This window comes from Sorex fumeus, unplaced genomic scaffold, assembly GCF_029834395.1.
Source record: "Sorex fumeus unplaced genomic scaffold, SorFum_2.1 ptg000177l, whole genome shotgun sequence".
Lineage (NCBI taxonomy): Eukaryota > Metazoa > Chordata > Mammalia > Eulipotyphla > Soricidae > Sorex > Sorex fumeus.
The window spans coordinates 318878-385000 of NW_026606234.1; the positions used below are offsets into that span (position 1 = coordinate 318878).

The following is a 66123-nucleotide window of genomic DNA, read 5'->3' on the forward strand; positions in this document are numbered from 1 at the left end:
GACCCGAGTTCGATTCCTCCGCCCTCTCGGAGAGCCCGGCAAGCTACCGAGAGTATTCGATATGCCAGACACAGTAACAACAAAGTCTCCAATGGAGACGTTACTGGGCCCGCTCGAGCAAATCGATGATCAACGGGAGGGCCTTTACTTACTTACTTACTTACACTTCTAAAGGTAAAAGGGTTTTGGTTATTATTATTTTTTTTGAAACTGTCCTTCTGGACTCTAGCAAGAGTAATATGATGTTCCACTTCTGGAGTAACTGGTGTGCAGAGCTGTCTGGCTTTTAGAATCACTGACGCTGTTAGGAGTGGTAAATGTTTTATCTTCTGTGGACCTTTTGTTTATTTATTTGAAGGAAAAAACCTTTTATTTGGTGACTTTTAGGAAGAGGACGAGCGGAGAGAGAGAAACATTTCAAGAGAGACTGTGGGCTTCTCCAAAGGCAGAGAGAGCCCCTACACACATCCCAAGATTAGGAAAGCACAAAAGCCCCCATGTCAAGGAGAGCTGCGGGCACCGCATTGGCTCGGCTACCTGGGCACAGGCAGCTCAGGGGCTCGGGCAGCATCGGAGCCTTCAGTGGACCTTTCAAGGGTGGGTGTGCTCCCCCCTCTTCTCCTCGACGGAGTGGCATGTCTTCTGATTGTTACTTAATGTGGCTCAAAGTTTTTCAGACACAGGATTGGTTACTTCAGCCTGAATTTATAGACCTGGCTTTGGGGAATCTAAATTTTTGTACTAAAGTGGTTTTGAATTTTATTTGGAGGCTCGTGCCAGGCAGTGCTCAGGACTTACTCCTGGCTTTGCACTCAGGATCACTCCTGGCAGTGCTCAGTGGACAGTATGGGGTGCTGGGGATAGAACCCCGGGTCAGCTGAATGCAAAGCCAGCACCTTCCCGGCTCTACTTTCTCCCTGGCCCCGGGTCTCCTGAGCACTGCCCCAGGGCACCTCCTGGTGGTGATTCTTAGCAGTTCGATGGTGCTTGGTGCTGTGGTGGCAGGGATATCCCAGGCCACTCCAGTGGCCTCTCTTGGGATGCACATGGCAATGCTTGAGACCCTGGTGGTGCCAGGGGGCAAAGTTGGCAGTCATGTGTCAGGCATGTACCTTAACCCCTGCACTCTCTGACTCAACACTAAAGTATACTGTGCTTTGGAGTGGGAGTGTTACAACACCTGAGTTTTTGTTGTTGGTCTGTTTTGTTTGGGCCTCCCCTGGCAGTGCTCAGTCTTACCCCTGGCTCTGCACTCACGATTGACTCCTGGTGGTGTTTGGGGACGGTGTGGGACGCCAGCAGTCCAACCCAGGTTGGCTGCCTGCAGTGATGCCCAAGGTTGGGTCGGCTGGTAAGTTTTAGGGGTTCTGTTCACCATTTGTATGTGTGCTTTCCTAGGAACATGAGGTGGAGAAAATGTTCACACTCAAAGGAAGCCTCTTGCCAGCAGCCGATGTCAAAAATATCAATTTTTTCGTCAGACCCCGGCTAGAACTGATGGATATAATGGCTGAAAATGTGCTTAGGTATCTCAGAGCTGATGCTGGGTCCATACGGAATCATTCCTCTAGTGGTTTGAGTGCTCATCAGGACACCTTTGCTTGCCAGCGCTTTAGGAAGTGGATCTTTGGACAGATGTGAGAGTGTGTCGGAGGAGAATGGGGGGTCAGGAGCAGGATACTCTACAGTCAGCCAAGGATAGATCCTCGGAACCCAGTGCGGTCCCCAAGTCTCCCGGGAGTGACTTCTGAGTGCATAGCCAGGAGTTATCCCTGAGCACCTGCCGGGGTGGCCCAAAAACTATAAATAGAGAATGGGAAACTTTGTGTATTGGGGCTTGGGGAGGCAGGGCAAACCACATAAACCCCCTGTCTCAGGACAGTAGAAAGCTCCGGCCTGTCTCAGTAGAAGGACCCAAATTTCTTTATAAAAAGAAAAACAGCTAATGGTTCTTTTTCAAGTACTGAATACCATATGCTCAAACTTCATAAGCAAAGTCAGGAGAAGCTGATTAAAATTTAATGCTGCAGCGTCTATGGAGGAAGTGCACCAGTCCAGTCTGCATTACGTTTGATCGACGTGGCCCCTAAGGACTTAAAAGCATGCGAGGTATTTGCGCAAGATCAGGCACAGTGTGGAGCAAACTTTTATTTTCCTAGAGACATCGCTTGATTAAATAGAAACATTATTTTTTCTGCAAGAAACAGATGTTCGTTGCAATAACCCTGAGAGGTTTTTCTTTTTTTCTTTCCTCTTTTTGGGTGACACCCGGCAATGCACAGGGGTTACTCCTGGCTCTGTACTCAGGAATTACCCCCGGTGGTGCTCACGGGACCATATGGGATGTTGGGAACTAGGATTCCAACCCGGGTCGGCCGCGTGCAAGGCAAACGCCCTACCCGCTGTGCTGTTGCTCCAGCCCCAACCCTGAGAGTTTTCATGTCCCATCAATGGCCCATGAGAAAGTAACACTGCCCCTTGGCAGAGCACAGGTCAGCGGTTTCCAGAAAAGGCATCAAAATCAAGAGAGCAAGAAAACTAGAATCTTGGGCCGAGTCAGTGGTGGGGGCTTAGCTCATAAGCGTCTCTTTAGAGCCCACTGTGTGTCAGACACAGGGGGGGCCCTGGGGAGCAGTACTCGCCTCGGGGCCTCGGGCTAACGCACGGTCCTTCTCTTGCAGTGAAGAGAGACGTGGCCTCACAAGAGATTTCCACATCTTGTTTGTACCCCGGCGTAGCCTGCTGTGTGAGCAGCGGCTGAAGGACCTGGGCGTCCTGGGCTCCTTCATCCACAGGGAGGAGTACAGCCTGGACCTCTTTCCCTTCGACGGGGACCTTCTCTCCATGGAGCCGGAGGGCGCCTTCAGAGTAAGTTCAGTGTTTGCCCTTTGAACTTGACGCTCGTTTCTGCCTCGTTTGTGATGGTGACACTGACACTGGCATTTCAGTGATTCCTGGAAGCCTCCAGTTTCTTCCTTTTGGGGAGAGACGGGAGTTGGGCCTCACCCAGCAGTGCTCAAGGTTTACTCCTGGTTCTGTGCTCAAGGATCACTCCTGCCCATGCTCGGGGACCATATGTGCTGCCAGGGATAGAACCCAGGTTGGCTGCGTGCAAGACCAGCGCCTTCCCCTGTGCTGTCTCTCGGGCCTCTGCTCCTCTTGCTTATGGAGACCCTCCTGTTTCAACAAATTTGCTTAAAATTGTTAATGCCGTTAATGAATTCTCAAAACTCAGTTGTCCTTAAATGTGTTTATTTCTGGTGTTTCTCTGCTGCTGGTCGATCTTTGTCCTTGTGCCCGTCCCACCCTGACTTGACTGTGGCTGTGGAGGAAGCTTCGAGAGTGGAAGGCAGGGCCGCTCCAGCCAGAAATAGTCAAGTCTGTCACTGCGTTTTTCCAGTTAGCCACTTGTGAGGGATTTTGTTTTAGTGACCGCCTTTCCCCTTGATTGAGTCTTGGCAAGACCTGAAGACTCTAATCTTACATTCTCATTTTCTAGAAATACAATTGCCTACATTTTTCATTCAAACTCTTGAGGTTCTGCAGTGTGACCTCAGGGCTGGGTGCAGGGTGTGCGGGAAATTCTGTTTCTCCCACACGCCCATCCCAGCCTGTTTCCTACTGGTTATTTTCAGCACATATTTATTTGTTTGCTTTGCTTTGGTTTTTGCTTGGAGCCTCACCTGGTGATGCTCAGGGATTACTCTTGGGGGTCCTCAGGGGTCCATATTTGACTCTTTGATGCCAGGGAAGCACCTTCGCACTGAACTATATATCTGACCACCCGGACTATTTCTTTTTTAAATGTTGTCTTTTTCTGAAAGGTGGTTTTTTGTTTGCAAATATGATTTTATATGTTTTGTTTACTATCTTTATGACAGGGAGCACTTCTGAAATATTTCTCTTTCAAAGTGTCAGCTTGGCTCTTAGGGGCGCCCGGGCCAGATCTCTGGCTCTTTCTTCTGTGCGGTGAGGTTTCTCCATGCTTAGTCCCTTAAGACAATCTGTAGACCCCAAAGCATTGATTTATGTGAGTTTTCAACCAGATGCTTTTCCTATGACGTACTTTTTACTGGAAATAGGGAAAATTGGGCATGGCTGGAGTTCTGGCAGGCCGAGTGAGACCCCCCCCCCGCCCCCAAGTGGGTAACCACCACCTAGAGTGTGCGACCCTCAGCCTCAGCGAGAAAGGGAGGGAAAGGGAAAATAAATACTGGAATGAAGGGGAAGATGCAAGGGGAAACACATCAGCTTGATAATGTCCTCTAAAAACGGCGTACCAGGGCCAGAGAGATAGTAAGGTGGGTAGGGCACTTGCCTTGCCCCTGGCCGACCCGGGTTCGTTCCCTGGCACCCCATATGGTCCTCCAAGCCCCGACTGGTGTGACCCCCAGTGCCAAGCCCGGGAGTCAGCTTGAACCTGTGCACGGCCCCAGCGCTCCCGGTGCCTGTCTGCGCCCTCTGCGCCCTCTGCCGTTCGTTGGAAGCTTGTGCAGGTGTGTTTGAGACGCGATCACATTTCCCTGAGTTCTTGGGCATGTGAGTTGATTTGTGGTACTGCTGCTGGTCTCAAGACACGACCTTTCGAGAACGCAGGTGCATCACCAGATTTCCAGGCCCCCTTTCCCCTCAGCATGTTGGTCTCAGCAGCACCTTAAGAGAAAGAACCTGGGGCTCGCTTGGTTTCTGGGCTGCTGTCACCCAGCTCCCCGTGGGTTTGCTCACGTCCCTGGGCTTCGGCCTGTGGAATCCAGAACTTTCCTGGGCTCCCCCGATGGTCTCTCCCCACCCCAGTCTTGGAGCAGGAAAGGGCTTGCATGCCATGTGTGGTGACAGGACAGGGGCCTGCCCGGCCCTGTGTGGTGACAGGACTCGGGGTTCACCTTCCATACGAGTCACTGCGGGTCTGGGAGAGGCCTCTCTGCTCCTTCTGTTCCCAGTCAGCAGTGCATAAGCTTTGAGGAAGCGGCTTGGTCACCCCAGCTGAGGGTAGGGGCCGTCTCGGTCACACCCAGGGTCGCTCCTGGCCCTGTGCGGGCGGGGTGGGGCCATCCCAACAGGCAGACCCGACACAGGTCAGAACCAAGGGCCCCACATCCCCCCACATCCACCCATAATTCCGTATTAAAAAAATACAGAATTATGGGTGGTGGGGATATAGCTTAGAGGGCTAGAGCCCCAGCATCACCTGGGGAGCCCCGAGTTCAGGACAGGAGGGACCCACACACCACCAGATATGACCCTAGGGGCTTTTAAAGAGGAATTACAAGGGCTGGAGCAATATACATTGGGAGGGCATTTGCCTTGCACGCAGCTGACCCAGGTTCAATCCCCGGCATTCCATATGGTCCCCAAAGCACCACCAGAATAATTCCTGAGTGCAGAGCCTATCCCTTGAGCCTCGCCGGGTGGGAGTTGTTAGAGGTGTCTCTGTAGTAATACGCCGTTTTTAAACATGAATGTTTTGTTTGGGTGCTCGGGGCTGGGCAGGGCCGGGCAGGAGCCGGCTTAGCTGTCCGCAGGCAGACACAGTTCCCGCTCTGAACAGTCACCTGGGCCCCTGAGCAGTTCGAAAGAGGCCCCCTAATGCTTTCCTTCCCCTGCATCATCCTCTGTGGTCTGCTCCAATGCAGAGTTTCCGGTTCTTTTCTGAGGACTCTTTGGACATCCTGACCAGGGTGGCTTAGACTCAAGTGTGAGGCTGCACCCCAGACCTGGAGGAGCCATCCTACGGGGTCTTTGGGGATGTTATGCTCACTCTGGGCCAGGCTCTCTGGGAGGTCTCCCTCTGCACCCCGCCCCCAGTCTGCACACCTCCACGGTGTTATCTTTTTGTTGTTAATTTTTTCACCCGGAGAGGCACGGGGGTTACTCCTGGCTGTGCAGTCAGGATTTACTCCTGGCGGTGCTCAGGGGACCATATGGGATGCCGGGATTTGAACCCAGGTTGGCTGCATGCAAGGCAAATGCCCTCCCCGCTGTACTATCGTTCCAGCCCCGACACTAGAAGCTTCGACCTGGGGATCCTTGTTCCTTCAGCTCTTTTGCATGGAAGGGCGGGTGTGAGTCAGACCTGAGCAGCTGTGAGCGTTGGAGGGATTCCATGGCATGTGGGGTGTCCGTGAGTTTTCCGAGGCATGTGGGGTGTCCCCTGGTGGGTTCTGCAGGGCAGCTGGGGCTGGGACCCGGGTTAGGCCAGAGACCGGCCTCACCTCCGCTCACCTTCTCTTAGTCCTGTTTGCCGGCTTGCTCTTCTCTTCGAGCTCTTGCTAACTCTGATTTTCCCCCCTGACACATAAAAATTTCCTCTATCTGGATATTTTGAAGTTGAATGCCAGCATGAGACGGGTGACGGGGCTCGCTGATGACAGTGAATAGATGCCGTTTGCATATGTCCTGTGCCTTCAGGCTGTATATAGTCTTGAACTGTGTCTACAGCTCCTGAAATTTTGTTTCGAACGGAAGACTGATTTTTATGTAACTTCCTGATAGAATGCCGTGCGGCGCTGCCCGAGGGGTAAGGGGTCCTTGGAGTCCTAAGGGGGGAAAATGACCCAAATTGAGGTGCTTCCTGTGTGCCAGTGTCCCATCACGCCACACCTCCCAGGGCTGGTGTTTCCCTGTCCAGAAGACGCTGGACAGACGTGAGCCAAAGCTCTAGCAGGGAGGAAGCATTTGTGCTGCGGGATGAAATAGAACTGCCTTCGGAAACCCCAGCTTTGAGTCAAACTGACATTTTCAAGAAATCCAAAACAGACTTTTTTCCCCCCATTTTTAGTACCAGAGTAGATAATCCCCTAAGGTTATTTGCTTCCCTGAGAGATATTTAGCTTACCCTTTCAAGGTTCATTTAGAGCAGATCTTGGCGTTAAATCAGAGTTGGGTGCTAACCGAGTTCAGAGTGTTTGCCTATTTGCGGCCTTCTTTGTCTCTTAAGAGGAGCCGTAGTTAGAGGCCTCCAGAGAAAACAAAACACAAGCACCCACTTCCTCCAGGCTTGGTTCCTCTGTTCTCAACCCCTGGCCACTTGTCTACGCATCGTCCCCAGAGCAGGCGGGGGACAGAGGCAGAGAAGGTCTGAGCAGCCCCTGTATGGTGCTCCCCGAGCAGTGCTCCCCATCTTTGTGGCTTCTGTTGAGGTTCTGAAGTGAGTCATCAGGTTCTAGTGACAAATGTCTCACGTACGGCGTGACACAAAGATGGAGTTTGTGCCATCAGTCCCCGGGGTGGGAGGAGGGAGCGTCGCGTTTTGGGGGCCAGTGGCAGGAGGATGTGACCCATAGCATGTCGGCTTTATCTCGGGTGGGGGAAAATGGATCGTTTGGGGAGGAGTGCGCTTGGGGTACAGATTTGCTGTGTTTTTCTGGATTTCTCTCTCTCTCTTTTTTTTTTTTATTTAGGAGTACTGCTATTTATCCAGCCACTGATTAGCTGATTGAATTGTGCATGAACTCCACCTTACTTTTTTTTCATTTTTTATGATTTTATTTATTGAGTCACCATGAGAGCAGTTACAAAGCTTTCGGGTCTAAATCTCGGTCATACAATGAAACAACCGTACCTTCACCAGTGCCCATTCTCCACCACCAACAACCCCAGTATATCCCCATCCCACACCCTCCCCCTACGTGTGGGGCAGATGATTTCCAAATTATTTTCTCTCGACTTTGATCACATTCGATATTTTGACACCAGACCCACAATTATTGTTTGAGATTTTACCCCAACACTCAGATCTGCTGAAAAGGCAACAGTAGACAGTTTGTTTTCTATTGCTGGTTATGAATAACCTATGATGTTGTGTGGCTGCAGTAGTGGCCACGTGATTTTGAAATTCCAAATTTGAACACTTCAATCTGGAGGGATTTCTGCCCAAACCTGCTGGGTTCCGAGATTTGCTCCTGAGTCTCTGGCATCCTGGTCATTAAGCAGCTTGATCAGGAGTCAGAGAGGCTGTTCATGGACGATGACTTGGGGTCTCGTTGGGACGGGGAGGACAGGACTGGCTCCACCCCCATCCTGTGAGGCCCAACAAGTTTTGTCACTGAGGGCCCAAGCCTGACTGTCCAGTGACCTCTGGAGGATGGCGGCCACCTGGCCGCCAGGAGGAACAGGCCAAGGCATGAACCCATGGGCCCAGCACTGCAGGGACCAGACGCCTTTCTGCCAAAAGCCACTGGGTTTCGAGATGTGTTTCTGAGTCTCTGGGATCATGGCCATTAAGCAGTTCAATCAGGAACCAGAGAGGCCGTGCCTCCAAGGATATAGCTGAGCCGGAGGTGGCTTGTGGGTGTGTTTCCCACATACCTAACTTTTGGCCATTTACTTTTTTGGTAAACTTTGCCCAAGTTTTTGGGGTCTGGCCAAAGGCACAGCAGCAATTTTGGGTATCTGGAGTCTGAAGGTGCCATCAGGCTGCTGATGCACTCGCCTCACAAGTACAGTGTTTTTCGTTTGTTTGTTTGTTTGTTTGTTTCTTTTTAATGTAGGAGTACTGCTATTTATTCAGCCACTGATTAGCTGATTGAATTGGGCTTGAACTCCACCTTACTTTTTTTTTGTTTTTCATAATTTTATTTATTTATTTATTTTTTCTTCTTCTATTTATTTATTGAATCACCGTGGGAAAAGTTACAAAGCTTTCAGATTTAAGTCTCGGTCATGCAATGATCAAACACCTTTCCCTTCACCCTTCACCAGTGCTCATTTTTCACCACCAAGAACCCCAATATACCCCAGCTCCCACCCACCCAATGCCTGTGAGGCAGATTATTTCTCCTTAACTATCCTCTACATTGATTGCATTCATTATTTCAACAAAAGATGCACCATGATTGTTTAGAATTTACCCCCCAACAATCAGAATGGCTGAAAAGGCATTGTGAAATACGTTGTTTTCTATATAAAGTTTGGAGTTCCGGGGCTGGAGAGATACACAGTGGGTAGGGCGTGTGTCTTTCACGTGGCCATCCCGGGTTTGAGTCCCAGCATCCATATGGTCTCCTGAGTGCAGAGCCAGGAGTAACCCCTGTGAGTGCAGAGCCAGGAATAACCCTTGTGCATCGCCAGGTATGATCCAAAAAGCCAAAAAAAAAAGTTTGGTGTTCCTCCCCTCCAAACACAGGTGTGAGGTGCTGCGTCTCGCTGAGCAAGCAGAAGGAAAGCAGAGAGCTCGGGCCCAGTGGTTGATGCAGATTGCTGGGCCGGGCCGTCGAGCAAGGGAAATTTGGGGATCTCTGGGACCCTTCCTCGGGCCCAGTGCTCTCCGGGGCCCCTAGCTTGGTCGTGTCCTACGAGTTGGGGGCGAGCCTGGCTTTGTGCTTGCTTTGCGTTTGGACGGGCAGGTGGGGTGTTCAGGGCCCAGCTGCTGACACCTGATCCCGCCCTGGCCAGGTGGGAGGACGGAGTTTGGCGGCTGGCCCCTGAGATGCCCAAGATAACCAGTCAAGGAGATAACCAGAGTCAATCCCAGTCGAGTTGGGTGATAGGCTGAGATAACGCACCGAGCCGCTGAGACAGATCCTGTCTGGGGACGCTCGGGCACCTTGATCCCAGGCCGGCCTGGCCTGGCAGGGGGCGGAGGCGAGTGGGCACCAACCAACCTCGGCGTTTCCGTGGCTCAGAGCTTCCGGGCCCTTCCGCTTGCTCTGCTGTTGTTTTGATTTTGGGTCACACCTGGACATGTTCCGGGGTCACTCCTGGCTCTGCACTCAGGACTTACTCCTGGAGGTGCTCTGGGGTCCCTATGGGATGCCGGGATTGAACCCAGGTCAGTTGTGTGCAAGGCAAACGCCCTCCCCGCTGTACTAGAGTTCTGGCCCCGTGGCCCAAAACTTAAAGAAAAATCCTTGCTGGGGTTGCCCCGTCGCTGGCGCCCTGTCAGCCTCGTGGGTCTGCACACGGCCTCGAGTGGCCAGTGACAAGGTGCGCCCTCCTGGCCTCCTGCTCCCCAGGGCTGCTCTCTGCCCGGTGCTCCCGGCCCTGCAGCCCTCAACTCCTGCCCTGTGTTCCCTCCTCCTTTCTGTGGTGTCCCCCTCCTCTCTCGGTGGCCCTCCCCCTGGGGTCACCCCCCTTCCTGCGTGGTGCTGGGACAGCAGAGCTGCCTGGTTTGTGCCGGCTTTATGCCAGGTGCACATGTGACCCCTGGGACTTGGACTCAGGACCTCATGCTTGTGAGGCAGTGCTCAAAACCCCCTCTCGGACATTCCTCCCCTCCAGGCTGAAGGAACGTACTTGACCCACGTTCAGGCTCACACCTCTGCTTCCTGCCAAATCACTGCCGGCCACTAGCAGGCCAGGACCCGTGTGCCACGCCTGTGTGAAGCAGGGACGTTCTGGGGCGTGAGCCTGCTAGCGTCTTTGTCATGGACACATGTGGTCCCATCACAGGATTTAGGGTCACGGTCCAAACACAGGAGCATGGGGGTGAGGGGGTCGGGGCATGTTTAGGCCGGAGACTCTACTGGGCTCACACACGGCACTGAGTGCTCAAGTCTCAGGGAGACAGTGAGGCTCAAACACATTTTCTTTCGCGCTGTTTTTTTTCTTTTTTTTGGCTTTTTGGGTCACACTCAGGGATGCTCAGGAATTACTCCTGGCAGTGCTCAGGACTGGTGATCGAATCTTGGTCAGCCGTGAGCAAGGCAAACCCCTCCCCACTGTGCTCTCACTTCAGCCCCTCCTTTTGCATCTTTTTGTGTTTTTTTCAGAATTGATTGACTTCCTCGTAGCGTTTGCTGGCCCTGACGTTCTCTGTAGAGTCCCTTGTTGCACACTGTGTTTCGTGGGCACCTTGGCATCAAGACTTGGCGCTTGCCTGGTGCATGGCTCACCCCATAGGTCCCCCTGAGCACCGCCAGGAGTGATTCCCGAGAGCAGACCCAGGAGTAACCCTGAGCACTGCCGGGTGTCCCATAAAACAAAAGGAAAGAAAGAAAATAGGTATCCTTGACCGGAAAGGTAGCCCAGGGCCAAGGAGCCTGCCTTGCCTGCGGCTGACCCCACCCCACCCTGTACGTCACCCCCCCCCCCCCCAGGTCCTGCCAGCATGAGCCCCGATGACTGGATCAAAGTCGGCCCTGAGCACGGCCAGGTGTCCCGTCCAAGTGTCCCGACCTGAGCCCCCAGGTTAGGTCACTCCACCCTCCCCACCTCCCCACCACTCCCCCGTTCCTGCTCACTCATCCTCGAGGGGACCCGCACTCATTCAGCTTGTGCTCCCATCCGAGCAGGCCAGGCCAGACTCCTCTGTACAGCTCTCAGGCCTTAGTGGGCTGGGCCACTCCCTGGCCACGGTGCGGCAGGTGTTGCTCACAGCACTGGGGTCACAGAGAGCAGGGCTATCAGGGTCGGGCTCAGGGCCTCTGCCCTGTCGCTCTGCCCCTCCGCCCCCGCCCCCGCCCGCCCATAGATTTTATGGCCCAGCTCCTGAGGAGGGCCCTGGGCACAGTCACTGGGTCCAGGTCACACTCGGGGGACGCCGAATGACCTCAGTTGGAGATCTGTAACTGCCAAACATTTGTCAAACGTTTTCTGAAACCACTTTCTCAGGGCCCAGGAGTCCAGAACTGGGCCCCGCAGGGACCAGAGGCACATTGGCCAGCTAGTGCTGGCATCTGCAGGGCAGCCCTCCGGAGCCTCAGCCGGACCCTGGCATCACGAAGGGTGGCGCCTGCCCCTTTAAGAAGGGCCCATGATGCCCTCCTCCTTGCGGAATTCTCATTCTACCTTGGAACATTCTAGACTCCAAGTGCCATTTTCAGTCTCTGTAGGAGACTGGCACGAGCCTGTTTGGCAGAGCTCAGTTCTTTAAGCTGCGAGTGCAGTGTGACACAGGTGAATCTGAGTCTCTGGGCTTTTTGCCCGCGTGCGGGTGGCTTTTTTCTCTAACAGTTCTTTAGTGTATGATAGTTTTTAATCTGTAGTTCGTTTAAGTTTTTTTAGTAGTTATATATATATATATATATATATATTTTGGGGGGTGGGGGTGGGGTGGGGTGGGGTGGCCATACCTGGCTGTGCCCAGGGGTCACCCTGGCCGGCTAACGTCCCTGTGCTGATGGAGATCGAGCCCAGGACAACTGGATAGAAGGCAAGTGCCCTCCCCACTGTCCTGCCTCTCTGCCCCCTGCGGACTTTTCTATTAAATACGGAATGACTCTGAAGTCAGTGGGCCCTCATGGGGGGCTGATGAGAAGCAGAGGAGAAGATGTCACTCCCCCGGGACTGGCTGGAGCGCTGGCACTGATGAGCGCGACGAGCCCTACCAGCCACACGACACCCACTAGGCCTTCCCGGGATCTCGGGCCGGAGTGAGGGGTTGCCCTTTTCAGGGAAAGGGAGTCGATCCTCGACCTCCTCAGGCCCCCGGGCCTTTGTCCTTCTCGCAGAAAATCATTTCAGGAGATGAGCATGAAGCAGGAACATTTTATTTGGAGGCTTTTAGGAAGGGGAAATGAGGGAGGGAGTAACACGCTCGAGAGAGAGTGCGGCTTCTCCAGAGGCGCAGAAAGCCACTGAACACGTTAGGTTGCCTGGTTGCGTTCGGTCCGAAAGTCCACACCTCAGGAGGGGAGAAGCCCGTGACATGACCGACCTCGTAGGCAAGAGCAGTCCCTGGGCTCGGGCACACATGAGCGCCCTCCCTTGGTTCAAGGGGGCTAATCTCGGGTTTTCCCCAGGCTGCCCCTGGTGGGAGTTTCTAGCTACCTAGAGTCCGTTGCTAGGGTGGTTGCCAAGGGGGTAGAGTTGAGTGGTCCAAGGTCCTCTTAGAAATTCCTTTCCTGGCCTTTGTTCCTATTCCCTCGGGGGGTCCAGCCTGCTCTGGGCCTCCTAATGTGGGTTAATTTTGACCAGATCTTGGGTCCCGTGCCCTCAGGTGGTCTTTTGGTGGCCATGAAGCTATTGTTGACTTCCTCGGAGTTCCATTGCCATGACGACGCTTCCCCCATCCACATGTCTGCCTCAGTTCTGTGGGTTAAGAAATGCAGTTAATACTGGCTTGCGGTTATCAAACTTGGGCACCGTCACAAGGAACGAAGGAAACGCCAAAACCTCCTTCGCTCCCCTTTGGCGCAATTTTTTTTCTTTTTGGGTCGCACCTGGTGATGCACAGGATTTACTCCTGGGTCTGCACTCAGGAATCAGTCCTGGCAGTGCTCAGGGGACCATATGGGATGCTGGGAATCGAACCTGGGTCGGCCACGTGCAAGGCAAACGCCCTACCCACTGTGCTATCGCTCTCCAGCCCCCCTTTGGCGCAGTCTTGCTGGGCCCTTTTCCCTGGCAGTTCTCCGCCCATAGAAAAAAGTGTGCCTGTTGCTTGCCTTAGCTTCTGTGTGTAACCCCGGGCCTCTCACACACATACATACGCACACATGCACACACAAGACCAGCCATCACTGCTGAGTCGCCTCCCGGCTAGTCAGTGTCTGGACGGGAAGGTGGTCAGTGGCACTCACAGTGCACAGGGACGATTTCTGGCTCCTGAATGTGTTTGGGGGTGGGTGTGATGCCAGGGAGGGCGTGAGGGTCAGCTGCCCGCAGGGCAAGTACCTGTCCCCTCTGCCCTCTGGCCCTGAATCTGCTGTTGTTTGTTTGTCTGTTTGGGATTGAGTTTTTGTGCAGGAATGGCACTTGGTGGGCTCAGGGGGCTGTGCGGGAGGCTGGGGGTCGCACTCGGGGTGGCGAGTGTCAGACTGGCAGCTCTCTGGGCTCCAGAAGCTGCTGTGGTCACTCCCGTGAGACAGACTCTCTCCTCTGCTCTTCAGAGATTTATCCCTGAGAACGAGTGCGCCTCAGAAGGCCCCACAGTGGGCTCGACAGTCAGGGCCCGGTAGTGGCCGCGGCAGCGTCTGACCACCTGACCATGAGTCTGCTGAGGCCCAGCGGGCTGAAGGCCCCCACCAAGATCCTCAAGCATGGGAGCTGGGCCCTGAAGGCGCCCTCGGCCGGTAAGTGCGCTCAGCCTGGGCCAGGGGAGACTCATTTCCACCCGGGAACCCCCTCCCGAGTCCTCGCCCGGGAAGGGCTCCCTGAGCTGTAGGCACGTTCATGGCTCTGGGGACAGCTCTCACACACGAGTCTCACGTTCTGTGACTTTAGTGTCACGGCAAATGGTGACAGCTGAGGCGACCAACACGCTCCCTCCTAACTGCTAGCCCCCTCGCCCGGGCTTGGGGACAGGCTGAGGGAGGTGGACTCACCTGGACTAAAGGGCCTCATTGCCGGCCGTAGCCACAGTACAGTGGGGAGGGCAACCGGCACCCCATGGGACTCTCCAGCCTCAACCTCACATGAGTGACCCTGAGCGCAGAGCCAGAAATAGGCCCTGAGGACTGGCTGGAGTGCTCCCCCCCTAAAAGAAAAAGAAGATGGGCCAGTGGACACAGCAGAAATAAGACACTGGGGTGGAGCTTTCGCCTGGCTTGCTCCGTAGCATCACGGGGTGTGTCCAAAGATTTCCCCTCAGCTGCCCAAATATGACTGCGGCCTGGGATGCTGCAGTAGGTAGGCAAGTCCCCTTCACGGCGGGCCCGGCCAGGCTTCACCACAAGCAGCCCCCGGCATTGGCTGGGAGTAGCCCCAAGCACTGCTGGGTGTGCCCCCCCCCCCAACCACACTTTAACTGGACCTGGACAGACTCTTCCTGACCCTTCTGACCCTTCTGACCCTTTCTGCTGTTCCAGCGGCTGCTCCCGTTGAGAAGTCCGTGCCTGGAGAGAAAACACCCAGCGCCCCCTCCTCGGAGACGCAGGAGGAGTTTGTGGACGACTTCCAGGTGGGGGAACGAGTCTGGGTGAAGGGGAACAAGCCTGGATTCATCCAGTTCCTCGGGGAGACCCAGTTTTCCCCTGGTCAGTGGGCCGGGATCGTCTTGGACGAGCCCATTGGCAAGAACGACGGCTCGGTGTCGGGTGTGCGCTACTTCCAGTGCGAGCCGCTGAAGGGCATCTTCACCCGGCCGTCCAAGCTGAGCAGGAGCTTGCAGGCCGACGATGAGACCAACGGCCTGCAGCCAGCACCTGCTGCCCGGGCCACACCGCCCCTGTCGGCCTCTCGGGCCCCTGCCGCCGCCCCGAAGGCGCCCCAGCCCTCCACAAAGGAGGCACCGGTCGCCCCTCACATCAGCAACCTGACCAGGACGGCCAGCGAGTCCATCTCCAACCTCTCGGAGGCTGGCTCCCTCAAGAACGGGGAGCAGGAGCTGAAGCTCGGGGACCGGGTGCTGGTGAGTGCCGAGGGCAGCGGTCGCGGGTGGGTGTCCATTCGCCTGTCTGGTTCATCAGCTTTTCCAGACTCGCGGTTTGGGTGGAAGCACGAGCAGCCGGGACGCCTGGTCCTGCAGTTTCCAGCGTGATGGATGCGTGCGGGGATGCTGCCAGTTTTACCAGTTTAGCCAAAACAGGGTGGAGGGGTCATGCCGTGGGGAGGCCGTGTGCTTTGGACGCCTCTGACCCGGGGTTTAAGTCTTGGTCCCATGTACAGTCCCCCAAGCACATCCCGGAGTGATCCCTGAGCACCAAGCCAGAAGTAAGCCCTGAGCACTCTGACTGTGACTCAAAAAACAAACCAATGAACAAAGTTGGAAATCGGTTCCATTTCTCTGGTTTGTGATGTTTGTGTTTGGGGCGTCACGGGGCTCACCCCAAGCCGCTCTGGGCCATTCCGTGCCCGGCTGTGCGCAAGCCCTGAGCCGTCTCTCCAGACGTGTGTGGTTTGGTGTTTGGGCCACACCTGGCCGTGCACAGGGCTTCCTCCTGGTGCTGAACTCAGGGATCTGGTAGGGCTCAGGGGACCATCTGGGGTGTCGGGGATGGACCCTGGGTAGGCCATGGGTAGGGACCCGTCTCCGGAACATTCTCAAAAGTATGTTTTGCTGACTTGGTTGCTTGATCTTCAGACTCAGCACCTGCTCTTGTGTTTCTCTGAGCAGCTACTGGAAGGTGGGGGTGAGGGGGCACCCCCGTGAGATGAGTTTCTGGTGGGGGTCACCAGGTCCCTGCACGTGACATCCTCAGTCTACCCCAAGCCCTTTCCTCTGCACAGGTCCCCAAAGCAGAGGCGCTTGGCTGTAGACAACTGTTCTCCCCCAGCAGAAGCACTCAATAACGCTTTCAGAACCCATGGGAAGCGGCCGGGAAAAGTCCCCTTGGGAACCTCTGAGGCGGGCGGCTCTGACCAGACAGACTGGGGGCTGGCCCGGAGCCAGTGGCTTCCCGGGGACCACAGGCCGGTGTCCGAGTGGTGGAGGCGGGAGAGGAGAGCAGTGAGGGCACCCGCCTGTAGGTGCAGGGTGGCCCTCGGAGGGTCCTGGAGGGTCACGGTCGGTGTTCGGGGGTGGCCAAAGAGTAACACGGGGAGGGAATTGGAGCTGGAGGAGACACACGGTTTAAAGACTGTTTGGGGGGCTGGAGCAGTAGTACAGCGGAGAGGGCGTTTGCCTTGCACTCAGCAAACCTGGGTTCCCCGGTATCCCATAGGGTCCCCCAAGCATCGCTGGAATGATTCCTGAATGCAGAGCCAGGAGTCACCCCTGAGCATCGCCAGGTGTGAGCCAAAGACCCAAAGAAGAAAAAAGACTTTTTTTTTTTTTAACTTGCATTCACGGGCTGGAGCGATAGCACAGCGGTAGGGCGTTCGCCTTACAAGCGGCCAACATGGCCGACCCGAGTTCGATTCCTCCGCCCCTCTCGGAGAGCCCGGCACGCTACCGAGAGTATTCGATATGCCAGACACAGTAACAACAAAAGTCTCCAATGGAGACGTTACTGGGCCCGCTCGAGCAAATCGACAATCAACGGGAGGGCCTTTACCTTTTAACTTGCATTCACAACCGTCCACACCCGGACACAGGGACATCAGTGTTGTTGGAACAAGGGAGCGGGGACACCGGCACTGGCTTTGCGGTGAATAACTCTGATCAGTTATTTATTTATTGGTGGTGGTGCTCAGGGCTGAGTCCAGGCCCTGTGCTCAGGGACCACATCCGGGCAGGTGTGTGCAAGGCCAATGTCCTGCCCTCTGTGCTGTTCCATCGCTCCATACCTCAGCTACAGCACGCCTTTCAAAAAAAAGTTTTTGAGGGTTTTTTTGGGGGCCCACAACCAGCATAAGAGCTGTTTTCTGAAAGAAGAAGGGGGAAAAAAGAAAACCCAAACACTTTATTTGGTCTTTTTCCTAATTCAAGGAAGGTTTGCTTGGCGCTCCACGGCCTAACGCAGCGGGGTCAGGAGGCCGTGGCGAGTGGGGGCTGGCCTCGGTGCACTGAGGCGAAGCTCCTGTGCAGGGTTGGCGCCCTCCCGGCTCTCCAAAGGGCCTCCTGCCCTTTGCCCCATTCTTCCCTGCGCACAGGAAGTCCAGGTTCTGCGCCAGCTGGCCCCGATGTTTACGGGACTGACCTCCGAGGAGCCCTTCGAAGGCTCTGACATGGCTGTTCCAGCCTCCAGGCCTGTGGAAGACGGTCCCCTGCCCCCGGCACTCCCTGTCACTGGCAGTGGACAGACTGCCCCCATGCTTGTGCTACTTTGGTTCTCTCTGGAGACTCAGGGACCCTCAGTGGGGTCACTGGAAATGCCCAGCTCTGACCTCAAGTCCCGTCTGTGCTTGCAAGTAGGCAGGGGTCGCAGAGCGGGACAGTCAGTCGCTCTGGTCAGTCTTATGGTGTCTCAGAGCGGGAGGTCACTCTGTCCGTCCTGTGGCGTCTCAGAGTCCAACCGTGAAGAGCTTCTCCGGGCTGATGTGCGGTGGTTCTCCTGACCTTGGGAGATCACTTCCCTTCTCTCCAGCTGAGCTCTGACAGAATGTTCTGGAGACAGGCTTGCAGCAGTTTTGGGCAGATGATATTTCCAGGATATAATGTCAGGGTCTTGAGAGACTTGACTGGCTTCCAGCTGTGCTGTTCCAGGAGGCTGTTTCCAGGTCAGGGACGGCATGTGCTGTGCCGATGACCAGCTGTGAGACAGGAACTTTGCAGCCTCTTCTCACCCCAGGACCGCCACCCCAGCCACCTCTCTCTTGCTGTTTTATTCCTTGTCACACTCACAGTGCCCAGGGCCCACGTCTGGCCATGGAGACTGTGCCAGGGCCTTTGCAGATGGCACTTCAGGACTCACAGAGACAGTCCTGGGTGACGCTGCTACCCCTCGTGCTGCAAGTGACCCCCGACCACGTGAACCCAGTCCTACCCCAGACCCAAAAAAAGAAAACCACGCTCTCGGGCATTATTAGTTGAGGTTCCTCTCTCTCTCTCTCTCTCTCTCTCTCTCTCTCTCTCTCTCTCTCTCTCTCTCTCTCTCTCTCTCCCCTTTCTGTTTTGACTTTTTGGTTTTGGGGCCACTCCTGGCAGTGCTTATGGGTCACTCAGGCTTTGCACTGAGGAATCACTCTTGGCGGGCTAGGGGGACCATCTGTTTTCTCTGTTTTGCTCTGCATCCCGGGGGCCAAGCATCAAGCCAAGGCATAGTGAAGGAGAACTGGAAAATCGAAGTCCGCTAAGATATGAGAACAGTCATTTTCCTTTAGATGGTTTCTGGCTGAATTGTTCTCCAGCGGTGGGGTTGCCACGGCTCCGCTCCCACACCCGCGGGGCAGCGACCCCCTTGCCACACCAGGTGGCTGGCCTGGGTCAGAGATTCCCGGGGATGTGGTCACCCAGGCCGCCAGTGACAGCGAGTGGGTGTGAACGCCGCTGCCTTGCATGGACACTGAGCAGCAGCGTCTGCTCACCCTGTAGGGGTTGCGGGGGGAAGTGGCACCTTGACCTTTGGGGTTTCTTCCGGAAATCCCTACTCTGAAGCCAGAATGTTCCTTTGCGGGGGTGGGGGCACTGTGCGCAGTCCAGGGTGCCTGACCCGCGTCCCTCCGGCAGGTGGGAGGCGTGAAGGCCGGTGTGGTGCGCTTTCTCGGGGAGACGGACTTTGCCAAGGGGAATTGGTGTGGCGTGGAGCTGGACAAGCCGCTGGGCAAGAACGATGGCGCCGTGGCCGGATCGAGGTGGGTACTCCTGCCCCCCCCAGACAGCCTGGGGCAATGCACGGTGCCCGGGAGGTGCTGAGGGGACTGCAGGCCACTTCACTTGGTTCTTAGGCGGGGCCACTTCCGGTGGCACTCGGGGACCCTGCAGGGATGTGGGGACAGCCTGGGGCTCCCACATGCAGCTGTGCTAGGCCCGCAGGAACCCCCCAGGCCTGCTGTCGCCCTTCAGATGCCAGGGAGGCTGCTTGGAATCGCCCCTGGTTTGCGCAGTGGGGGTGGGCGGCATGCGAGGGAGTGTGTGTGTGAATGTATGAATGTGTGTGCTTCGGAGTGTGGATATGTATGTATGAGGGTGTGTGTATGTGAGCGTGTGAGTGTGGGGCTGTGAGATTGTTGGTGAGGGCATGAGCATGTGAGTGTTGGTGGAGGTGTGAGCATGTTTGTGAGGGAATGAGAGCGTGTCATTGTTGGTTTGAGAGCGTGCAAGTGTTGGTTGGGTGTGCGTGTGTGTGACTGTGGGGCTGTGGGAGTGTGGCAGTGTTTGTTGGGGTTTGAGCGTGAGTGTGTTTTTGTTGGGGTGTGAGTGTTTGTGAGTGTGGGACGTTGGGAGTGTGGGTGTGTTGGTTGGCGTGTGAGTGTGTGGGAGTGTGGGAATATCGGTTGGGGTGTGAGTGTGTGTGTTAGTTGGGGTGTGTGTGCATGAGTGTGGGGCTGTGGGAGGGTATGAGTGCTTGTTCGGGGGTGAGTGTGTGTGAGTGTGGGGCTGTGGAAATGTGGGTGTGTTTGTTGTGCTGTGAGTGTGTGTGTATGTTGGGGTGGGAGTGTGAGAGTGTGGGAGTGTTGGTTGGGGTGTGAGTGTGTGTGTTTCTTGGGGTGAGTGTGGGAGTGTTTGTTGGGGTGAGAGTGTTTGGGAGTGTTGGTTGGGGTGTAAGTGTGTGTTAGTTGGGATTTGAGTGTGTGTGAGTGTGGGGCTCTGGAAATGTGGGAGTGTGTGTTGGGGTGTGAGTGTGTGTATTTGTTGCGGTGGAAGTGTGAGAGTGTGGGAGTGTTGGTTGCGATGTGAGTGTGTGTGTTTCTTGGGGTGAGTCTGGGAGTGTTTGTTGGGGTGTGTGTGTTGGTTAGGGTGTGAGAGTGTGGGAGTGTTGGTTGTGTGTGAGTGGGTGTTTCTTGGGGAGTGAGTGTGTGTGAGTGTGGGGCTGTGGACATGTGGGAGTGTTTGTTGGGGTGTGAGTGTGTGTGTGTTGGGGTTTGAGTGTGTGGGAGTGTGGGAGTGTTGGTTGGGGTGTGAGTGTGTGTGTTTGTTGGGGAGTGAGTGTGTGTGAGTGTGGGGCTGTGGAAATGTGGGAGTGTTGGTTGGGGTGTGAGTGTGTGGGCGTGTTGGTTGGGGTGTGAGTGTGTGTGTTTGTTTGGGAGTGAGTGTGTGTGAGTGTGGGGCTGTGGAAATGTGGGAGTGTTGGTTGGGGTGTGAGTGTGTTTGTTGGGGTGAGTGGGAGTGTGAGAGTGTGGGACTGTTGGTTGGGGTGTGAGAGTGTGGGAGTGTTGGCTGTGGTGTGAGTGTGTGGGAGTGTGGGGCTGTGGGAGCGTGTTAGTCTGTGGGGGTGTGAGACTGTGGGACTCAGTGGACTCCGCGGTCGGGGCCTGTCTCTCTTGCCAAAGGTGTCTTTTGTCCCTCCCCTCCTCGTTGTCCGCAGGTACTTCCAGTGTCAGCCCAAGTGTGGCTTGTTTGTTCGCATTCACAAAGTCACCAAGATCGGCTTCCCCTCCACGACGCCGGCCAAGGCCAAGGCGGCCCCCGCGAGGCGTGTGATGGCCACCACCCCCGCCAGCCTGAAGCGCCGCCCGTCGGCCTCCTCGCTCAGCTCCGTGAGCTCCGTGGCCTCATCCGTGAGCAGCAGGCCCAGCCACACGGAATTAGTAAGCAGCCCCCCCCCCCCCGCCCTGTGAGATGCTCAGGCCCCCACAGACTCCCAGGGCCCCAGGGGCAAGAGGCGGAACAGGACCGGGTGGGCTGAGCAGCTCCACGTGGCAGGCAAGTGGCTTCCCAGCCACCACCGGTGACAGGAGCAGGGATGGGCCTTTCCTCGGGTGCTCAGGGCTCAGGCCGCCTTAGGGATGAAGTGGGGGAGCTGAAGGGGGCGTCGGAGGGTCAGAGCGGGACCCAGAGACTCTGGGGAACGCTTGGTGCTTGGCGTTGCCTGTTTGCTCTCTCCGTCCCTCCCTGCTCCCTCCTGTCCCTCTGCACCCCTGTCGACATGCAGAGGGGCCTCGACTTCTGTCCATTGCGGGGCCGCAAGTCCTAAACACTAAAGTGTGTCCGAATATTCAAGGGTGTCCTGAGATATTGTCCACAGGGAAACGGGCCCACGATGGAGACGTGTCCCGGGGGGCTGGCTTTGCTGGGGGCTGCGCTTCCTGCCGCCCCCTCTGCTCCCTGCATTGACCCTCGATGCGGAAGAGGAGGGAGTGAGTGTGTGTGCAACGGAAGATACAAAACAGATGACACGGGATCGGGAGCCAGGAGGCCACGCGCCGTGGGCACAGGCCTGGGGCCAGTCCTGTCTTGCTCGACCACCACCAGGTTACCCTGCCCTGCCTCCATCCTCACGTCCGACTCCTCCTTCCCCTCGCCTCGCCATTCAGGAGGGGAGCAGACTCAGAAGCCCCTCTCCTTCCCTCGCGAGCCAGCCCGTTTGTGGAATTCGGTTTTCTTTTTCTGCTTGACTGTGGGCCACACCCTGCAGTGCTTCAAGGGGCCGTTTGCAGTGCTGGGGTTGAGCCGGGGCCTCCCACCTCCGAGCAAGAGCCCCACGCCTGAGCCGTATCTCCAGCCTCCCCCTGCTGTCTTGTTTTGTTCTGTTCTGGGGTCACACCTGGCAGAGCCCAGGGCTTTCTCCCGCCTCTGTGCTCGGGATTATTCCTGGCGGGCCTCCGGGATTGAGCCTGGGCAGCGCTGGGGCTTCGCTCTCCAGCCCTTTGGCCCCTGCCTTGCATATCTTTACGCAGGGTGGAGCTCACTCCTACACTGCACATCACCGTTAGCACATATGACAGGAATATAGAATGATTCTGTGTGACTTCATGGAATTATACCTCGACAACATAATTCCATACGTGCACACACAAGCGATCACACACACACAGCCACTCATACATGTACACGTAGTACATACCGTATATACACAGGCTGATGGGTATATACACACAGGCACGTACATGCATAGACACAACGCGTGCATGCACACAGGTGTGTGTAGACATGCCCACAGGAACGTACGTGCATGCATACATACATGCACACAGGTCCGTGCGTGCCCTGTGGGAGGCCTCCCGGTTCGCTTGTTGGCTGAGTTGCTCTTCTGAGGTACCAGGCTCCCACAGAGGGTCTGGCCTTGCTGGCATGGAGCCTGGGGCCTCACACACCACGCGCAGAGCAGAGGCTTTGGCATCAACATCCTGAGTTCAGTTCGTGGCCCCGACCTTGCCCAGCCCCTCAGCGCCTGCCTCCCCTCATGCCAGGGGTGCTGCTTTCTCCCTGCTCCGGCGCCTGAACCTCACAGTCTCGTTCATTCCCATGGTTGCCTGAAAGAAGCTGTTCGCTCCCATGCTGGTTTCCTCAGGGAGCTGTCTCGGGCCCAGGAAGCGTGTGGGTCTGGCCTGCCCCACCCGCTCAGGCCAGGAGGCTCAGGGAACACCGCCGCCCGCCTTTCCTAGTTTTTATTTTTGCTCTTTGGTTTTGGGGCCCACCTGGCAGTGATCAGGGACTCCAGGCGTGGTGCTTGGGGACTGCTCCCAGTGGAGGGGGTTTGAGCCCAGGTCTTGGTGGAGACCCTCAAGGCTGTCAAGCTCTTCCCAGCCACCCCTTGAAATCAGAGTTGACTGCAGTTCCCGGCAGCACTGCATATGGCTGGGCCCGAGAGCTCGTGTGCTCCTAGAAATTTTATTTATTTATTATTTGTTTTGGGGCCACACTCAGGGGTGCTCAGGGCTTATTCCTGGCTCTCTGCTCTTGGGGTCACTCCTGACGGTGCTGGATCTTGAACCTCTGCAAGCACCTTCCCCCCCCCCCCAAAAAAAAACCAAACTCTTTGGCCCTGGGGAGAGCATTTAATCTGACCAATATACTTTAAGTGTATTGGGGAGTCACGGCCAGATCCTTACGCAGAGGCAAGGATGAGCCCACTCCCAGGACAGAACCAGGTAGCTCGAGTGCTCGCAGCACGCAAAGCAGCAGTGGACAGCCTGGGCCCTGCTGGGCTCGTCGGTCAGGAGGCGTTTGGCAGCAGCTCAGATGATGCGGGGAAGCGGCAAGAGACCCTGCGCTGGACCACAGCAGGGCGATGGAACAGGGATGGCCGGGCAGAGGAGCGGACGTCCTCGGCCACCCCCGCCTCAGCCCCTGCCACCTTGTGCCCGAAGAATGAAGACCAGGTCCCACCTTGTCCCCTCCTGCAGGGGCCGTTGTGCCGAGCGGGATCTGGGTCTGCAGAGCGACCATGAGCCCAGGACAGAACGGACAGGACCCCCGGTCCCCACGGCCCTCCAGCCCACTCCCCTCCCCTCCTCACTGTCTTTGCCTCTTCTCTCCTTCCCTTTGTGCTTGGTCTTCCCCTGAGCTGCCCTTGCTGTCCTGCTCGCTGGGCGTGAGCCCTCACACATGCTCACCCACCACTTGTTCCTTTTTTCCCTGGATTTTGGGCCACACCCCAGCAATGCTCAGGACTTACTCCGGGCTCTGCACTCAGTGTCACTCCTGGTGGGCTCGGGACCCTGTGGGGTGGGTACTTGGGATCCAGCTCGGGTCAGCGGCGTGCAAGGCCAGCGCCTTCCCCGCAACTTTACCATTCTAGCCTCTCATCCCCCACTTTCGAAGGCAGATGGCACAGGGGTCTTTTATGGGGTCACACCCAGTGACCCTCAGGGGCCCGGGGCCATTCCCAGAGACAAGAGTCTCTGGTTACTGCTGTTCAGGCCTGGGGCAGGTGCTGGGGAGAGCGAGGTGAGCTGGAAGGAAGAGGAAGAGAGAAGGGCCAGGCTGCCCTGGGGAGACCCTGACGGACGGACGTGCAAGGCTGAAGATGCTGGAGCCGGCCTCAAGCTCAAGCCAAGGGCTCAGCCTTAAGGAAGCTCAGGCCAGAGCGGGCTGTGGAGGGGGCTGCCTCCGGCTCTGCAGAAGAGTCTCTGGATTCCCACGAGGCCCGAGGTCAGTGGAGCCCATGTCCCATCCAAGGATCTTCGGGAAGGTTTCAAGACGCTTCTGCTGAGAGTCAGTGGCCCATATGCACGGATGCAGCGCTCCTCCATCTGCTTTGCTGAGGATAGCCACATGCATGCCCGCGTCCGCTGCCCCCAACCCCTTCACGTCTCTTTTTCCTTTGCAGTTGCCGGTAACTTCCTCCCGCTGCGCCCGCAAGATCTCCGGCACCACCGCCCTCCAGGAGGCGCTGAAGGAGAAGCAGCAGCACATTGAGCAGCTGCTGGCCAAGCGAGACCTGGAGCGGGTGGAGGTGGCCAAGGCCACGAGCCATGTGGGGGAGATAGAGCAGGAGCTGGCCCTGGCCGGGACGGGCACAACCAGGTGACGTCTGTGCAGACGGCAGTGCCGGGTCCGAGAGACGCCTGCGGCAGAGGCTGGGCGCGAGCTTGGTGCAGGCGGTGCAGAGAGAGGCCGTGGGTCCCCGTCTGCCGTCGTTGCGGTGGCGTCCACCAAGTGGTTTGATCGCATGCACCTTCTGCTCGCCCCGTGGGGGTTCAGGGAGCGCCGAGTTGTCCCCGCCGGTGCTTTCGTGCTGTGTTTCCCTTCCCGCCTTCCAGAAATGCTGCATCTTAGGTGGGAGACACGTTCAGCATGCCGTGGTGGCAGGTGGCGGTGCCAGCCCACAGAGGGCTGTCGGGGGCGGGCGAGGACACTCACGCGCAGTTGCCTCCACAGTACATCCTGGAGCTGGAGGCCAAGATGGACGAGCTGCGGGCCATGCTGGAAGCGAGCGACTGGGAGAAGGTGGAGCTGCTGAACCAGCTGGAGGAGGAGAAGAGGTGAGGCCGTGCCAGGAGCTGGGGGGCTGCCTCGGGTGGGGTGCTCCTGGCCTTCCAGGGCTGTGAGAACCACAAACCAGCGGGTGCCCAGTCCTGAGAGTGGCCTCATTGGGGGGGATGGGGGGGAGCTCACTGGAGCCCAGCCACCCCCTGCCCTCCCTGCTGTGTCCACGTGGCCTGGTGGTCAGGAGACCTGTGATGGGTGACCGGGAACTGTCGTATCCCAGTGGGGTCCTGTGGGAGTCCCTGGGGTTAAGTCCTGGGCGGGAGGAAACCCGCAGCACCCATGGGGCACGGCAGCAGACAGGCTGGGCTCAGGCCAGGCTGCAGACAGACGGACACGGGGTGCCGGCCAAGACCGTCTTCTCAGATGGGCTCCCGGCAGTGTGGTGCCCAGGGGCATTGCCAGTGCACGGCTCAGCCTCTCAGCTCCACATGCTGAACTCGCCACGTCCCCTGGGAGCCCCTCCTGCCCCCCCCGCCGCCCTGGCCCCGAGTCATTTGCTGCTTCTCCCCCAGGGGCTCAGTTGTTGTCCCGATGCGGGGACAGGCGCTGGCTGGGAGGGACTGGCATGCGCACCTGGTCAGTCTTTAACCACCTCTGTTAGCTGCGAGGCAGAAAAGGCTAATATGGCACTGCGCCTGGCGTTGGCTCGACAGAGCTTCCTCCTGTAGCCTGCGGGTACCACCCAGTGCTCGCAGCCGAGGGGACTCGCTGACTTTGTTTTTTTTCTTTTTGGGTCAACCCAGCAATGCTCAGGGGTTACTCCTGCCTCGGCACTCAGGAATTACTCCTGGCATTGCTCAGGGGACCATAATGGGATGCTGGAAATTGAACCCGGGTCGGCCACGTGCACGACAAATGCCCTGCCCGCTGTACTCTCGCTCTGGCCCTCGCTGACTCTCTCAGCCCTCCTGTGTGTGGAGGCGGGGGCTGGGTCAGGCGCGCATCTACAGGATGGTGGCCCTCATGGGGGGCAGCAGTGACGCCCCTCACAACTCTCCCTCTCCCCCACAGGAAAGTGGAGGACCTCCAGTTCCGAGTCGAAGAGGAGTCCATCACCAAAGGCGACCTGGAGGTAAAGCCCGGGCAGGTCAAGAGGCTTGCAGGGTGCAGACAAGGATGCGGGGTGGCCTGGCAAACCCCGCCGGGACCACTTCTGCTGGAGACTCCGAATCAGACAGGGATACCTGGTGTCATGCACCTGGCAGGGCCCGGCGGAGGCACCTCTGCTCCTTGGGGCCGGAGGCTGCTGTTGATGAGCGTTTTTCTCTCGTTCTGACAGTTGGGTCTACGCCTTTGCCTCAGCTTTGATTTTCAGTCGAGCAGCACAAATCAAATCCTTTAGAACCCCAGTTTTTTGAAGTAGGCGGGGGTCACACCCACCACCTGGCCCCCTGGCGCCGTGTAATCCCATCAGCGGCCAAGACTCAGAGACTATAAAATCCAGATCCCGGAACCACGCGGCCGCGCGACATCTTATCAGAACTTTTGTTTTATGACACCTTATTGTCTCATTCCTATTTTGGACAAACTTGCAGGCTATCGAATGTAGACTGCCCACAGGGCAGAGTCTGGCAAACTCCCCGTGGCGTACCAAATATGCCAAATACCAGTAACAATGATGGGTCTCATTCTCCTAAATAGCCTTGAATATAATCTCACGGCTAGGATGAAAGAGACATTACTGGGGCCTGCTCGAGGCAATCGACGAATAACAGGATGATGAAATGAAAACAATGAAATTCCTTAAAACAAGAAAAAGCAAACAGTCAGTTTGCAAAAGAATAATTTCTATTTCTGCTTCTTTTCCTTCCTGTTTTAAGTTCATGGAAATTTTGTTTTCCCACCAGGAGGTGAAGGCCCTGCAGGCGGCCTCCGAGAAGCTCGCCAAGGAGAACGAGGGGCTGAGAACTAAGCTGGACCATGCCAACGAGGAGAACACGGACGTGATCTCCCCGTGGAAGTCCAAGCTGGAGACGGCCATCGCCCCGCACCAACAGGCCATGGGCAAGCCGAAGGCGTCCGTGAGCCGGGGCGTGGGCGCCGAGGCGGCCGAGCTGGCCGAGCTCAAGATGCAGATGGAGAGGCTGCAGTTCGAGTACCAGCAGGAGGTAGAGAACTCGAAGGCCCAGCAGGTGGCTGAGCGTGCAGCGCACGCCTTTGAGCTGCAGACGCTCAGGTCGCGGCTGGTCAGGATGGCCCAGGAGCAGAAGAACAGCCTGGAGGCCGCGCGGGCCAAGCTCGACCAGACCGAGGACCAGCACCTGGTGGAGATGGAGGACGCCCTGAACAAGCTGCAGGAGGCGGAGACGAAGGTAAAGCACCTGGAGGGGTTGCGGGCCATGTGTAGTCAGCAAGCCCAGGCCCTGGCCGACACCACGGCGCAGCTGGAGGCCACCCAGGAGAAGCTCTTGCAGCTCGATGGGCTCCGGAAGGCCAGTTCCGAGGTAAATTGGGAATGGAGAAGCTCAGGCAGCAGCTCCAGGTGGCTGAGCGGCAGATTCAGGAGTTAGAGAATGCAAAGTGGGCCGAGAGCGGCAGGTTGGTACCCGGGCACCCTCGCCCACTTCCACGCTCGCTCCCTGCATGCTGTGTGTCAGTGTGCTCGCCGCCGTGTTCCGGCTTGGTGCTGACAGGTCTCCCGGTCACGTCCCGTGCGGTACCCTCTGATGGGACTGAGAACGTGTCAGCACGATTCTGGGGCTGTCATTGGTCCCCAGCACCCGGATGCCGTGCTAGCCTTGGCCCCGGCTAATCGGGCCCGTCTGGGGTCTTTCTGAAACTGAGAACTCTTCACAAGGCCAGTGAGAAAACAAGATAGGAGCCCCCAGAGCAAACCTCGGCCCCCCCGCCTTGGGCCCCCTGTGTACTCGCCAAGTCCGCCCAGACCCTTGGGCTCAAGTCTGGCCGCAGGAGTCTTTCCCTGACATTGCTGACCACTTGCTCGTGTGACTGGCTTTGCCATCCTGTCCCTGAGGCGCCTCAGTTTCCAGCTCGTGCTCAGTGCCTCTGAACCTCTGAGCTCCCTCAGGGCTGGTGACGTGGCCCATCTTGGTATTTCTCATTGCCGGCCCCTCCCTGCCTGCAGCACAAGCCCCCGCCCAGCCCTGCAGAGATTTCATCCCTTTCAGTCTCTAAGGGGTGCTTGGGCCAAGTCCGCCTTCCAGCATGGCCTCCTGCTGACCACGGGCATGGACTCTCATGGTAGCCCTGACCCTGCGGAAGGACAAGACAGTGAGATCTGGGCCAAGCCGAGGAAGCTGCAGTTCTCACCAAGGAGCCCCGAGAAATGCCCTTTTCCTCCTATAGGATTGTGGTGGCAGAGACGTGCCCTCCCAGCCGCGCCCGTCCCCCCCTTTCTCCCCCCCCACCTCCCGGCGCTGGGCGCTTTGTTGGAGAAACTTTTCTGTTGGCCAAGATGGAAGGGCTGTGGGATTTGTAGACAGGAGTGACAGACATAACAGAAGGACCCAGAGACCCCCGGGAGTTCCTCTCAGGACTCAGGACTCCTTAGCTGGCATTCCAGAAACACCGGCTGAAACAAACGGAATCAATTCCTAGGACACAGCAGGGGATAGTTGAGCCACTTGTTCGCATCAAGATGTAACAAACGTCAAGTTCTGGTGACTGCTGCCTAGTGGATTAGAGGTTCTTCATTTTAAATTCATATTGAAACCCCTCCAACTTTTAAAGTCACAGACAAGAAACTACAAGAAAGTAAATCTTGGGGGCCAGAGTGATAGTACAGTGGGAAGGGCATTTGCCTTGCACACGGCCTACGTGAGTTCGATCTCCAGCATCCCATAGGGTCACTGTCATTGTCACTGTCCTCCCGTTGTTCATCGATTAGCTCGAGCAGGCCAAAAAAAAAAAAAAGATAAACCTTTTCTTCCCTCCTTCCCCTCCCTTTCTCTTTCTTCCCTGTTTCCTCCCTCCCTCCTTCGTATCCTTAGCCGCCCTCCTCCCTTGCTTACTTCCTTCTTCCTCGCCAAGCCATGCTCTCGGCTCTGGGGTCCTCCCACCCAGCAGTAGCTGGTCTTTTCAGCTTGTGGACCGATCACAGGCTCGCCCAGTGGGGCTGCAGTTCAAATTCGGGCCTGGTGTGTACTCCAGCCCTTTGTGCCGTCTCCCCGCCCCTGGAAAGTCAGTCTTTCTCATAGGCTTTCTTATTTTCTGGTCACTCCAAATGTAGGTCTAGAAAACGCCTCTGTTTGAGTCATTTTCAATAACCACTAGACAGTCATCACCAGAACTGATGGCGCCAAAGCCTTGGCTTCGAGAGCTTCAGGCAATCACGCTCACCTCACGCCTCTTCTTCGGGGTTGTGTTGGGTCATGGGCTTCTCATACGTGTTTCCTGTTTTGTTTTCCCCTTCCTGTTCCTGTTCGTGTTTTTGGTCCATTCACTCCATCCTTGTCACTCTGGTAGGCCGATAGCCTGGCCGAGGAGCTGCAGGGGAAGGAGCTAGCGCTTCGTAGTCTTCAGGAGAACTTGAACGAAGTCAGTCGAGTGAAGGAGGCTTTGGAGAAAGAGCTTCGGAGTTTGGTGAGTACCAGGGGAGTCGGACGCTGATCTTTACCTTGCTGAGGGTAAAGCAAAGCCTCCTCAGGCGAGCTCGGCCCCTATCGCCTCTGAGGCTCATGAGCGTGTCAGCTCGAAAGCCCCAGGGACTGCGCGAGCCCCCATTGGGGCAGCAAAGGTAGGTGCGCTGCTCTGTCCGCGCTGTGCCCTCCGCCTCTGCCTGATCAGTGAGTGGCCAGCGATGCTCCCTGAGTGCCAGGCTCCTTCCTCCCCTCAGCAGCGCCTCAGGCTCCTCTCCCGTGCCCCTGCCCCCTCGGCTCTGTCTCCCCTGGCAGCCGGGAGCACTGGGGGCTCACATCAAGGGGAGGGGGTGAGAGACATGCACTGGGAAGGCCGCTTTTCTGGAACCTTCCAGACACCTTCCTGCACTGGATCAAAGTGTGTTTTCTGGTTTTCTTTTTAGGATTTTTTTTTTTGTGTGTTTGTGTGTGTTTGTTTTTTTGTGTGTGTGAGTTTGGGGTAGATTATTTTTGTTTTCTGGGGTTTTTTTGTTCCTGTTGTAGTTCTTGTTGTTTTTTGTCTTTTTGTCACAGTTGGGGGCGTTCAGGGGTCACTCCTGGCTCTGCACTCAGGAATTACTACTGACGGGGCATCCCCTATGGGATGCTGGGGATCAAAGGCGGGTCATCCTTGTGCAAGACAAACACCCTCCCCGCTGGGTGATTGCTCTGGCCCTGGGGTGTGTGTGTGTATATATATATATATATATATTTTGATGGTGGTTGTGGGGGACTAGTGCCATGCCTGTCAGTCCTTGGAGGCGACTCCTGGCTTTGTGCTCAGGATATTCCTGTTAGTGCCGGGATTCAGACCGGGGCCAAGTGGCCTTACTCAGTGCTCTCTCTCTCCCAGCCCCCAGATGATCACCATGTTTATTGGGGCTCCCCCCAAACTCGGTGGTACTCCTGGCTCAGGGTCTAACCGGCTGGCTGTTCTCGGGCGCCTGGACCCTGTGCCAGCCCTTCAGCCCCCAATATCTATGTTCTAAGTGCAAGTTCATTTTCATGAACATTGTGTGTGTGTGCTGGTGAGCAGAGCAGAGTCGCCCGTGTGTGTGCGGGTATGTTTATGTGTTTGTGTGCGTTGTGTGTGTGTGTATGTGTGTGCGCGCGTGTGTGCTGGGGGCAGGCAGGAGGCCTGCGGCTGATGGTGGCCCCCGGCTCCCCGCAGGGGGAGAAGGTGGACGTGAGCCGCAGCCAGTCCCAGGCTCTGCAGGCCGAGCACGCCAAGTCCACCACGGAGAGCCAGGCGCAGCACGAGGAGGCGCTGCAGGCCCTGCAGAAGCTGCAGCTGCAGGCGGAGGAGAAGCTGCAGGCGGTGCAGGCGGAGAACGGGAGCCTGCTGCAGGAGGTGGCCGAGCTGAAGACGCAAGCCGACAAGGCCAAGGTGTGTGGGCGCAGGGCCGCCGTCTCGGGGTCGGGCTCTGTTGGGGGCCTCGGCCTGCAGCCTCAGACACTTCCTCCGCCCGTGGGCGCCTGTGAAAGCCGGAAGGGGGTTGCTCCCGGGGCGCCCGGCAGAGCACATAGAAGCCCAGGGACCCCAGCTTGGGTTGTCTGTTTTGTTTTTAGCTTGCTCAGTAAGTTCAGGCCTTCGTGTTTTCACTTGACTGCTCAAAGGCATTTTTTCATGTATCAAAGAAATGTTAAGGTTCGAAGCTCAGTGGGGAGAAATAAAGCGGCTGGAACTAGTGCAGTGAGAGGGCACTTGCTGTGCACGTGACCCACCGGGGGATCCCCAGCATCCCCCATGGTCCCCCAAGCACCCAGGAGGAAGCCGTGACCTCTGCCGGGTGTGAACCCCAAAACAAGAAGGAAAATAATGTACACACACATATATGTGTGTACATACATAACATGTACATATGTGTACGTCTTTATATCCATATAATAAGTGTATTTTAATTCATATGTACATATTTTGATACATTTTTAGTTTTCCACGCTTGGTCCCATGTATGCCTATACATATATGTGCTTGTATGTATGTGTGTGTATACATATCTATAAGCCAATGGAAAGAAAACGGAAGCGAGCTTACATCAGAGGAAACCAGGGCTGCTGAGTGGCGGCCATGGCCCGCGTGTGTGTTGGTGCCCGGCCTCTTTCCACCACGCACCAGAGCCAGGGCTACGTCTCCTCTCTGGACCACCTGCACAGCCCAGTTCTGTGGCCAGCAGCCTCGTGTACATGCTCAGGTCAGCCCCATTCCGGTAACCTGACCGTCAGCGGTCAGCTGCCCAGCGCACACCAGTAGCCTGCTGCAGCTCATGGCTGCTGAGCTGGACAGAGAAGATAGCCCTTGCTGCAGAAAGTTCTGGAAAGTACATGGCAGTTAAACTATGGTGTGCATTGAGACTCAGAAAAGAAAACGCACAACCCATTGCTGACGGGCAGGGAGAGCAGGTGAGGGAGACCCTGGCCCGTGTGCGGCCACTCCTCCTGGAGCCTCTGGGCCCCTCCCAAATTACTGCAAACACTGCCTCCCATTGTTCATCGATTTGCTCGAGCGGGCCCACTAATGTCTCCATTTTGAGACTTGTTGTTACTGTGTTTGGCAAGCAAAACCTGTTGGCTTCAGTCTCCAAAGCTTGGTGGATTAGTCTGGATTTCCTATAAAGTGTATAACTTTTGGGACTAAGTCCATTTCCTGCCTCTGTTTGTCCCTGTGAAAATCGTTTGACCAGCAGTGGTTGCTTTTGCCTTCCCCTTCTGCACAAAGTTCAAAAACAAAATACTTTTTGTAGTTCTTTGAATTGTACTGAAAACTAGTTTTTTAATGCATCCCTTCTATGACAGTGATGGATTTTATAATAGAATAATTGAAGTGGGGGGAAAAAATCTTATGCCCCAACGTCAAGATCCAACTGTACTTAAACCTTCCGGGGAGCTGTCAGGAATAATTTAAGACGGCATTTCAAAAATAAAATGGCTGATAGTAAGAATGGGTAGTGCTGCCTTGTACTCGGCCAACCCGGGTTGATCCCCAGCATCCCGTATGGTCCTCCGGCCCTACCAGCAGTGATCCCTGAGCACAGAACCCTGAGCGAGCCCAGAACACCTCCAGGTGTGGGGCCCCCATCCACAAAAAAGGCAGGTAGATATGTTGACCCTGTGAAGCTGTTTCAGCCTCTCCATCCTGCGTGTGTGTGTGCGTGTGTGTGTGTGAGTGTGTGAGTGTGTGCGCGCGCATATACACGCGTGTGCAGGTAAGACTACTCTGCCATTTTCATTTCTGGTATTTAGGCCACATTAAGTGCTTGGCTTGCTTGTGCCTGCTTGATCTCATTCTTGTTTCCATTCTTCCCCGCTTTTGTTTCTGTAGTCATTAACTTCCCTAATAACATCAGAGGAAATTGAGCTGATGTCGGAGGATCGCAGGGCCCTGAGGTCAGAGAATCAATTGCTGGCGAAGGAGAAGCTCTCTCTGAAGTCAGAGAGAGAGTCGTTGCTATTGAAGTTGAAGGAAGCGGAGGCCAAAAACTCTTCGCTGCGGGAAGAGCAGAGGAAGCTCTGGCTGTTGAACCAAGCGATTCTCTTCGATAAAGAGAAGGTCATCGAGGCCAGGCGGGCCGCAGAGAAGCTCTGGCAGGAGGAGCGGCTCGGCCGAGAAGCCCTCGAGGCGGAGAAAGAGAAAGTGCTGGAAGAGGGCAGGGCGGTGCAGGAGGAGCTCCAGAGGGTGGGCGCGGAGAACGACGCCCTGCAGGTCGCCAAGGTGGGGCTGCAGGCCCTGGTGGAGGAGCTGCAGATGAGCAAGAGCGGCCTGGTGGCCGAGTGTAAGAAGGGCCTGGAGGAGAGGGGCCAGCTGGAGGAGCATGTCAAGAAGCTGGTTCTGGAGAACCTATCCCTGGCCAAGGACAAGGACAACATCATCCAGAAGCTGCAGTGCTCCTATGAGGAGCTGGCTCGGGATCAGAAGTCGCTGGTGCAAGAGATCGCGGAGCTCACGGCCGAGAAGAAGTCGGCCCTCGAGAAGCAGTCGGCCCTCGAGGTGGCGCTGCAGGAGGCCCGGGATGCGGCCCGCAGCCTGGAGAAGACACACGCCAGCATGCTGCAGGCCAAGGAGGCGCTTGACGCCGAGCGGCAGGAGGAGTGCCGGCGGCTGGCGGAGGACAGGCTCGCGGCACAGCAGGCCCTGGTGCAGGAGCTGGAGGCCCGTGCCCAGGAGACCCAGGCGGCCGCCCACGAGGCCAGCCAGCTGCGAGGCCGCCTGGGGCTGCTGGAGCAGGAGGTGGAGGAGCTGCGGGCGCATGCCCAGGGGCTGCAGGCCGAGCACCTGGACCTGGTGGAGGAGAAGGCGCGGTCAGACAAGAAGGTGGCCGAGATCCTGCGGGAGAAGGAGCAGCTGGCCGGCAGTTACTTCCTCCTCCAGAAGGAGGTCAGTCGGCTGGCCCAGACCAGCAGCCACGTCTCGGCCAACCTTCTGGAGGCCCAGAAGGGGAACCGCGGTCTGAGGAAGGACAAAATCAGGCTCGCCGTTAAAATCAGAGAGCTCGAGACGCTGCCGGCATTCACGGTAAAGTGGAGCAGGCCCGACCCCCGTTGGCCCAGGGCACCCCCTTTTAGCGGTTAAGAGGATTGCTCTTTGTCGGCACAAGGAGCTGTGGATCCCCACGGAACCTGTGTGTCACGGGCTGTTTGCTGCGGGCGCAGGGACAGCTCGTCACCACGTGCCTGCTGACCTCTAGGACAAGGCATAAGCTGTGAATAAAACCAAAAAGGACAGTATGTTCATTTCCGGGGGGAGTTCTCACGGAAGATTGCACTGTGGCTCTTCAAGACGTAAGGGAAGTCATGAGAGAGGCACTGAGTTGTAAAGTAAAGCGGTGTCTTCCGGGGGGACTTTGAGCGGTTGCCCTGAGTCTGCTCACTTGGGACTCGGGGGTGCCCTGTGCCACCAGCAGTGTGCCCGGTGCAGGGCGGCCTGGACTCGAGGGTGCCTGGTGCCGGGCAGGTGTTCTCTCTTCCCAGCTCACTCAGGGTTTGCCTTTCTCCCACTCCCACACCTGTGCTCACGGCTCACATCTCCTCTCCTTCCTTTCCCCCCTCCCCCCAACGCTTTCCAACCAGGCCTGCTTAGCTGTCCCCTCATGTCATTTTTATTCTGTGTGAGGAATGGAGGCTCTTGGGAGCACTAGGCTGTTTCAGGGCATCAGTCTTGCCGCTGAGCGGTTTAGACGTGAGTCCCCGCGGGGTGAGCGGCGCCCAGCGGGGGCCGGAACCACTGTGGCAGGTTTGTGTGGCGTTTCGCGCTGTGCTCTGCCACTGCGGCCAACCCCTCCCTGGCCCCCCAGCCTGGCTCAACGAGGTTTCTCTCTCCAGGCTGTGCAGACAGCGGAAGATGCCAGGCATTTTATGGAACAACTGTCCCAAGAGAAGACAGAGACCCTGGCCTCCCTGGAGGACACCAGGAACACCAATGCAAACTTGCAGAATGAGGTGGGTGATGGTGGTGACCAGGGCGTGTAGGCCCGGCCTCAGCCTTGAGAGAAACCATATCCTGGGCCAGAGTGATAGCACAGCGGGGAGGGCGTTTGACTTACACACGCCAGACCCAGGTTCAATCCCCGGCATCCCATATGGTCCCCTGAGCACCGCCAGGAGTAATTGGTCCCTGGTTCTTTGCATGGGACAGGAGGGGAAGTGTACCCCTGCGTGACCCCTGTATGACCCCTGGGGAGGTGCTGCGCGGAGTGACCACACAGGATCCGGGGGACATGGGGCGGCCTGGCGAGATCACTGAACAGCTGACCACTCCCAGACTGCTCGGAGGAGCAATGAGCCTGGCAGGGACTGGACGCCCCAGTTAGCTCGCCCAGAGCCTGGGCCGGGACAGGAAGAGAAGCCACATGTGTTGACATACACAGCGTGTCAAGGCTCTTTGATGACCGTGAGAAGGCCAGCCACTGCCCTCTGACCACACAGCCCCACTTTCCTGGGCTCGAGTGACTGCTGATGGCCTGGACTGCTCCACCCTCGCCAGGAGTGATCCCTGAGAACAGAGCCAGGGCTTAGTCCCCACCCCACCAAACAAACCAAACTGACTACCCACAAAGGTTATAGATAAGCATGTATACATACACAGACATGTACATATGTATATATGCGTGTATGCTTCAAAAGAGTCGGGGAATATCTACCATTTAAGATATCCGAGAATGGGGCCGGAGCTATAGCACAGCAGGTAGGGTGTTTGCCTTGCACGTGGCCAACCCAGGTTCCATCCCTGGCATCCTATATGGTCCCCGAAGCACAGCCAGGAGTAATTCCGGAGTGCAGAGCCAGGAGTCACTCCTGAGCAACGCCCGGTCGTGACCCCAAAATCCCCCCTCCCAAATTAATTGATGAATTAAAATAACAGAAGCCAAAAAGAAGGAAGCTGAGGAAGAAGGGACTGTGCTCACCTGGCACCCGTGAGAACCAGGGCCCGGGCACCTGCTGCCAGAACCCCACCCCCACACGCTCCCAGCACAAGAGGTGATGCTTATGGAGTGAAAGGCCCCATGGACAAGGACACATCCCTTCAGTCAAGGGGTCACGTCCTTGCAAGAGCCGAGAAGCCAGACCCCTCCACTGCCCTTACTCCTGCTGCTCTCCCAGAACCTGGGCTTCGGGCTCCCATAAAATTGGCAAATCTTCACTTTGCCAGAGTCGAACACCACTTTGGAGGGCCTCCTTCCCATCAGGAAGGTCCGGTCGCAAACGGAAACGTCCACCAACATGTGACTGTCCCAGCCACGTTGCGCATGCTCTGGGCACAGAGCTGGGGGAGTCTGGTCCTCTGGGCCGCCTTCCTGCTTCTTGCTCCTGTCGAGGGAGACAGCTGGGTGGGGTCCTCTGGAGTGTGCACACTTGGCTGCAGACCCCAGTGCCCGCACCTACCATCAGCAGGCTCAGGTCTGGCCTGCGGCAGGAGTCAGCCTTGGGGCCTCCTTGATGGCTCTCCTTCCCCAACCCTCTTCCATCACACCCGGGCCTGCAGCGCTTTATAGTTTGAATCGTCTCTGAGGAAGGGGACCGTCTGGGTCCCCGTGCCCTGTGGAGTTCCCGCACACCCTCACTTCCTGCCCTTCTGTACTTAACAGCCGGTGGCCCTGGACGGCACATGTGGGCTGAAGTGAACTTTACATGTGGGCTGTGGACGTGGACCCTGCATGGGCTTGTTGGGAACTGAACATTTCCATGTTTTTTTTGTTTTTTTTTTCAGCTGGAGGAAGAGAGATCTGTGTTTCTTGGCCCAGTGTGGGGGGGCCTGGGCACTCTCAGAGACTCCTCATCAGAACTGGCCCTGAGGGAGAAAAAGAATCAGTCTGTTTTTCTGGTTTTCTTTCTTCTTTCTTTGGGGGCCACACCTGGCGATACTCCGGGCTTCCTCCTGGCGCTGCACTCAGGAATCACTCCTGGCTGCTCTCTGCTGGCCCCTGTGGGATGCCAGGGATCAAACCTGGGTTGGCTGCGTGCGAGGCAAGCACCTTTCCCGCTGTGCTATCACTCAGACCCAAACCTGCCAGTTTTTAAATGAAACATGAATGTTTGTGCCTACAGTCATGCTTGCTTTTGTAAAGTGGGATTTTTCCCCCCGTGGATTTTAAAGAAGTGAGTCTGTCTTTGTAGGAGAGGGAAGGCCCTCTTGACTCCCTGCTCTGAGATGAACCGAGGGGGCCCAACATGTCCTCCTGGGGTCTTCCCTGGGGCACCCGGGAGCTTGCGCTCAGGAAGGGAAAGGGGAGCTCTGGCTGCCTCAAACCCTGGGGCGGGGACTGGAAGCGGGGCCCAGCCTCCTCTGTGGCGGGCTCCGATGGCTCCCGCAGATGGCTCACCGTCTCACGCTCTCCTTTACCACAGATTGATTTCCTGAATTCCGTGATTGTGGACCTCCAAAGAAAGAATCGGGACCTCAACAATAAAGTGGAGATGATGTCCGAGGCCGCTCTCCAGGAAGGGGGACGACCTCAACAATTGAACAATTGCGAAAACAACAGTTTCGGCCCGGCCACCCCATTCTCTGCACTGTGCAGAAATCTCCAGCAGTTGATGGATGACATAACAGTCTACTTGTGAAACACCTAAAATGACCAATTTACTGTTTTTATAAGCTTTACTTTTTTTGACTGTGCGTTTAGATGATGTATGATGAGAAATTCAACATTAATTCTTTTGGATTTTCTTATCACAAAAAAATTAAATGAAGGACCTCAACCATCAGAAGTTTATCATCCAGTTTGAATCTATTTTTTTCACTTGAATGTTTTCTAGTTCTGTAAAAAGTGATAAATAATGTACCATCCAGGCTACATGTATAATAAGAACTTCTATCATTGTATATATGCTTTTGATGTATTTTCCTCTGGAGATTATCAACTGTCTGACAAGTGAAAGATCTGTATCAATTGACATTTTTAGTAATAACCATTATTGAAATTGTTTCACAAACTATGTAAAGCAGTATTAAAATTTGAGCAAACAAGTGTCCTATATCTACTTTAATAAAATTATTTCTTTTTGCCAGTGATAACTGATTATGCTCAGGTTCTTTTATAAAAGATTTTTGGCTAACAATCAAGAATTATAGAGTCAAATAAGTCAAACAGTTTCTACAATGGAATTCTGATACACCAATTTCTTTTTGTTTCTTTATGTTTGTGCCACACCTGGTGATGTCTTAGGGCTTATTCATGGCTCTGCACTCAGGAATCACTCCTGACAGTGCTTGGTCAGACTATATGGAATGTCAGGGATTGAAGCCAGATTGGCCAAAGCAAATGCCCTACCAACTTCACTATTGCTCTGGGCCTGTGAACCATTTTCTTAAAAGCGTTTATCTTGGGCTAAAGAGATAGTGCAGTGAGTAGGGTACTTGCATGTGGCTGATCTGGGTTCAATGGCAGGAATCCCATCCAGTCATCTGTGCCCTGGCAGGAGCAATCTCTAAGTGCAGAGGCAGGAGTAAACCCTAAGAAGCACTGGGTTGGGGGTATGGTGCCACCAGCAGGTCAGTCTGTACCTGTGAGGCGAGTGCATCAGCAGCCTGATGGCGCCTTCAGACTTCCAGGTACCCCCAAATTGCTGCCGTGCGTTTGGCCAGACCCCAAAAACTTGAGGCAGAGTTGACCACGAAAGTAAACAGGTAAAAGATATGTGGGAGATACACCCACAAACCACCTCCAGTTCAGCTATATAATTGGAGGCATGGCCTCTCTGGTTCCTGATTGAACTGCTGAACAGCCATGATCCCAGAGACTCAGAAACAAATCTCGAAACCCAACGACTTTTGGCAGAAATGTGTCCAGTCCCTGCAGTAAGTTAGAGGCGCTGGGCCACCCCAGGTGGGAATAGATTTTGTGCCTTGGCCTGTTCCCCCTGGCAGCCCGCTGGCCGCCATCCTCCAGAGGCCACTGGACAGTCAGATTTAGGCCCACAGTGACGAGACATGTAGGGCCTCACGGGATGGGGGTGGAGCTAGCCCTTTCCTAAACAAAAAGATCCCAAGTCGTCACCCACAAACGGCCTCTCTGGCTCCTGATTAAGGTGCTTAACGGCCATGATCCCAGAGACTCAGACACAAATCTCAGAATCCAGTGGCTTTTGGCAGAAATGCATCTGAACCCTGCAGTAGGTTACTGTCGCTGGGCCGTTCCAGGGAGGAAAGGGTGCTATCCCCTCCACCTGCTCCCCCTTGGCGGCTCGGTGGCCGCCATCCTCCAGAGGCCATTGGACAGTCAGGTTTGGGCCCTCAGTGATGAGACATGTGGGGCCTCACGGGATGGGGGTGGGACCAGCCCTTTCCTCCCCATCCCAGCAAGACCCCTAGTCACCACCCACTAACGGCCTTTCTGGCTCCCGATCAATCTGCTTAATGGCCATGATCCCACAGACTCAGGAACAAATCCTGGAACCCAGCAGGTTTTGGGAAGAAATTCCTCCAGATTTAATTGTTAAAATTTTGGAATTTCAAAATCGCACAGCCACTACTACAACCACGTGACATCATATGTTATTCATAACCAGGAATAGAAAACAAATTGTCTACTGTTGCCCTTTCAGCAGCTCTGAGTGTTGGGGTAAAATCCCAAATAATAATGGTGGGTCCAGTGTCAAAATATTGAATGTAATCAAAGTAGAGAGAGCGCAATGTGAAAATCATCTCTCCACAGGTAGGGGGAGGGTGTGGGATGGGGGTATACTGGGGTTTTTGGTGGTGGAGAATGGCACTGGTGAAGGTATGGGTCTTTCATTTTATAACCAAGATTTAAACCCAAAAGCTTTGTAACTGCTCTCATGGTGATTCAATAAATAAAATTATAAAAAATGAAAAAAAAAAAGAACAACTGGGTGAGGTTTAAAGGCATAAAAACCCAAAACAAATAAAACCTCTATTGCATTATTGCAAAGCTTCATAACCAATGTAGCCTAAAATGAATACCTTCAGTGATTCTCCATAGCTATTTGACAAGACGAAAATAAAGGGACACCATGCAGTACAGACACCATCAATCCATAAAGTCTGGGAAAGAAACTGGAAGTTGCTATATTAACTCAAAATTAACAGAACCAAAGATGCTTATAAGCACCAACTCCTTTACGTTTGCAGCACATGTGTCCTCAGGTTGATTTTTCTGGAAAAAAAACTTGAGCAAGAACGTTACTTTAAGCCTACATAATTGAATACCTGAAAGATAGCTCCGTGACAATTGGGCCCTAGAAAAGCAAGTCCCAGCCCATATCCTGCCCTGCAGCTGCGTCCTGTTGATAGCACCAAGGACACCCATCTTCTTCTTGTTGCCCCTGGAATTCACCAAATAAGGTCATGGGGCCAGAGAAGGCCTGATTGGCTGCCTGCGTGCAGCATCTAATGTGATCATTCGAAGGTATTGGGTGATTTGTGCGCTGGCTTTTCTGAGACGGCGGGAAGTTGCCCTATAAGAAGCTCCCTCTGAAGAGGCTCAGGGCTCTCAGCCACTGACGGTTTGCGGTCATGCTGTGAGCCCGAGAATGCTCGAATAAACCTCTTGCTTTTGCGTGGACTTGGTCTCTCAGAGTTTTCCTTGACAGGTGAGGCTGTCCTGAGCTCGGACCCTACCAAAGCAGTTTGCAAAAGAAAAATTTCTATGTCTGCTTCTTTTCCTTCCTGTTTTAAGTTCATGGAAATTTTGTTTTCCCACCAGAAGGAGGCGAAGGCCCTGCAGGTGGCCTCCGAGAAGCTCGCCAAGGAGAATGAGTGGCTGAGGACCAAGCTGGACCATGCCAACGAGGAGAACACGGACGTGATCGCCCTGTGGAAGTCCAAGCTGGAGACAGCCATCGCCCCGCACCAACAGGCCATGGGCGAGCCAAAGGCGTTCGTGAGCCGGGGCGTGGGTGCCGAGGCGGCCGAGCTGGCCGAGCTCAAGATGCAGATGGAGAGGCTGCAGTTCAAGTCCCAGCAGGAGGTAGAGAGCCTGAAGGCCCAGCTGGCGGCTGAGCGTGCGGCACATGCCTCCGAGCTGCAGACGCTCAGGTCGTGGCTGGTCAGGATGGCCCAGGAGCAGAAGAACAGCCTGGAGGCCGCGCGGGCCAAGCTCGACCAGACTGAGGACCGGCACCTGGTGGAGATGGAGGACGCCCTGAACAAGCTGCAGGAGGCGGAGACGAAGGTAAAACACCTGGAGGCGTTGCGGGTCATGTGTAGTCAGCAAGCCCAGGCCCTGGCCGACGCCACGGCGCAGCTGGAGGCCACCCAGGAGAAGCTCTTGCAGCTCGATGGGCTCCGGAAGGCCAGTTCCGAGGTAAATTGGGAATGGAGAAGCTCAGGCAGCAGCTCCAGGTGGCTGAGCGGCAGATTCAGGAGTTAGAGAATGCAAAGCGGGCCGAGAGTGGCAGGTTGGTACCCGGGCGCCCTCGCCCACTTCCACGCTCGCTCCCTGCATGCTGTGTGTCAGTGTGCTCGCCGCCGTGTTCTGGCTTGGTGCTGACAGGTCTCCCGGTCACGTCCTGTGCGGTTCCCTCTGATGGGACTGAGAACGTGTTGGCACGATTCTGGGGCTGTCATTGGTCCCCAGCACCCGGATGTCGTGCTAGCCTTGGCCCCAGCTAATCGGGCCCGTCTGGGGTCTTTCTGAAACAGAGAACTCTTCACAAGGCCAGTGAGAAAACAAGATAGGAGCCCCCAAAGCAAACCTCGACCCCCCCACCCCCTGCGTACTCGCCGAGTCCGCCCAGACCCTTGGGCTCGAGGCTGGCTGCGAGGGTCTTTCCCTGGCCTTGCTGACCACCTGATCATGTGACTGGCTTTGCCGTCCTCTCCCCGAGGCGCCTCAGTTTCCAGCTGGTGCTCAATGCCTCTGAACCTCTGAGCTCCCTCAGGGCTGGTGACGTGGCCCATCTTGGTATTTCTCATTGCCCGCCCCTCCCTGCCTGCAGCACAAGCCCCCGCCCAGCCCTGCAGAGATTTCATCCCTTTCAGTGTCTAAGGGGTGCTTGGGCCAAGTCCGCCTTCCAGCATGGCCTCCTGCTAGCCACGGGCATGGACTCTCATGGTAGTGATGTCGGTGAGCCCCACGGGTGACTTATGTGAAGCGGGGAGGAGAAAGACGGTCACTTTCTCCCCACCCTCCTCTGCCACCCGGGACCCAGGGTTACTGGGTACTTGTCTCGCCTCACAGAAAGGAATTTCAGGAGTAGACAAGCAGTGAAACAAATAGATTTTATTTGGAGGATTTTTGGAGAGGGAGAGAAAGGGATAAGCAGATAAGCGGGGGAATGGAGAGTAAGAGAGAGAGTAACGCGTCCAGAGAGAACGCGGGCTTCTCCGAGGGTGGAGAGAGCCCCTCCACACATCCCAGCATTCGACACAAAAGCATGAAAGTACACATCTCAAGCGGGGAGATGCGGGCGACACATGTGCTCAGCCACGTGGACGTACCACACATGGGCTCAGGCAGCATGTGCGCACCCTGCCTTTCTTCCAGGTGGCCTTTATAGGGTTTCTCCAGCCTGTCCCCACGTGAAGCTTCTTCCCGGGTAAAAGTCCGGTTGCTAAGGAGATTACCAGGGAGGTCCAAAAAGAGGAATTTCATGGGGAGGCCTATGTCCTGAGGGTCTGCGGATGGTCTTATCAGGCCTTTGTTTTCTGTATCCACAAGGTGGGTCCTTCCTAGAATTCTTCTTCCATGAAACTGTGTTTCATTGCAAAGGGCCTTTCCCTATCTACTTTTCTACATCAGTAGCCCTGACCCAGGGGAAGGACAAGAGAGTGAGTTCTGGGCCAAGCCAAGCGAGCTGCATTTCTCACCAAGGAGCCCTGAGAAGTGCCCTTTTCCTCCTATAGGATGGTGGTGACAGGGACGCGCCCTCCCAGACCCCTCCCCCCCGGCTTGGAGAAAGTTCTCTGTTGGCCAAGTTGGAAGGGCTGTGGGATTTGTAGACAGGACTGACAGACATAACAGAAGGACCCAGAGACCCCCGGGAGTTCCTCTCAGGACTCAGGACTCCTTAACTGGCATTCCAGAAACACCGGCTGAAACAAACGGAATCAATTCCTAGGACACAGCAGGGGATAGTTGAGCCACTTGTTCGCATCAAGATGTAACAAACGTCAAGTTCTGGTGACTGCTGCCTAGTGGATTAGAGGTTCTTCATTTTAAATTCATATTGAAACCCCTCAAACTTTTAAAGTCACAGACAAGAAACTACAAGAAAGTAAATCTTGGGGGCCAGAGTGATAGTACAGTGGGAAGGGCATTTGCCTTGCACACGGCCTACGTGAGTTCGATCTCCAGCATCCCATAGGGTCACTGTCATTGTCACTGTCCTCCCGTTGTTCATCAATTAGCTCGAGCAGGCCAAAAAAAAAAAGATAAACCTTTTCTTCCCTCCCTCCCCTCCCTTTCTCTTTCTTCCCTGTTTCCTCCCTTCCTCCTTCGTATCCTTAGCCTCCCTCCTCCCTTGCTTACTTCCTTCTTCCTCGCCAAGCCATGCTCTCGCCTCTGGGGTCCTCCCACCCAGCAGTAGCTGGTCTTTTCAGCTTGTGGACCAATCTCAGGCTCGCTCAGTGGTGCTGCAGTTCTAACTCGGACCTGGTGTGTACTCCAGCCCTTTGCACCGTCTCTCCGCCAGCCAAATGAACGAGGCTTTGGAGAAAGAGCTTAGGAGTTTGGTGAGTACCAGGGGAGTCGGACGCTGATCTTTACCTTGCTGAGGGTAAAGCGAAGCCTCCTCAAGCGAGCTCGGCCCTGTGGCCTCTGAGGCTCACGAGCGTGTCAGCTGGAAGCCCCAGGGGCTGCGCGAGCCCCCGTTGGGGCAGCAAAGGTAGGTGCGCTGCTCTGTCCGCGCTGTGCCCTCCTCCTCTGCCTGATCAGTGACCGGCCAGCGATGCTCTGAGAGTGCCAGGCTCCTTGCTCCCCTCAGAAGCGCCCCCTGCCCCCTCAGCTCTGTCTCCCCTGCCAGCCGGGAGCACTGGGGGCTCACAGCAAGGTTGAGGGAGGTGAGAGACATGCGCTGGGAAAGCCGCTTTTCTGGAACCTTCCAGACACCTTCCTGGGGTGGATCAAAGTGTGTTTTCTTGTTTTCTTTTTAGGATTTTTTTGTTTGTATTTGTTTTTTTGGTTTGTGTCTTGGGTTTTCTTGTATTCAGCTGTGCTGAGACTTTCTCCTGGCTCTGTACTCAGGGATCATTCCTGGTGGCCCTCAGGGGACCACGTGGAATGCTGGGGATTGAACCTGGGTTGAATACATACAAAGCAAAACACCTAAAGTATCTCGTTGTTTTTGTTTTCTTGGTATTTTTTTTTTGGCTTTTTGGGTCACACCTGGTGATGCTCAGAGGTTACTCCCAGCTCTGCACACAGGAATTACTCCTGGTGGAGTTTCGGGGACCCAATGGGATCTGGAGATTGAACCTGGGTCAGCCACGTGCAAGGCAAATGCCCTTCCCGCTGTCCTGTCACTCTGTCTCTGGGCCTGGGTGAGCCGGGCCTTTCTGCTGAGACAGTGCTGACCGTATCCTGTCAGGACCCGGGACTGAGCACTTAGGAGCCTTTCAGAACCTGTGGGAGGATTCCAAGGGAAGCGTCCTTGCTGGGGCAGCATGGGCCAAGCACAAGCGGCATCACATGCTATCTGTGTGTGGTCGAGAACATGTGTACACACGTGTGTCCACAGCCATGCACACACCCCAGTATACACACATGGGCTTCTGTCATGTGCAGACTCATACATGTCCTTGGACATGCAAGCAAGTACATTCATACTTGCACAACTCACTCATGTTTGCCAGGCAGATACACAATGGGCATTGGTAGCTGAGTTTGGGGTGGATTATTTTTGTTTTCTGGGTTTTTTTGGTCTTGTTGTTCTTGTTGTTTTTGGTCTTTTTTTGTCACAGTTGGGGATGTTCAGGGGTCACTCCTGGCTCTGCACTCAGGAATTACTACTGACGGTGCATCCCCTATGGGATGCTGGGGATCAAAGGTGGGTCAGCCTTGTGCAAGACAAACACCCTCCCCGCTGGGCGATCGCTCTGGCCCTGGGATATACATATATATATAATGTATATATATGTATATATATATATATATATTTGGTGGTGGTGGGGGGGGACTAGTGGCATGCCTGTCAGTCCTTGGAGGCGACTCCTGGCTTTGTGCTCAGGATATTCCTGTTAGTGGCGCGATTCAAGCAGGGCCAAGTGGCCTTACCCAGTGCTCTCTCCCAGCCCCCAGATGTTCACCGTGCTTATTGGGGCTCCCCGCTAACTCGGTGGTACTCCTGCTCAGGGTCTAACCGGCTGGCTGTACTCGGGCGCCTGGACCCTGTGCCAGCCCTTCAGTCCCCAATATCTACGTTTGGAGTGCAAGTTCATTTTCATGAACAGCATCACAAAATGGAGTGTCTCCCATGTCGTTGATTGGAAGCTACTTTGCACCCTCCTGGTCTGAATATCTGATTCTGTTTCTCTAGAAAGAAAAGTTCGCAGAGGCTTCAGAAGAGTCAGCCTCTGTTCAGAAAAACAGGCAAGGTGGGTGCGGGCCACCGGGTGACTGTGCCAGGGCCGGAGCTCTGGGGTCCCACACTCAGGGCTCTGCCCACTCATTTCCCGCAGCTGACTTCCTCCGGCTCTTTCCTCTTTGACGTAAAGTTCATTCCCAGAGACCCGAGCAGGCCAGGCACTTGCCTTGCTCACTGCCAAGCTGGTATCCATCCCTGATACCAGCAGGCTGATCCCTGAGTGTAGAGCCAGGAGGTACCCTGGGCGTAGCATGTACGCGCACAAAGCCCCCCCCCCCCCACACACACACACACATCACACACATACACATTGTTTTTTTTAAAATTTTTTTTTTGTTAATAATGTAGGAGTTACTGTGTTTGGCATATTGAACACATCACGGGGAGCTTGCCAGGCTCTGCCGTGCAGGCGAGATACTCTCGGTAGCTCTCCAAGAGGGGCGCAGGAATCGAACTCGGATCCGCCATGTTGGCTCCATGCAAGGCAAACGCCCTACCACTGTGCTATCGCTCCAGCCCAATGTAGGAGTACTACTAATTATTCAGCCATGGATGAAGCTGATTTAATTGGGCATGAACTTCACATTACTTATTTTTTTAAAATTCTGTTCTGAATGTTAATTTTATTTTATTATTTTATTATTATTATATTTCCCTCCTTTTTTTGATTCATGTGAGATAAGTTACAAAGCTTTCATGTTTGAGTTTCGGTCACACAATCATCAAACACCCGTCCCATCACCAGTGCACATTTTCCACCACCAAAATCCCCAGAATTCCACCAGCCCCACGCCTCTGCCAACCCTTCCCCTGCCTGTGTGGCAGGCACACAATTTCCCCCATACTCTCTCTCTACTTTGGTTACATCCGATATTTTGACACCAGTCCCACCAGCACTCAAACCTGCTGAAAAGGCAATGCTAGATGATTTGTTTCGTATTGCTTCTTATGGCTAGAATATAATGACCAGGAATATCTGTGTCATTCTCTTCCGGGAGCTGTACTGCATAGTCTCTGGGTCTTGGCCATTGACGAGATTACGTGGTGCTGGGGGGCAGTTTGTGGGTGTGACTGCCAAGCTACTGGAAAACTGGGAATGTGGCGGGAGGAGGCCCAGTCCTGATCTGAGCAAGCCTGGAGCTCTCAGTCACGGGTTCCCGTTTACCTCCGGGCCACTGACCCTAACTGCATCTTTTGATCTCTTTTGAGATGTATGGGTCTCTGAAATAAGGCCAATAGATGAGCTTATATAGCTTATATAGCGGTTTGTGGGTGTGTCTCCCACATACTGAACTTTTGTCCGTTTAATTTCTTGGTAAACTTGACCCCAAGTTGTTGGGGTCTGACCAAAGGCACAGGAGCAATTTTGGGGTATCTGGAAGTCTGCAGGCACCATCAGGCTGCTGATGCAATCTCCCCGCAGGTACAGGTGGACCTGCTGGTGGCATCATAGTCCCTACATCACTGTTTGTGGTGACATGCAGGTGTGCTTGGGAAAGTGCTGTGTGACCTGGCAGGGAGCTGGCTGGGTGGGAAGATTTTGGGATGCCCCCAGCCAAGACCCCGAGTTCCTCCTGGCGCCAGACCCGCCGTCTCCATGCCAAAACCTCCTGGTGTTGCCCTCGGCCGGGGGCTTCTCCCGTAGAGACGCTTTATCGCCCCGGTGACCTCAGACGCCAGTGTGAGATTTGATGGAGCCTGCCAGACAGACTCTCAAATAATCCCGATGGTGCGTGAAATATATTAAACTTCTAACTTTATCCTAACTAGAATCTGTTGATAAGTTACATCAACAAGAAGAACAGTTTAAGGCGCTGTCTTCTGAACTGGAGAAGTTGCGAGGAAATTGAACAGGTAAGAGATGATCTCTGGGTGTCGTGCAGGGGCACCCCGGGCGTGAGGCGCCTCCCTGCTGACGCTCCCGCGCCCCCTCCTCAGCCTCCCGGCCTCCCTCAGGGAGCCCCCACAGCAGGTCCCAGTGCCCCTCGCACCCGCCCCCCCATCAGTTCCTGGGGCCCTGTGACACTCCGGCCACCTCGGCCCTGGGACGACTGTCAAATGCTGCCCAAGGTCCCCCCTGAGGGCCATCTATGAGGCGCCTTGTACGGTCGGACCCCCGTCCTGGCCCCATCCTTTGCTCGCTGCCTGCGTTTCTTCCCCGTCTTGTGAGTTGTCCTTGGTTTCACTGGCTGCTGCTCGGTTCGAGCAGTTTGCAGGGGCCAGAGAGTGAAACGTCCTCGGAGGGAGGCCTGGGACAGAAGCGCAGGGGACGCTTCGTTGCCTACGACACCCCAAAGCTGTTCTCCCCCCCCCCCCCGCATCTCTCCCTGACTTTCTCTCTCCCTCTGTCCCTCTCACTCCTTCCCTCCCTCCCTCCCTCCCCCCTTCCTCTCCTCCCCTCCCCTCAGATATGGAGGCTGAATTCACAGAGGGAGATGTGCGAGAAGAGCAGTTGACGAAGGCAAAGGCCAAGTTGTCAAACGACATCGCGGACATCGTGAAAATGTCTGGGGAAAACTTGGCACAGCTGACGAGAATGAATGATGAACTACGCCTGCAGGAGAGGTGGGTGTGTCGGGCTGCTTTTCCGGAAGGTTCTGTGGTGTCGCCTGCAGCCGCGAGTCACCCTCACGGAATTCTGTCTGAGGCCCTCTCCGAGATCTCTGAGGCTCCTTCAGGGACCCTCAAGTCAGCTGCACAATCGGAAGGCCGCAGCGTCACCCACTTTTTTGTGTGATTTGTGAAGAAAAGGTGGTGGGTTGCTTGTGGCACGGCCTGTCCCAGGCAGCGGAAATAGTCCCCATCCGAGGAAGGACAGCTGACCCGTGTCACACGGAGAGAAGTTTCTCTGTTTTGTCTTAGGGCCCCTCCTGGGGGTGCTCAGGGGTCACTCCTGGCACAGCTGCCGGGTCATAATGGGGTGCTGGGGTGGAACCCAGGTCGGCCACTCACGGCAGGCTCCCCCTCTGCCGCTTCCAGCCCTTGTCTTCTTCCCTCTGCATAGCTGCCGGATAAAGAATGAGTGTTTCAAGACAAACCTTTTGCGGGCATGTTTAGAACTATTCGGTTTTATTATTTAGTGTGGGGGGGGGGGGGGTGTTATACCCGGAGATGCTCAGGGCTTCCTCCTGGCTCTGCACTCAGAAATTACTCCAGGCGGTGCTCGGGGGACTCAGTGGGATGCTGGGAATCCAACCTGGGTCTGCCACATGCGAGGCAAACGCCCTCCCCGCTGTGCTATCGCTCCAGCCCCACCATTCAGATTTGACTCTTGCACTGTTAACGCTTAGCCGAGCGGCCAGCCTGCCCCAGCTGGGCATGGCGTCGGAGTTTCCGCAGAGAGTGCCGGTATCTGGGGGCCATCCTGGGATCCGCCAGCAGAGCTTGCCTCCTGGGTTCGGCACCCCTCTGATCCAACTGTACGTAAACCTTCCAGGGAGCTGTCAGAAATAATTTCAGACGGCTTTTCAAAAATAAAATTGGCTGATAGTAGAATGGCACGTATGTAGGCACACCCACATGCAGCACCATCACAACACAAACTTAGACACATTCACAACATTCACATGCATAAAAATTGGCATACACAGACAAACATAGGCATACACACATGTGCTCACTTACACAGGCATATACAGACACTTATACACAGACATAGATGAACACACAAAAACACTGACACACACAACATATACAGACACACAAATACACAGAATTATACACAGATGCCTACACTTACACACAAAAAGACAGACACAAACACAACAGACATATACAGACACATGTACATGCAGACACAGAACAGACATACACACAGATTCAGACACAGACATATATCCAAACACACATGCACGCACACACAAAAACACTGACACACAGACACACAGTTATGTATATACACACATGTATGTATATATGTATTACATACAGACATAGACACACATACACACAAATATGCACAGACAAGAACATGTACACAGGCACAGATAGACATACAGAGACACACGAATATATATACAGACACAGTGACAGGCACACACAGACACATACATGTGCACAAATATACCAGACATATAGACACAAAAGACATATGCTCAGCCACATACATGCACACGCAGACACATGACATATACAGACACAAGTGTGCCCACACACAACATATCCACAGACTGACAGAGGCATATCAAGAGCACACATTACACACAGATACATACATAGACACACAGACTCAGTCACACAGTTACACACAGACATATACACAGACACACATATATGTACACAGACACAGAGAAACAAACATTCACATACACAAGGACATATACATAGAGAATCAGACATGCACAGACATATACAACACATGCCCGTGCTCACCCATGGACGCTGGGAGGTACGCACAGACACAAAGATGCACAGACATACACAGACACACAGGTGTATATATAGACACATTACACATGTGCACAGACACATGAACAAATAAACAAAACACACACATCACATACAGATATACACACAGATGCACACATATGCAGCACACAGATTTACAGACATGCACCCAGAGACACACATAAAAAGACGTGCCCTTGTGCACACACATATACACAGACAGACACATGCTCACAGAGACATACAGACACACAGAAACGCACAACACACCCATGCACACATAGACATACCCATAGTCACACAGAAACATGCACACACAAACATACACACACAGAAGACACACAGACTTATAAACAGACACAAATGCTCACGCTCAGATATATAGACACAGAGACATATACACAGACATGTGTACATGCATGCATACACAGACATGTACATAGATACAGAGACTTATATGTAGATAGACAGTTGCGTACACATACACGCAGACATACAGAAAGCTACACACATTCCCCACTGTACTTTGACTCTGTCCCTGGTCCCCATCTGTACACTTGATTGCGTCTTCTAAGCTGCTCTGTAAGCTGTGTGCTGAGTGTCCCTTCCTTGCAGTGGGGTTTGTGCGCCAGAGTCTCTGTGCATTCTCCCGCGACTGCAGGCTCACTCATGCCGGAGTGTTTAGAAAAGAGGCAGCCGTTTCCTTGTCACGGGAGCCCCGGTCCTTTGGATCCCCTGGATGAATCTCTCTTCTCCTGCCTTGACTCAGTAGGTAAGAAGAAACATCCCTTTTTCCCCAAGAGGTGGACACACAGAAATAGACACATACACACACACAAAGACAAACACAGACATATCCACAGAAACACAGGTACAAACACATGCACACACAGACATATACAGACATAGAGATATACACACACATGCATAGACACACACATGCGTACACACAAATACAAAGTCACACACAAGTACACAAACATACACACAGACATATAGACAGACACATCTACTTACACATTACAGAGATGGATACAGACACAAACACATGTGCTTGCACTCAGACATCTACAGACACAAGCACATGCTCACACAGACATACACAGATACTCAGACATATACAAGTGGAACACACACATGCGTACACATAGACATATACAGTCAAATACAGACAGGTGCAGTCACACACAGACATACACGTACATCACGGGTAACTTGCCAGGCTGCTGTACGGGTGGGATATCCTCGGTAGCTTGCCAGGCTCTCCGAGAGGGGCAGAGGCTTTGAGCTTATACAGCTAAGCCGAGGTGGTTTGTGGGTGTGTCTCCCACAGACCTAACTTTTGGCCATTTGATCTCTTGGTAAACTTGGCCCCAAGTTGTTGGGATCTGGCCAAAGGCGCCATCAGGTCAGCCTGTACCTGCGGGGCGAGTGCATCAGCAGCCTGATGGTGCCTTCGACTTCCAGATACCCCCAAATTGCTGCTGTGCCTTTGGCCAGACACAAACACACACACAGACATATTTAGAGATACACGTAGATACACACAGCTGTGTGCACAGACACAGACCTGTATACTGACACAAATGCACCCACAGACACAAACATGTACACACATAGACATACAGAGACACAAACATGCACACACAGACACACATAGAAACACACAGAGAAACAGACATATATACTGAAATATGCACACATAAAATCCAGATCCCGGACGAGAACAGTGCAGTCTTTTGCCCCCGCGCCTGGGTGTCCCTCGCCGGGACCCCTTGAAGGGGAGTGGGTCGAGCTTTCCTCCCCGCCCCGACCGGGGCTCCAGCAGCCGAAGACCTCCAGGACCAGCCACCACCATGCTGAGATCACTCTCCGCACACATGAAGGTACTGGCAGAGGGACAAAGCCACGCGGGCTCCGGGGCCGAGACCTCCAAGCCTACTCGAATTGGAGTCGAGCATCTTCCACCCAGATCCTCCAAGTTCCAGTAGGCGGGGGTCACACCTACCACCTGGCCCCCTGGCGCCGTGTAATCCCATCAACGCCCAAGACTCAGAGACTATAAAATCCAGATCCCGGAACCGCGCGGCCGCATTCGCGGCTGCGCGACATCTTATCAGAACTTTTCTTTATGACATCTTGTTGTCTCATTCCTACTTTGGACAAACTTGCAGGCTATCGAATGTAGCCTGCCCACAGGGCAGAGTCTGGCAAACTCCCCGTGGCGCACCAAATATGCCAAATACCAGTAACAATGATGGGTCTCATTCTCCTAAAGAGCCGTGAATATAATCTCAGGGCTAGGATGAAAGAGACGTTACTGGGGCCTGCTCGAGGCAATCGACGATTAACAGGATGATGAAATGAAATGAAATGAAAAATGCACACACAGACAGATATAGACAGATACAATCACAATGGACACAGACATATATACAAACACACATACATATGAAGAGAGATACAGTTATGTAAGTAGACACAATCACAAGACACACTGACACACATGTGCCACATGTGTGCATACAGAAAGTTATTTACAAACAGACAGGTATGTGCACATACACATAGACATGTATACAGACGCAAATATGCACACACAGGGACAAGATATATACACAAACAAATGCATAGACACACATAAATGTATACATTGACATACATTCTCACAGACGTGAACACACAAACATACATAGAAATGTAGACATATAGATATATAAGTAGACACAGCCAAATGCATAGAGTGGCACTGACATACACAGACACACACATGTTTACACACAGACATTATTACACACACATATACAGTCACACAGCTACCGCACAAACAACACATTATATTTATATAGAAACACACAGGCATTCACACAGACCCACATGCATACATGGAAATCCAACATATACACACAGACACATGCACAGACACACAGACACATGCACAGACAAACAGATATATACATAGGCACATGCACACAGATGCATACACACATTTACACAGAATCAAGCGTAGAGATATACAGACACACATTCATATACACTGACAAATGCACACGCAGACACACACATGCACACATAGACATACAGAAACACAGAGACATATAGATCAAGACAGAAATAGACACAGACACATACATATAGAGAGCATATGTACACACAGGGATAGAGACGTACACATAGATGCACACTTGCACACACACGAAAACACAGACACATATATACACAACATACAGAGACTCACAGATACAGAGGCACAAAGGTACATGCATAGTCACAAGACACAATTAACACATAGACACACACACATGCACAAACACAGAGACTTATGCAGACATACACAGACACAAACTGAAAGGCAGACACAACAAAGACATGTAACACAGACACATATTCATGTACACACATGTAAAGACACAAATGCACACAGAGAAATATAAACGGAGACACACACACCCCCATGCACACACACGCCCTGACATATAGACACACACATATGTACACACATACAAAAAATAGACACACACAGACATATACATAGACACACATGTGCACAGATAGACGTATACACAGACATACAAACATGCATGCACAAACATGCACACAGACATTTACACAGACAAAAACAGATACACACGTGCGACGCATCAGAAAACAGACCTATACACACACGCGTGCGCAGACACACATGCACACACAGACATAAACTGACACACAGACATAAACCCAGAAATGTACAATAGAGACACACAGATATATGCACATTGAGGGGCTAACATGCAAATACACACAGGCATATACACAGACATAAACCCACATATACACATACACACAACAAACATCCACAGAGTCTCAGAGACGCATAGACATATAGACTTACACACGTGCCCACCCACAGAAACACAAAGACACGCAGATATATACGTGGACACACAGACAAATGCACGCACACAGATACACACTGACAGATATAGACATAGACACATGCATATACAGACATACAAATGCAAAATCACACACGTGTATACTCATAGACACACATTCACACAGACACAACATGAGCAAAGGTAAATGAACGCAGATACATACATACAAGGGAATGTCCTACATGCCGCACTAGCACTTCAGGCCACAAAGGAGAGAAGATAAATAAAAAGCAATTGAATTACTGACCCTCCCTATACCATGGGACTTCTTGGCCTAGCTACAACAGAGTGGATGATCCCTGCAGATTGGGAATAATCTGCATGTCTCCCCTGCCAAATCTTTACAACTTAAAACATACTAGGGGTGATGAGGCTTTAGGTGGGGGATTAGAAATGAAAAAGCTAACACCTAGATGGGTATCTCTATGGATCAACTGACAGGAACTGTGATTTGGGCAGATGGAAATCTACAATCTACTTATGGCAACAGGTTATTCCTCAAGTTCATGACTCTTACCCAAAAGCTTGGGGAAAACGTTTCCCAAGATTCACAGTTCAGCTCTTTGTTAATGGTTAGAAAGGCTGAAGTAACCTTGTGTGGAATTCATTGCCCGATTAAAAGACAATTTGACTAAAACATTTATTTGTAAGTTACTGTGTAACTATACTTAAGTCACACGCCATGGATTGATACACACGTGCACCTCACCAGCAAATTCCAAAGAGGCCACGAAATAAAAGCCTTAGGATTGCAGTGCAACCCACACGCAAGACACAGGTGGATGTTTTGGCTCAGAACTACGGGCAGAACCCAGAGCCTCACCGCCAGGTGCCACGTGGCAGCATCTTCAAGACGAAACCAGTGAGGTCTGCCGCCTACGGCGACTGTGGGTACCGTGCCCGGCAGGGTGTCGAGACACCGCCCCACGGCCGAGCGCGACTCTGCCCAGGGTGCTGAAAGGCGACTCGGGCGGTCCCATGCCCGGGGGCGCGCACGGCACCCCAGGGCGCCCGCCCCTTCCGCCGCGGAAACCCGGTGTCTGCAGGGTCCAGACGCAGGGACGGCCGTCGGCGGGGGCAGGCAAACGGCCTGGCCCGGTCCCTGCCTGCATCCCTGGGGAAGTCGGCGGACGCGGCGCCGAGCAGGAAGGCGGAGTCGGGTCCGGGCGGGCGGCCCCGGGGCGCGGGCGGCGCTGGAGCCGCGGCTCGGGTCGCCCCCGCGGCTGTTTCCCCCGAGCTGTCCCCAGGCTGGTCCCCGCCCCGAGCTCTTCCCTCGGACCCTTCCCGCTCGCCTCAAACTCCTCCGCCGAGAAGAGCGTTTGGCCTCGCGAGGAGCAAAGGAACCGACACGCGGGGACTCGGGCCCAGGGAGCCCCCTCGGCCGGCGGAACACCCAGGCGGACCCGCTCACCTGCGCGCCCCCGGGAGCCGGCAGCGCCCGGCGCCCAGGGGGGCGCGCGTGGGGGAGGGCGCACGCGGGGGGCGGGGAAGCCCCAGGGAACCGGCTCCCTCGGACCACTGAGACGCAGCGGCTGAGCCCGGACCCCCACGGAGAGAACCCCGCCGCCCCACTGCGCGGACCCCCTGGGACCGAGAGGCCCGTCCACGCCCGGCTCTCCCGTCCGCGCCCACGCACCTGTGTCGCGGGGCCCCGCAGGACCGAGCCCTGCCCTGAAACCGCGCCCGAAGCGGCCCCGAGGCTGGGGCAGGTCAGGTCCTCCCAGCGGTGGGGCTGTGGCAGGAATCGACGGAAGGAAACCGGGACGGGATCTCAGGCAAGCGGGCGCAGGTGTCGTGCAGGTGAGGCCACGCCCCCAGGCATCACGCAGGTGAGGCCACGCCCCCAGCCGGCACACAGGTGAGGCCACGCCCCCCCTCCCCGGTATCCTGCAGGTGAGACCACATTGGGAAATGTGCACTGGGAAAAGGAGGGGTGTTGGAACGCTGAACAATTAAAACTCAATCATGAACAACCTTGTAACTGTATCTCATGGTGATTCACTTTTTTTTAAGCTGGAGAAAAAAAGAATAGAAAGCACAAGTATTTCAAGAAGGCCTCAAATAAAATTAACCTTCAGGAAGAATGCACGAGCAGACATCCCACACTCTGGCTTTGCAACAACTGGTGAGGAGAGGATATGACAATCTCTACTCTAAGGATGTACTCAGCACCAAGATGTTGTGTGGAAACAAAACCAATCATGCCAGGGGTCAGAGAGATTACAGCCGGTAGGGTGCTTGACTTGTACACTGCTGATCTGGATTGGATTTGATTCTCCGCATTCCATATGACCCTGGAGCACCGTCAGGAGTGCTCCCTGAGCACAGCACCAGGAGTATTTATTTTTAAAGAATAATGCCACTGTACATAAACAATGTGGGAAATCCATGTGAGCAAGCAAACTAGGAAAGGCAGCCCAATAAGAATCATGACCTGGTGCTTGAGCGATTGCACAGTCAATAGGGCATTTGCCTTGCATGCGGCTGACCTGGGTTCGATTCCCAGCATCCCATATGGTCCCCCAGCACTGCCAGGAGTAATTCCTGAGTGCATGAGCCAGGAGAAACCCCTGTGAAACACCGGGTGTGACCCAAAAAGTCAAAAAAAAAAGAGAGAGAGAATCATGACCTGAGGAATCACTACAAGTATATGTGAAAATGGCAATCCAAAACAAATCACAAATCTTGCACATGAGCAATCATGTGGAAGTTCTACAAATGTTCACAGTATGCTGTAAAAATTTACTTGATGATGTAGTTGTTCACCTATGCTATTCAGAAGACTCACTACCAAGGCATACAAATGGTACTTCCCAGGAAGGCTCCTATAGAAAAAGATGATATGTTTTCAATAACTGTTAAAATATCTCAGGGCATCAGTAGATATGCCACACATGCAGAAAACAGTACTGAATCCCTGAAACATAGTGTGTCCACACTATGTTTGTATATATACAGATGTGGGTCTAGTGGACCGGGAAAAAAAACCACTGGGCCTGAGTAGCATTCAACCCATCTTCCCAAGCAAGAACTTAACTATCCATCAAGTTGGAAAAATATCACAAGTAACAGCTACCATGTACCTGAGCATCAATGAGAACACTAACAGTGAAAGAAAGGGAAAAGACCTGAGAACAATCAACCACTTGGATCCAGCTGGGTCCCTCATGGCTTGCGCATGATCACCTGTGAAAGTGCAAAGGACTATTTGAAGTAGTGTTGTGTACAGGAGACTGAAGGCATATACAAAGCCAAAGGTGACCAATGGGAATGGTGATAACATTGGTCAGGAAAGGAAACTGGCAAAGAATTCAGTGACATCAGAACTGAAGATAAAATGGTCCAATTGATGGAATAGTGAACAGCATACACAAAAAGTAGGTGTCACTCAATATGTGTGTGGGTAGAGATACAAGACGTCTATGACTGGTGTGGTCAACATAGCAGTACTCCACATATAAAGTGTGGTGCTTCTATTTGCAGAGCATGGCATTCATAATAGTACACAACATAGTAAATGTATAGTAATAGTACACAGCAGCAGGCTGCACCATTCAAATGAATGGCTCATAAGCAAATCCAAATCTGGAAAGGTAATAAACATTATGAAATGATTGCAAGTCAGATTAATAATTGCATAATAGCAACTCCATCATCAGAATAATTCCAAAGTAAGTCTTTGAACAGCAAACTTTAATGATAATAACATAATTTTTTGGGTTTTTATGATACACCCAGGGGCACTCAGAGCTCACCCAGAAATCACTTCTGGAAGGCTCAAGGAACCCTCAGGAGTACCAGGAACTGAACACAAATCACCATGCAAGGAAAATGCCCAAACTACTACACCAACATTTCAGCCCCTCACAACTAAAGTTGTACTATTAAGTAAAAAACAATTGCTGTGCAGTCAGCTCAGTAGAAAACCACTCTAAAAATGGTGAGGAATAAAAGGTATATGACTTGGTGTTCTATGTAACATCAGGCACATCAATCAAATAGAACTGCATATATGTATATGTATACATATATGTATATATGCAGATTATACATATATGTGTTAACGTATTATACATTTTATGGCACCTAGTCTGCCCGTGTTTGATGACAGGGTAGCTTGTGGATTGTCCTGAGTCCACCCAAGTCCCTGACCAGGACTCTTCTTTCGGGGTGTTAGGAAATAAAAGAAGACAAGGTTAGGCCAGAATTAATTAAAATGCATGAGATGAAGGAAGAAGAAACAGTGTGCACCAAAAGCTAGCTATCCTGACAGAGTAAAATAAACACTGCACCTGGCAAAAGAGCAAGATACAAGCCAATCTGTGAGGAACAAAGATCTGCATACATTTCAAGGATCTGAACCCAAGGTAATAAGGCAGGTTCTGAGCACCAATGCACATATCCCACGCTAACTACTAACTTCCCAAACCCACCAATCCCCCCAAAAATGTATCACAACTGCTGCAATCTGTGCATGTGATACCATACAATGTCTGACCAATACCTTAACAACAGGAACTAATGGGTTGCTGACTTAGTAACCAAGTTGTTCCCCGCCCTAAAAATAATGTGATAAACCACCACAGCATGCAAGTCAAAGCATAAAATCTACCAATGGAGCCAAGAATCATTCTTGTTTTTTTTTATTAACTTGCCTGAGTAACACCAAGCAATGTAAAACTAAAATCCCTCAACATTCAGGATACTCATGACTTTGCCAAGTTCTATCAGCCCTCTGGAAACACTTGAACTATGATAAATGTTTACTGCGGTAAACAAAACGAAAAGCAAATATGTCAAGACTGCCTGAAGAAAGGTACAGTGACACTATGTCTGATATCACTTTGCATAATCTCCCAGTATTCACTTAAACAGTCATCTTAAATTTACCTAATATTTCTTGTCATTTAGTATGGGTGACTCTTCCTGGGGACACCTCGCTATATATCCCAGACTACAGTCCTCAGGACAGGTTAGTCTTTCCTAATCCCGCAGGGCCCTTATTCAGTTACTTCTTTTTGGGTCATGACAGAGTTTGTTCCATAGCCGTGCTCTTAACTTATTATTTATGTATATATACATATGTACGTATACGTATGTATATATACAGATTATACATATATGTGTTAACTTATTATCCACTGTATGGCACTTAGTCTGCCTGTGTTTGATGCCAGGGTAGCTTGTGGATTGTCCTGGGTCCCTCCAAGTCCCTGACCAGAACCCTCCTTTTGGGGAGTTAGGAAATAAAGGAAATTGAGGCTTAAGTCGAATAAATATAATAGATGCCTGAAGTAAATATTATTTCGAGTCAATTAACTCCCAAGTTACAAAAGTCCTGTGTCTACACGAAAGAACATTGCTCTAAAGTAATCTATGCAAAGGACATAAAGGAAAAAGAATAGCAGTATTTCACTTACATATACAAAATCCAGACTCCTCAGAGAAATTTGACTTTGTAAGTCACAGGGTCTGATTTGGGGATGTTAGTGATTAATCTATAGGGGAAGCAGAGCACAAAGGATTAGGAGTCCTGGTGGAACTGGGTGTGCCTTGGGAGCACTGCAATGAGTGTAACTCAATAAACTTAAGCTCCCTGCAGGGAGGGGGGAAGGAGAAAGGAGAACCCCATGTTATCCAATAGTCCCCTACCATCGACCAACCTAGAATGGCCCCATTTGCCGAACTAGGACTCTCCAAGGGGATGAGATTGATCTTTGTAGCAAACCAGAACAAATACTGCCCTGAGGCTATTCACACATTTAAAATCAACTGGACCTTGGAATAGGTACAATTCAACAAACTAGCCCCAACATCACGGTCCTCCTGTTGTTCACTGATTTGCTCGAGCGGGTCCAGTAACATCTCCATTGGAGACTTTGTTGTTACTGTGTTTGGCATACCGAGTACGTCACGGGGAGCTTGCCAGGCTCTGCCGTGCAGGCAAGATACTCTCGGTAGCTTGCCGGGCTCTCCGAGAGGGGCAGAGGAATCAAACTCGGGTCGGCCATGTTGGCTGCGTGCAAGGCAAATGCCCTACCGCTGTGCTATCGCTCCAGCTGCTGACATAACAAAGACAAAATTCTTTACTTTCCATTTTAAATTGGAAAACCACTTTTCTCTCCATCTATATCCTCCACATCCCTAACCCTATCCCCGATTCTAACCCTAACCCTAAATCCTGATATTTAGTAAGGTCCAAAGTAGAAAATTTCAGGGCAGGGGCAGCTCCAGCCACTTCCGCAGGGAGCGCCGGTCCATGTAGTCATCGCCTCCCCCCAAAAGGTCTGCAGACTAGCATCTGGACTGGCTGGGGGCATGGACATTACTGTAGGGGTGTGGCCCCCATTTAAAGTGAGCATGGCCTCCCAAAGTGGGCGTGGACTTCTCCGGGGAGGGCAGCCGCAGTTATATTTCCCACCCCCAGCACTCTGGACCCTCACCCTAGCCCTTGTCACCTAAATCTGTGGGGAAAATTTCCGGCCACCTACATTACAATACAATAATAATCCACTGGCCTGCTCCAATTCAAACAAAAGACAAATACACAATAGAAGCTGTAGAAACCCAATACTAAAATAACACCTCCTACAAACCTTCACAAGATGCCCATCATAAGCCAAAGAAAAATGACAGAGAAGAAGGTCAGACCCTAGAAAGATCCCCGAATCCTCAACCAGGGTGACCTACAAATATGCTCTCTCCAATAAAGAACTCTGAGACAAAATGCAGAGAATGTTCAAGGACCTACTCAAAGAATCAATGGAAGAGATATACAGAAAACTAAAAGAAGAAATGAAAGAAACAACAGAAAGGTTAGTCGAGAAAATACAGGAAGAAATGAGAGCAGAAACAAAAAAGCTATTAAAAGAAGTGTCACAGATAAAGGACTCGGGAGATGGAATTTAAAACTCAGTAAATACCCTTAACAATAGGATAAGTGCAGCTGAAGAGAGGATCAGTGAGCTTGAAGATGAGCAACAGAAATCCCGTAGGGAAAAACAAGCAATGGCAAAAGATCTCAAAATGCCTCTTAGGAGAATTAGAGACCTAGGGGATGACACCAAGAGGAACAACATTAGAATCATTGGAGTACCAGAAGGGCAGGGAGGTAACCCCAATGAAAAAAGCCACAGTCAAAGAAATTATCGCTGAAAAGTTCCCAGAATTAAAGAATGCAGACATACAGATCCAAGGAGCCAGAAGGGTGCCAGCAAAAAGAGACCCTAATAAAAACACTCCAAGGCATATCATAGAATGATGGATGCTGTGGACAGAGACATAATACTACAAGCAGCAAGGTCAAAGAAGGAAATCACATTCAAAGGAGCACCCCTTAGATTTACAGCAGACCTATCAGAGGAAACCCTCCAAGCCCAAAGGCAATGGTGGGATATAGTGAAAAAACTCAATGAAATGAACGCCTCACCAAGAATACTTTATCCATCTAAACTCTCACTCAAACTCGATGGAACTATACACCATTTTGTAGATAAACAACAGCTCAGGAACTTCACATACTCAAAACCAAAACTAAAAGAAGGGTTAAAGGGGCTCCTGTGGGATAAGAAGGAAAACACTTAGAAACACAACCAACCTCTACAGAAAAATGGCACAAAATCCCATGACAATAATCTCTCTTAATGTCAACAGTCTAAATGCACCAATCAGGAGACACAGAGTGGCAAAATGGATCCAGAAACAGAAACCAACATTCTGCTGTCTAAAAGAAACTCATCTGAACAATCAGAGCAAACACAGACTCAAAGTCAAAAGATGGAAAACAATACTGCAAGAAAACAGCTCCCTCAAAAAAGCTGGAGTGACCATACTAGTATCCGAAAACATTAATTTCACGTTGAAAAAGATTAGAAGGGACAGCAAAGGCCACTTTCTCTTTATCAAGGGATACGTACAACAGGAAGAAATTAGACTCTTAAATGTATACGCACCTAACGAGGAAACAGCTAAATACTTAAAACAACTGCTAACAGATTTTAAGGAGGACATTACTAGCAACACATAGTAGCTGGAGACTTCAACATCGCCCTATCACCTCTGGATAGATCAACAAGAACAAAACTCAGCAAGGAAACACTGGCTTTGAAAGAAGAAACAGAAGAGAAAAGACTTATAGACCTGTACAGGGCTTTACACCCCAAAAAGAAAGAATACACATTCTTCTCCAGTGCGCATGGAACATTTTCCAAAATAGACCATGTGCTAGGCCACAAAACATACCTCAATAGAATCAGGAAGATAGAAATACTATCAACAATCTTTTCAGACCACGATGCACTCAGAATAGAAGTGAATCACACACAGACACGGAGAACCAAATCAAACACCTGGAAATTAAACAACTCAATGCTGAGCAATGAATGGGTCAGGAAGGAAGTCAAGGACGAAATCAAAAGATACCTGGAAACAAATGAGAATGAAGATACGAGCTACCAGAACTTATGGGATGCAGCAAAAGTCACATTAAGGGGAAAATTTACAGATCTGCAAGCAAATCTCAGGACAGTAGAAAGGATGCACATAAACAACTTGACTTCACAGCTCAAGATCTTAGAAAAGGATCAACAGAAGGAGCCCAAAGTAGGCAGAAGGAAAGAGATCATAAAACTTAGGGCAGAAATCAACAACATGGAAACCAAAGAAACAATCCGAAAGATCGATGAAACTAAGAGTTGGTTCTTCGAGAAAATAAATAATATAGATAAACCACTAGCAACACTCACAAAGAAACAGAGGGAGAGAACCCTAATAAACTGAATAAGAAATGAGAATGGAGATATCACAACAGAAACCAAAGAAATTCAGAAGATCATCAGAGGCTACTTTGAAAGTCTGTATGCCACGAAACAAGAGAACCTAGAAGAAATGGATAAATTCCTGGATTTCTATAATCTCCTAAAGATGAATCAAGAAGATATAGAATACCTGAATAGACCTATTACCATCAAGGAAATTGAAACTGTAATCAAAAGTCTTCCCAAAAACAAAAGCCCAGGTCCAGATGGATTCACTAGAGAATTTTTCCAAACATTTAAAGAGAACCTATTGCTAGTTCTTCTCAAGCTTTTCCAGGAAATTGAAAAAACAGCAATTCTCCCAAACAGTTTCTATGAAGCCCATATCTCCCCAATACCAAAAGGAAACAAAGACACCACAAAAAAAAAAAAAGAAAACTACAGGACTATATATATCCCTGATGAACACGGATGCAAAGATTCTCAACAAAATACTAGCAAATAGAATTCAACAACTCATCAAAAAGATCATACACCATGAACAAGTGGATTCAAACCAGGGATGCAAGGACAGTTTAACATTCGGAAATCAACATAATACATCAGCTACCGAATGTAACCTGCCCACATGGCCGAGTCTGGCAAACTCCCCATGGCATACCAAATATGCCAAATACCAGTAACAATGAAGGGTCTCATTCTCCTAACTCTGAAAGAGCCTGGAATATGGCACTTTTTAAAAAATCTCAGGGCTAGGACGAAGGAGACGTTGCTGGGGCCTGTTCGAGGCAATCGACAAGTAACAGGATGGTCGTGATCGAATACATCATATCAACAAAATAAAAGATAAAAATCACATGATCATATAAATAGATGCAGAGAAAGCATTTGACAAGATCCAGCAACCGTTTATGATGAAAACCCTCGCCAAATTGGGGATAGAGGGGACTTTCCTCAATATAGTTTAAGCCATCTACCACAAGCCTACAGCAAGCATCATCCTCAGTGGGGAAAAACTAAGAGCATTCCCCTTAAGATCAGGGACGAGAAAAGGATGCCCACTCTCTCCATTGCTGTTCAATATAGTACTAGAAGTACCTGCAATAGCGATTAGGCAAGAAAAAGACATTAAGGGCATCCAAGTAGGAAAGGAAGAAATCAAGCTCTCACTATTCACAGATGATATGATACTATACTTTGAGAACCCTAAAACCTCTACCAAGAAACTCCTAGAAACAATAGATCTGTATAGTAAAGTTTCAGGCTATAAAATCAATACCCAAAAGTCCATGGCTTTCCTATATGCAAATAGTGAGAGAGAAGAAAACGACGTGAAGAAAACAATCCCATTCACAACTGTGCCCCAGAAATTCAACTACCTTGGAATTAGCTTAACTAAAGAAGTAAAGGACCTCTACAAAGAAAAATACAAAAAGCTGCTTCGGGAAATAAAAGAGGACACAAGGAAATGGAAAAATATCCCCTGTTCATGGATCGGGAGACTTAACATTGTCAAAATGGCAATACATATCAAAGCACTGTACAAATTCAATGCGATCCAATCACGATACCCATGACATTCTTCAAAGAAATGAAGCAAACACTCCTGAAATTTATATGGAACAATAAGCCCCCACGAATAGCTAAAGCAATTTTTGGGAAAAAGAAAATGGGAGGAATCAACCTTCCTAATTTCAAACTCTACTACAAAGCAGTAATAATTAAAACAGCGTGGTATGGAACAATAGCAGAACAGCAGACGAATGGAACAGAGTTGAATATACTGACATCTCCCCCCAAACATATGATCATCTAAACTTTGATAAAGGAGCAAGAAATGTGGAATAAGGAAAGCCATTTAATAAGTGGTGAGGGCAAAATTGGACAGCTACAAGCAAAAAATGGGCACAGATCTGTGCCTAACACCATGTACAAAAGTAAGATCAAGATGGATTAAAGATCTCAACATCAGACCGGAATCCATAAGGTACATTGAAGACAAAGTCGGCAAAACCCTCCATGACATTGAAGCTAATGGTGTCTTCAAAGATGTCATGCCACTGGCTAAGCAAGTGAAAACAGAGATAGACAAATGGGACTATCTTAAACTAAGAAGCTTCTGCACCTCAAAAGAAACAGTAACCAAAATACAAAGACAGTCTACAGAATGGGAAAGGATATTTGCCGAATACACATCTGACAAGGGGTTGATATCAAGGATATACAAAGTACTGGTTGAACTCCACAAGAAAAAAACATCCAACCCCATCAAAAAATGAGGCGACAAAATGAACAGAAACTTCCTCAAAGATGAAATCCGAATGGCTAAAAGGCACATGAGAAAATGTTCTACATCATTAATCATCAGGGGGATGCAGATCAAAACAGCAATGAGATATCATTTCACACCACAGAGACTGGCCCACATCCAAAAGAACAAAAGCAACAGATGTTGGCACGTATGTGGCGAGAAAGGGACCCTTCTTCACTGCTGGTGGAAATGCCGACTGGTTCAGCTCTTCTGGAAAACAGTATGGACGATTCTCAAAAAACTAGAAACTGAGCTCCCATTTGACCCAGCAATTCCACTCCTGGGAATATATCCTGGAGAGGCAAAAAAGTATAGTCGAAGCAACATCTGCAATTGTCTGTTCATTGCAGCACTGTTTACAATAGCTAGAATCTGGAAAAAAAAACCTGAGTGCCCGAGGACAGATAACTGGTTAAAGAAACTTTGGTACATCTACACAATGGAATACTATGTAGCTATCAGAAAAGATGAAGTCATGAAATTTACATACAAGTGGTACTACATGGAAAATATCATGCTAAGTGAAATGAGTCAGAAAGAGAGGGATAGACATAGAAAGATCGCATTCATCTGGGGAACATAAAGTAACAAAATAGGAGACCAACGCCCAAGAATAGCTGAGATAAATACCAGGAGGTTTACTCCTTGGCTTAGAGGCCAGCTTCACACTCTAGGGGTAAAGGTGGCCCAGATGTAGAAGGGAGCACCAAATGGGGGGTATTGGGAGGATCCCCCCAGGATGGGAGAACCATGCTGAAAGTAGACTCTAGACCGAACATGATTGCCACTCGATGCCTCTTTTGCAGGCCACAGCACCCAAAAGGAGATAGAGAACAAAAGGGAATGTCCTGCCACAGAGGCAGAGTGGGATGTGGGGGATGAGGGGGATGGGAGGGATACTGGGATTAGTGGAGGGGAAGAATGGGCACTGCTGGAGGGATGGGCACTCGATCATTGCACAACGGAAACCCAAGCACAAAAATTTGAAAATCTACAACTGTACCTCATGGTGTATCACTAACAAAAATTTTTTTTAAAATGTAAATGATGGAGAATGGGCACTGGTGGAGGGATGGGTACTGGATCATTGTATAACTGAAACCCAAGCACAAAAATTTGTAAGTCTACAACTGTACCTCATGGTGTTTCACTAATAAAAAAAAACAAAGTAGAAAAT

General features: G+C 52.6%; 1 protein-coding gene across 1 annotated transcript; it reads left to right on the forward strand.

The window, feature by feature from the left end:
- Window positions 1-13867: 13867 nt before the first annotated feature.
- On the forward strand, window positions 13868-47423 carry LOC130017110 (CAP-Gly domain-containing linker protein 1-like). Its single transcript, XM_056107811.1, is given in 17 exon segments — window positions 13868-13952; window positions 14688-15229; window positions 18869-18993; window positions 20667-20889; window positions 24354-24528; window positions 24531-24550; window positions 24905-25008; window positions 26027-26085; window positions 26088-26098; window positions 26860-27454; window positions 27457-27557; window positions 29441-29551; window positions 30773-30979; window positions 32915-34105; window positions 34912-35025; window positions 45526-45583; window positions 47344-47423. Coding segments are annotated over 17 exon segments (3801 nt in total).
- Window positions 47424-66123: the final 18700 nt, after the last annotated feature.